This window comes from Glycine soja, chromosome 7, assembly GCF_004193775.1.
Source record: "Glycine soja cultivar W05 chromosome 7, ASM419377v2, whole genome shotgun sequence".
NCBI classification, from domain to species: domain Eukaryota; kingdom Viridiplantae; phylum Streptophyta; class Magnoliopsida; order Fabales; family Fabaceae; genus Glycine; species Glycine soja.
The window spans coordinates 39,493,475-39,559,454 of NC_041008.1; the positions used below are offsets into that span (position 1 = coordinate 39,493,475).

Consider the following 65,980-nt stretch of genomic DNA (forward strand, 5'->3'; position numbering starts at 1 on the left):
TTGATCTTTGACTTGATAATGAAATCACAATTAAAAGCATAATTTATCTTAAAGTGGATTAACGAGGTGAAACAAAGATAAATTGATTTCTAAAATAAGATGTCTTAAATACTTCATGGGAATTCTTTTGATATTGAAAACAAATTTGTCTAATCTGATACCTACACAATCTAAGCATTGTTATAAGCATGGGAATTCAAAGCTGATACCATATGAGATAAGTAGAAACCGGTGAATCACAAACATGCCCATCCAAATGAATGTATTGGTCACGTTCAAGGAGCCTCATTAGGTGTTGCATTTCAGTGTCATCTCTTTTGATTGAAGAACGATATGCACTTCTTGCATTGTAGATTTGTTTGATTGTGGTGTAACTGTTGGAGTTGTGCTCCTTCAACGTTAGCATGATGTTTCTTGGCTTCATATTCGACTTCGTCATATCAGCAATGATATTCTTCTCATCATCTGTCAATCTCCCAGCATATGGATGTCCAACTAAGGTCTTCGCCAATTCATGGTTGTGAATCCCACATATCAGCTTCATCGTCCAACCTTCACCTTCATGCACTGGTTTTCCACGAATCTTAAAGGGACAACCACATTTTCTAGTGCATGTGTCTCTTCTAACAAATTCTTTCTTTCTACACTTGTACTTACCGCTCCTTTCACACCCAATTAACACAAATGAAGTTCTTCCTCTGCTACCAGTATATGTATCAGACCTCATAATTACTACAACAAAACCGTTTTCATGGGCAACCGTTCGAGCCCACTTCAAAACATCTTCTCGGGTTGCAAAGACCTAGGGCACAACCACGACATATTAATTTTTACACAAATCATACATTAGACCAAACAACTAAAACTGATAGACATGATTACCTGAGAAGTATTAAAAACATCTGAACAATCAACATGTCCTTCATTCACACCACAATCTTGTTCATCTTGAAAATCCATATCAACTTCTTTGGACATCGCACTGTAATATGTCAATTGATCTTCGTCCATCTTAATTCAAACTATAACTATCACCTGATTCAACATTCAACTAAATAATTTGAACAATACAGCAACAAAAAAAAATTTACAAACTATGAATATCAAACTAATTCAACATTTGACAACCTCACACAAATATTTAATCTACATATACATCAATATTTTAACAACAACCAAATTCAACTTTTAATTACATAATTTCAAAATTATAACCTACAAAGTTCATTTAACCAAAAAATACTTCAACCTAGGCAAAAAAATCAACACTTCAACCAACAAATATATTTTTATGTTTCACATAAATTACAAATAGAATTAACCAAAATAACATTCAAAATAATTTTAAAACTAAAAAATCATAAAATAAATTACTCCACGGAAGACATCATCCGTGAGTACTCACGGAAGAAGCTGTCTTCCGTAATTGACATTACAACTGCGGAAGAATACTTCTTCCGTGGAATCTCGCGGAAAATGTCTTCCGCGAGACTCCACGGATGAAGTTTTTTTCTTCCGCAGTAGTAATGTCACCGGCGGAAGAAAATTTCTTGCGTCGAATCTGAAAGGCTTACACCATTCTACTACCCAAAATAAACAATCAAACACAGAAAAACTATGTACCTCGGTTGATATTGACAAATATTACACCAAAGTAGAGCAGAAGCGCAACCAGCACGGACAAATATCACACAACACAAGCACCACCACGGAGAAAACGAAGAAAGCAACCATGAAATAAAAAAAAACCAGCTTTTTTATAAAAGAAAAACGTTCAGGGGCATTTTTGGGTTTTTGAAAAATTGCTGGGTGCATCGGCATTGTTGCTGGGTGCCCCTAGCAATTCCCTTCACTGACTTGCTAGTTAAGTATATTTAAGGAAGGTGTGTCTTTAACGACGGTTGATGATGTCATAATTAGCTCGTTTGTTGTGATTGCTTTACTTAGTGAAAATCTCAAGTTGTGGCTTGAGTACTTGATGTAGGTCGGGGTAACCAAACCCAAATAAAAATTATCCGTGTACTCCCTTCTAACCCTCACTCTTTCTCACTAAGTTCAATATAATAAAATATATTTTCATTAGAATTAAATATATTTGAATATATTCATTTCCTTTGGGATTAGAGGTTGGACACAGAAGGATTTTGAAATAATTTAATTCACCTCATTTTTGAGTTATTGATCTCACTTGGTTGACATAAATTATCATTTGCTTTGACTCTTAAGTGATGTGATACTTATGATATATTGGAACTATAACATTATGTTTTTTTTCATAATGTCTAATTAAGTGATTTTAATTAATTTGCGAGAGTAATCAAATTTAATGTAAGTGTTGTAATTAATTAATTAATTATGAGATGATTATTTGTTATGTGTATATTTATGTTTATGCTTAAACCATGTTTTATGTGTGATTGATTGATTTTTGAGTGTTTGGACCTAAGTGAGTAGGCCTTGAGTAATGGAAATGGGGTGTGTAAGCTATGGGGTGCAAAGAGAGGGAATAAGAAGAGTCATAAACCTTTCTAAAATCCTTGCATAATTTGAACCAATCTCAAAAACACATTTTTCTCTTTTCACCTTCTTCTCCAAGTGAGAGCTAAATTCTGGAAGCTAGAGGTTTGGTGTCGGTGATCAAAAGAGATAATTTTTTCTCTCCCTTTGATGTTGTTTGATTGAGTCATGGAGTGGTAAGCATCTTTTCTCTCTCTCTTTGACTCCATTTTTGTTTTTCTCATGGAGCACCCATGAGAGTTCATGAAAAAGATTTTTTGGATTTTTGATTCCGTTTGTGGTCATGTTGCTATGATGGGCTTGTCGTTGGAGTGGAGAAAAGCTATCATATTGAACCAAGAGCCAGAGACTTTTTCCATTTCTCCTTCTCAAAGTTTGCTTCTTAGTTTATAGAGGTAAGGGAAGCTCAATCTTTGATTTATGTGGTTTTATCGCTTGGAACCGTTGGTTTTTGACTTTAGATCTCATATGTTGGCTTTATACAAAGTTTTTTGAATCCTTGGGATTTGGGAAGCCATGGAAAGTCTCTTTGCTATACGTTTTCGAAGTTGTGGGTTCATGCTTAAGTGGTCCCTTAAAGTGCATGCTTAAGCACGAGTGAATTGCTACATGCCTATGCGGTCCTTTAAGTGCATGCTTAAGCACGAGTGAATTGCTACATGCTTACGCGGTCCTTAAAGTGCATGCTTAAGCATGAGTGAATTGCTACATGCTTACGCGGTCCTTAAAGTGCATGCTTAAGCATGAGTAAATTCTATGCTTAAGTAGTCATTAAAGTGTGTGCTTAAGCATGTTATGCAGAATGCTTTTTTTTTATATATAAAAAAATGGTATTCCAAGTGTGATAAAATGAATATTTGTTTATTATATAAGTATTTATAAACAATATGAAGTTAAGTTTATGTTAATATCATGTAATTCGCATTCATATGAGGATTTTAATGTGGTGATGGTAAAAATTTATGGTGTTGGATATCTTAATTACTATGCTTAATGAATTATTGATGGGTTCATAAGTGTAATGTATATATGAATGATGAATTTATGATATGGTAATTTGATGAAATATTGTTATATTGAAAAGATGATTATATTGATAATGAGATAATTATGTAAATTGATAAATGTCTTGAGTTTTAATGATAATGATATGAATACTGTTTGATGAGGTGAATGCATTGGTGTTGATAAGGTGACAATGATAAATGATAATCTTTCCTTGTAATCATCCCTATATGTTGGAAGGGTTAGTTATGCCCTTTGGGAAGGTTTTTGTTGCAAAGAAAATGGTATACATGGGAGGGTGAGTTCCACGCCAAAACTTTGTCTCACTAAAGTGACTCAGGGGTCCTGCCCAGTGGGGTATTTTTTCAAGTATCACCTATAGGTTTTGACTTTGCATGATGTGTCAGAGTGGTGATAACTACTTTCCAAGAGGTTTAATGATTTTTCAGTGTATATGGAATGAATTGTTGTTGTTGGTAAAACTTGGATACTTGAGACCGATCATGAGTGAGATGGTGGCTATGAATGTGTTATACCTAAAATTCTCAAGGAAATCTAAGTGCAATTGTTGTTGTGAGTAGGTACATAAGATGTGGATGTTAAGAAGACCCTCAACCTAGTGCTGGAGGTTGTCGGTGGTGACTAACAGTGAAATGGAATATAGAATGGATGGATAGGCAAATTTCTAAACAGGTTAAGGTCGTTGCAAACCTTATTAGAGGTAAGCCACTACCCATGCCCATCCATTTTCGATAAAATCACATTTCCTTCGTAGGGTTAATTTGAGTCTCCTCAAATGGTCAAGGTGTGACCATGTTAAGGGATGTACTTGGGTTAATCACTCAAAAGGTGAAATCTTTATGGAATCGAGTCTATCTTTGGTGTTGATGATTGATGGAATGGTGATGATGATGTTTGATGGATAAATCATGGTGATGATGATTGATTGGCTGAGAATGATCATGATGGTGATGATTGATTGATGAACTGGTGATTGTTATGATATGCTTTGTTATTATGTGAATTTTAAGACTTATGTTTTATGTATGATTCCTCCATGTTATGTTTTATATGTGATGATAGTAGGTCATGCTATAATGATTTAAGTTTTATCCTGTTTTAGTATGCTTCTTTTTTGTAAGTTTATCCTTGTGTGTCACATGTGGTTATGATTGTGATGATCTTGAACTTCATATTTGTGAGAGCAAATAATTAGGAGGTAAATCCTTTCTTTGGAGGCATCGTGGATGAGCATGATTAGACGTGAAGATGCATTCCTTTTAGTGTTCTTTTGTTTTATGTATAGTGTTGACTAGCTCAGAGCTTAGGTAGCTTATCTTTATAGAGTTATCTAGGCTTATATGCATGTTCGGAGGAGATTTATGTTGCTTTGTTGTAGTATATAATCATGTTATGTTGGAGTGTCATAAGGCACATGATATTTTCAGTTGTGTATATATATCATGTGATGTTTTATCTTGATATCTTGTGTTTTAGTTTTTGGACCTTTAAAATACGAAAAGTTCTAATACTTTCATAATTAAATTAATATAAGAGTTTCAAAGGAATTAAAATGAAGTTTTTAACTTGATATAGTTTCTAGTTCCATGTAACGACAGTGGATCATTACTGGAACAAACCCTCCAGTTGAGACTAAAAAACAAAAGTGACCTAAACCCCCCTTTCGATGCCAATATTTCAACCTCGAGTTTATATACCAAAATTGTTAGAATCACTACATAATTTTCACAAATAATGGTTTGCAATGTGTACTTTCATGAAATAATAGTGACTCACAATATAATAAGACTACATTATTTATGATGAAAAAAGTAAAAGATTTGAGACTTTATAAATTAAAAGGATATGCACATGCAATAGAAAACGAAAGGGAAAAGGGTGCAAGTTTGAAAAAGTTCTATAAAAAGGAAGAGATATTGGAAAGAAGAGATTGACAAAGAATACCCATATTAAGAAAAAAAGGAAAAAGAAAGGTCTTTCATGTCATTTAAATTGTTAAATATATTTCATTCTTTTCTAGTGTCTTGTGTATTAAGAAAGATATGTTGCATAAAAGAAAAAAAGATATGTTCAATAGCGTAAATATTGGGTTGATTGCTTAACGAATTCAAATTATAAGATGACATAAATATATATATATATATATATATATATATATATATATATTAAATATTTAGATTATTTTAATATTTATATTTATCTATTTATCTTAATTGTCGTCAATTCTTATTTGTTTTTCCTCCAAAATGCCGCCATTACCCTACCTACCCCCGGGTTGAAAACCCACCACTGGTACTAACCGAAAGCAAGTTGTATATATGCTATACGTCTACTCTGATTTATGATTCGTATATTCCATTTGACTCGTTCTAACAATTTTTACTATGACATCTTGAAGTCAAGAACAAAAGGCCAAAATTATTTCTTTCCCTCGAAGGCTCCAACAACGCGTCTAACATTACAGAAAACGCGGTTTTGAAGTTAAAAGCAAATCAAAGTAGCAACGACCAACTGTAGGGTACCAATGTGTCCACGTTTACATGGAAGATTAATTTATAGCATTACAATTATCTGAAATAATAAGGTCCTGACATAAAGGATTAAAAGCAATAAAGTATGCAATGGCAAAAACTTGTTATTAGTGTACTTGGTTGTTAGTTTTCATCCGAACATATTTTGAACACAATTTGGTGATAAACTTTAATGAATATAAATCAATATTAAAGTTGAAGCATTATGAGCTATTGTTATTTTTAGGTTGTCTATAGCACACAATAAAGTGTCAAAAGTAAATGTTTTTTTTTTTAAAAACAAAATACTCCATGCATCCCAAGATAAGTGTTGTGTTACGTTATATTACACAGATTAAAAAAAATTAATAAATAGATAAAAGAAATTAATATTAATATTAGATTAAAAAACTAAAGTCATATTTATTATGGATATTGGTGAAAAAGAACAGATAATGTTATATTGAAAAATCAAATGCAACACTTATTTTGGAACAAAAAAAATACTTATTAAATTGAATAAAAATATTTTAATATTTGATTTTGAATGATTTAAAACATTTAATAAGATATATTTAGCGGTTTTACACCATAAACATAAACAATAAAACATGAGTAAATTACACATATTTTCTATGAGGTTTAAGAAAATTAGATATGTATCTCCTCCTTTAGTAAAACTCACACATGCATCCCCTGAGATTTAAAGAAATTACACATATTTTCCTTCTGTTTTTAAAACCTATATAAACTCCCTAAATGTTGTCTAAACATTTGACATTAAAAAAGCTAAAAAATATCTAACCAATCGAAAGCAACTTTTGAAACCGAGTTGTGGCCTCAAACTGCATGTTATTATCATAAGTGGAAACACCAGTAACTATGGTTGGAAGGTGTTGCAACTGTAGCAAGGTATCCTCTCTTCTTTTGCTGTGATTGGAGATCCTCATGTTTCTTCTTTTACAAATTCTCTTCCCTACAATTCTTTCGGATCTCCACCATGGTATCTTCTTGGTGCCAACGACCTTCATCGGCGTCACAACCTTGTAGCAGTTTCGAGGAACCTCAGTCCAGGCATTGGTGGAAGGTCAATATGACATCATGTTGGATTTGGATTTGGATTCAGATTGGGTAACTGAAGCGTAGTGTAGGGTTTGAGATGGCAATAGAGAGAATGAAAGTGAGGAGGGTTTGGGGGTTTGAAATGGCAACAGAGAGGATGAAAGTGAGGATGGTTAGGATTTGAAAACCCTAATGGAGCCGTCGGTAGAGACGGAGGTGACATCTCCGAGGTTTGGGCGTGTGAGAGGTTTAGGAAAGGGAGGAAACACTCAAAATTGATATTAATTACAAATGCACATTGACAACATCGATTTTTAATAAAATCGATGTTAAGAGAAAAAAACAACATCCGTTTTTAATAAAACCGATGTTAACTTTGCGCTCACAACATCGGTTTTAAAATAATCGATGTTAAGGGAAACTCACAACATTAGTTGTTTTATAACTGATGTTAACAAAGACACTTTATTTACAAAAATACCACCATATTTTTGTTAATATCGATTTTCATTAGAATTGATGTTAATTGGTTGACCTTAAATCTATATTTTCTAGTAGTGTGTTTTTTGTCCTCATAAATATGAAAATGTTCAGAATTCACCATAACAAAAAAAATTTATCTAACTTTCGTTCTTGCAAAATTTAAATATATTACTTTTTGGTCCAGAGTTAAGTTTGGATACATCCGAACCTACATGTATGTTGTTGTAGAAAGTGTTAAATTTTTCAACTTTTTTACATCACTTATATGTATAACCGATGTAGAAAAATTGAAAAATCTTACACTTTCTATACTAACATACACATAGGTTTAGATGTACCTAAACCTAGCTCCATGCATATAACCGAGGTGGAAAAATTAAAAACCTAACACTTTCTACAACATCATACACATAGGTTTGGATGTATGCGAATCTAATTCCAAGCAAAAAAGTAACATTTAAATTTTGAGAAGACGAAAAATAGACAAATTTTTTTATAGTTAATGATTCCAAACATTTCCATATTTATGAAAATAAAAAATATGTTTTAGCTTTCTTTTAATCAAAATTGTTTATGCACATGACTTGTTACCGTAAAATATTTAGATGAAATTTAAGAAGTTTGTATTGGTTTAAAAAAAAAAAAAAGAAACATGTGTAATTTTCTTAAACCTTAGGAAAGACATATTTAAGTTTTTTAAATCTCGTGAGACATGTGTAAATTTTTTAAAATGAGAAAAAACCTGTATAATTTTTTTAATAATCAGAAAAGATATCTGTAATTTAGTCATAAAACATTTACCTTTCCCGGGTGTTACAAGATTCAACTCTCCTTGGTGTTAGACTAATACTCAAATCAAAATAGAAAAAAAAATGATGACTTACATCTTAATTTTTGTGGTTTTATTGGAAAAATTATAATTGAAGTATCGCGTGAATATGAAAAAAATATTGTAACAAAAATAATATAATTTAAAGAAAAGATTATTATGATAAGAATTTTTGTGGCAATTAATGTTTTTTAAATTATGAATGGAGTTTTCATGTGACTCTTAATTGACTATTAACGTGTGGCCTGATAATTGAAGACGTCTTACAGTATTTGTAAAATATTAATATTAATAAAATATAATATCTTATGTTTTTATACGATACTTAAATAAATGTGATCTCTTCATGCCAAGATGACACTATTTCTTCTTTCCAGGATCCTTGTTTCTTCTCATCCTTCTTAGCTTAGTCCGAATATTGCTGTTCGAAAGGAGTAGTATTTACAAAAGCGATTCTGATATTTAAATAAGGATTCAGTCTTAACCAATAAATATGAATAATAAATATCTATTCAATGAATTTATCCGAAGTTTTTATCTTATTTATACAAATTTTGTTAGAGCTTAGAACTTAAACCTTAAACCTTAAACTTTAAATCCACATGTTTTGATTATCATTTAGGTAATTCATCTCGCAAGCAAAATTAGGTGATCTAATCTTGTGATTATCTGTAAGCCGTAATTATTTTGTTTCCGTATGGGACCAAATAGGTATTTAACCGTCCTAATCGAATACCTATCAAGTATATGATGCTTAAACTTAAAATAACTATAAAAAATCATAATATCACCTTTTTAATATTATAAGAAATTGTTTTACACATAAAAATGCCCCTCCCCCAAAAAATCAATGAACACTGTGTACAATGTTCGTTCTATCTTGAAATAAATATTGTATTTGAAAAAATAATTTATCTTAAAATAAATGTCATATCTAATTTTTAATGTAATATTAATTATATTTTTTCACTAATATCTTAAAAAATGTTACTTTTTTTTTGTTACATAGTACTGTGCTTTGGTACATTGAAGTGAATTACTTTATTAGAGATGCGTTAATCAATCTAACCCTGAAGAACTTGACGAGTTCAGCGCATTCATATCTGCATGTTGACCACTCTGGCCTTTTATTCAGGGTTTATAAACGGTCAAATAAATCCAAAAAAAATAAAAATTATTTAAATAAAAAATCATAAAAACACAAAATCCAAATTTTTTTATATTTTGTATACTTTGGTTTAGTCTTTGGATCTTATTATAAAAAACCAAATTAAACCGAGCAAATCCTATATTATAATTATATTAATTTTTTTATTTTGATAATAAATAATAAATAATAAATAATTTATTATGTTTCCTTTGTTTTGAATTCATATGTTAAAAAAAGATATATAATTTTTATTAAAAAATAGTGTTTTTAATAAAAATAACAATATCAAATATCAAGTGATACACAAATTATTATGTTAAAAAAAATTGATAAAATCATTTTATATCAATGTTAAATAGAAGTAGAAATAATAATTTTTAACTAAAATATATTAAAAAAATTAATAAAAATAAAATTCATTTTTAAAATAATATAACATATATAATAATTATGTAAGTTTCACTTATAGATTTAAATTAAAAAATAAAAAACCGTAAAATTGAATCACACTAACTCATTAAATATTATTTTGATTTGATTCATATTTGATATTACATTTAAAATGAACCAAATCAAATTATATTTTTATTTTATGTTTGATTTAGAATTTTTTATTTAAAAATAAAATCAAACCACATCACAAATACAGCAGGAATACTCCTAATGTTAACGGATCTTAGACGTTATTTATAACACCGTCAAAGCTTGTGACTGAGTTCAGTGTTGACAACGATAAGTCTTGTGGTTGCTCCAAAATACTGAAACTCAAAATGACGGGAATATGTGTATGAAACCCTTCAAATAAAATGAATAGAAGGAAAAGGAAATGTTTCAAAAACAAATATTCCAGACATATATAGGGCGTCAAGGAGAGAAAGTACAATAAAACAATTTTTATTTATTTATAAAAAACACATTTGAAGGAAGAATGTACAAAGAGGAAAAGAATATTTTGGTAATATAACAAAAAGCTTTTGAAAGAAAACAATGAGAGCATGTGTCCGACTTAAGAATAAGGCTATTAAAGCTCAAGCTTTATCTTAATTTTTATAAAATAAAAAAGTCACATATGTTAACAAAATATAACATGTAGTTCTCTTGTTTATAGTAATATAAAAATCAGCCAATTATTGTCACATGTTGTTTGATTCATTATGGTCTCATCTTTTTTCTTCATTTTTTTTTCCATTTTCACCTAGCCTTTTACCTTTTCTTTTGTTTTTTCTCTCACCATGTGATAGCATGGACTCTCTCTAATTTGAAGTAAAAAAATATCTCTCAAAATTAATTTTAGGTCTTACTCATTGTTAAACACTTAAACCAACTTTGGAGAAGAGAGATATTGTAAAGAAAACCAAATGAAAAGGCTAAAAGGGTGAAAGAGGAGAAAAAGATACATTAAAGAACTAATAAAGCTTGAGCAGGGAATTATACTGAAACCAACTTTGTCCATATTATGCACTTTAGATAATTACATGTTGCTTTTTTTTCGTCTTCAATAGTCCAGAGGATATAAACGTTCAACTTGATTTCACCGTCTAATAAAGTAATATACACTACAAGAAAATTGCAAATTAGCAATGGATTAATTCTCTCGCAACCGTGTTGTTAATTCTCTTGTAAGACTTTGACAGATTTGTGAGAGAATATTCCCTCGCTAAAAACAAGTTGCTAATTAGTGACGACTAATCCCCTTGCTATTCAGTCGCAAACTCCCTCATCATTCACTCGCTGATCCCTTGTAGTAATATGAACAAGTTGTAGGTGATTCCCTCGCTAGTTAGTGACTATAGTCTTTCACTAATCTCTCACAAATCCTTTGCAAATTATCCATTGTTATTCTCTCTCAAATCCTTCGCCATGTATCTCTTGCAAATCCCTCATTGATCCCTTTCCAAAAAACCTCACTAATCCATTGATATTCCCTCGCAAATTCTTTATTAATTATTAAAAAACAAATATGCTTACAATGCTTCTTAATAATTATTATTTGTCTATTTAGAAATATTATATGCAATTGCACATATACCTATATTAAAAATGAGTATTCAAATAAAATTATGAAATGAAGCATAAAATAAATATCTTATAATAAAACATGTAACAAAAACTCTAAATTTAACTTAATCTAATCTTATTAATAAAGACAAGTGTTAACATACAAAACGATAAACATATATAATCTAATCCACCTAAGCTAGTAGCACTATCATAATGTTCTTCATCATCGTTTCCTAGCTTGTTTGATTGGCATTGGTGTTGGTGTCTGGAGGCCAAACAATGTTTATCTAAACAAATTGAATTTGTGCTTGCATCCACATAATAACAGATAAGAGACTTAAACTTGAATATGCTTTGACCATAAAGATTGTGCTAAGAAAATCAAAACTAGGAATAAAGTAAACAAATATAAATAATTAACTCAATCAAATTCAGATCGAACACTGCACCAGTTAGTTAAAATTGTAATAATTCATGGTCATAACATTTTGAAATTTTGTAACGCTCATCAGTTTTGAAAGCCATTTTGAATGGTTGTTAATGGATGATAATGACCAATAAAGAATTGTAACAGCCAATAATGAGTGGTAATGACTGATAAATGCATTATTGATGGTAGAATGTCTATATAAGCACATGAATTTGGTCCTTGAGCTCATCCCTTCGAATTCAGTCTTATACACCATCTAGAGAGTGGAAGAGAGAGAGCTTGGAAGAACCAAAACAAGAAACTCTTCATAGCAATGGCGAGAGGTATGTTTTGATCTGTAATTTCCGCATTTTGTTAATAACCTGTGTTTTTTTTTTAGTTTGTAATATCACAGGTTAAAAGAGATTTGTTCTTACATTTGGTATCAGAGCAACAATTGCCTCTGCAGAAATCTGTATTTCGTTTGATTTTCTTAATTTTGGATTTTGAATCGTGAAAAATGGTGTCCAAATGAATGAAAAACGAACGGGTCTGCGTATGGGTTGGGTTTGACCCGCTAAAGGTTGAAGATGATGAACAGTGTTAAAAAAAAAATGAAAACTCCTACATTTTGTGCTAGCTGGGTGTTCAACCCTTGACTCTGAGAACATTAAAGTATGTGCAGACCACTAAACCAACAAAGTTTTTTTGATATGTAATCGTTTTTAATATGTTATATACACATTCTGCTTTACAGTTTTTGGAATTTTGATTTAATTTATGCATGAATATATTCTAGAACATTTTATTCTATGCATATATATATGAAATCAAATGCATAATATTATATTTCAATTATAAAATTATATGAGAATCTTATTCATAATTATATTGTATCTTGATTTTGAAATGCAAAATATTATTTATTCTCATATAATAAATTTTTATGTCTAAGTGATCTTTATAATTTTGATTAATTATGGATTAGCCACAACATCTATATTTGATTAAAATTATATATTAAGTTGGTTAAAGATCATATAAGGAATTAGACATAATATTGTAATTAATTATACTTATATAATGAATTTTATCTCACAAGAATTTTTATTATATCTGTATAATTAATTGGGATAAAATGACGTATTATTTTTCATGATTTACCCATAGGCATCATGATGTATGTATAATTTGTCGATTTTATCATAAAGTAAAAATTTACGATAGAAATTAAATTATTTTCATATTGTACCCGTAAAGCATATTGAGCAAATAATTTGATTATTCTATCATAAGGTTTAATTGTTTCTTATTGAATTAAAAATTTAGCCCACAGGCAATTTTTATGTCATAAGATTCAATTTTATGGTATGTTTACATTGGTAAAAGATACAATTAAGATTAGTATGCCTCAAATTTTGACATAAGCCTTTGAATTTTGCAGCTTCTCAAACTATTAGTTTTTCTGATATTCAATGTGATGTTCCCGAACTCAAAGGAGATAACTATAAGATATGGAATGAGAGAATTCTTTTACAATTGGGGTGGATGGACATAGATTATGCTATAAGGAAAGACGAACCACCTGTAATCACAAATGAAAGTAGCCCAGCTGACGTTGCGCTATATGAGCGGTGGGAGCGATCCAACCGACTCAGCGTGATGTTCATTAAGACCAAAATCTCGGCTGGGATACGTGGTTCTGTTGACCAGCATGAAAAGGTCCGAGACTTGCTTAAGGCCATTGATGATCAGTTCATCACTTCAGATAAGACTTTAGCAAGCACCTTGATCATGAAGTTTTCTTCTCTTCGGCTCACCAGTGTGAAAGGTGTGCGTGAGTACATCATGAAAATGCGAGATATTTCAGCTCAACTTAAGAAACTAGAGGTTGATATGTTTGAGTCCTTCCTAGTGCATTTCATTTTGAACACCCTTCCGCATGAATATGGGCCATTTAAGATTTCCTACAACACACATAAAGATAAATGGTCTATCAATGAATTAATGACCATGTGTGTTCAGGAAGAAGAAAGGCTTGTAATGGAGATGGGTGAGAGTGCACTGCTGACTACTGCTTATGGGAAGAACAAAACAATTAAGTCTCAAGCTTATCAGAAGGGGAATGGTAAAATACCACCTCAAGCTGATATTAAGAAGGTGGCAAAGTGTTTCTTTTGCAAGAAGAAGGGACACATGAAAAAGAATTGCCCCGAGTTCCAGAAATGGCTTGAGAAGAAAGGTAAATCAATCTCATTAGTATGTTATGAATCTAATATGGTTAGTGTTAATATTAACACCTGGTGGATTGATTCTGGATCTACTATTCATATTGCAAATTCTTTACAGGGTATGCAAAACCTAAGGAAACCAGTGGGAAGTGAGCAAAGCATTTTATCAGGCAATAAGCTAGGCTCACATGTGGAGGCCATTGGAACTTGCATTTTGACTTTAAGTAGTGGCTTTATTTTAAAATTAGAAAGGACTTTTTATGTACCAAGTTTTTCCCGAAACTTGATTTCTATTTCAAGGCTTGTACCGTTTGGATATTCCTTTAATTTCAAAGACACATCATTTGAGTTATTTTATAATTCTGAATGTGTTGGGAATGGTATATTGTCTGATGGTCTTTATCTTCTTGGTTTACAAAATAATGCCACTTATAGTTCTATGCATGTTCAAACTGGTATTAAAAGGTGTAATATTAATGAGAATTCCTCTATGTTATGGCACCGGAGATTATGACATATCTCCATTGAGAGGATTAAAAGGTTAGTGACAGATGGGGTACTCAATACTCTAGATTTTGCTGACCTTAAGACTTGTGTGGACTGCATTAAGGGTAAGCAGACCAACATGTCTAAGAAAGGTGCTAACAGGAGTTCAAGCATATTAGAAATAATTCATACTGATATTTGTTGTCCAGATATGGATGCACGTGGTCAGAAATATTTTATCACCTTTATAGATGATTATTCACGATATATGAATGTTTATTTGCTTCATAACAAATACGAAACATTGGATGCCTTCAAAGTCTTTAAGGCTGAAGTTGAGAACCAATGTGGCAAGCAAATAAAAATAGTGAGATCAGATAGAGGTGGAGAATACTATGGCAGATATACTGAGAATGGACAAGCACCTGGTCCCTTTGCAAAGTTTCTTCAAGAACATGGGATTGTTGCCCAATACACTATGCCTGGTTCTCCAAATCAGAATGGTGTGGCAGAAAGAAGGAACCGGACATTATTGGACATGGTGCGGAGTATGCTTAGCAACTCCAATCTTCCTAAATCCTTGTGGGCTGAAGCACTAAAGACGACAGTGTATATATTAAATCGTGTTCCAACCAAGGCTGTCCCAAAGACACCTTTTGAGTTGTTTAAAGGTTGGAAACCGAGTTTGAAACATATGCGCGTTTGGGGTTGTCCGTCTGAGGTGAGAATATATAACCCACAAGAGAAGAAACTTGACCCGAGGACCATTAGTGGGTATTTCATTGGATATGCCGAAAGGTCTAAAGGTTATAGGTTTTATTGTCCACATCATATTACTAGGATTGTGGAATCAAGAAATGCCAAATTTATTGAAAATGATTTGATCAGTGGGAGTGATCAATTGAGGGACTTAGGTTCTGAAATTGATTATATAGAATCTCAACCTTCCACATCAAATGAAAGATTGGTTGTAATTCATACCCCTCAAGTCCAAATGGATGATGAACAACACATGATTGGCATTCCACAAACTGTTGTTGATAATCCAGTAGATCAAGTTGATCATCAAATTCATGAAAATGATGAACAACCAGTTGAACAACATGATCCCTAAGAAAATGTTGATGCAACATTAAGGAGGTCTACTAGAGTAAGAAAATCAGCTATTCCTAGTGATTATATTGTATATTTGCAAGAATCTGACTATAATATTAGAGCTGAAAATGATCCTGAAACTTTTGATCAAGCCATGAGTTGTAAAGAGGCAAATTTATGGTATGATGCCATGAAGGATGAGATGAGTTCCATGCAGAGTAACAAAGTTTGGAACCTTGTAGAGTTGCCTAATGGGGCGAAGGCCGTTGGATGTAAATGGGTCTTTAAGACCAAAAAGGATTCATTAGGCAACATTGAGAGATACAAGGCAAGACTTGTTGCTAAGGGATTTACTCAAAAGGAAGGAATAGATTACAAAGAGACTTTTTCTCCAGTATCTAAGAAAGATTCTCTTCGTATAATCTTGGCATTAGTTCCTCATTTTGACCTTGAGTTGCAACAAATGGATGTGAAAACAGCTTTTCTTAATGGTGATTTAGAGGAGGAGGTTTATATGAAACAACCTGAAGGTTTCTCCTCTAATAGTGGTGAGCATTTGGTTTGCAAGCTTAATAAATCTATATATGGTTTAAAACAAGCTTCCCGTCAGTGGTACCTTAAGTTTCATGGGATAATTTCTTCATTTGGTTTTGATGAAAACCTCATGGATCAATGCATATACCACAAGGTTAGTGGGAGTAAAATATGCTTTCTTGTTTTATATGTAGATGATATTTTACTTGCAGCCAATGATCGAGGTTTGCTACATGAGGTGAAACAATTTCTCTCTAAGAATTTTGACATGAAGGATATGGGTGATGCATTTTATGTCATCGGCATTAAGATTCATAGAGATAGATCTCGAGGTATTTTAGGTCTATCACAGGAAACCTATATTAACAAAATTCTAGAGAGATTTCGGATGAAAGATTGTTCACCAAGTGTTGCTCCCATTGTGAAGGGTGATAGGTTTAATTTGAACCAATGTCCAAAGAATGACTTTGAGAGGGAACAAATGAAAAACATTCCTTATGCTTCAGTTGTTGGAAGCCTCATGTATGCTCAAGTATGCACAAGGCCTGACATTGCTTTTGCAGTTGGAATGTTAGGAAGATATTAGAGTAATCCAGGTATTGACCACTGGAGAGCTGCCAAGAAAGTGTTGAGGTACCTTCAAGGGACCAAAGATTACATGCTTATGTATAGACAGACAGACAATCTAGATGTGATTGGTTATTCAGACTCAGACTTTGCTGGTTGTGTTGACTCTCGTAGATCAACATCTGGGTACATTTTCATGATGGCTGGTGGAGCTATTTCATGGAGGAGTGTTAAGCAGTCTTTGACTGCTACTTCTACCATGGAAGCTGAGTTTGTCTCTTGTTTTGAGGCTACATCACATGGTGTATGGCTTAAAAGTTTCATTTCTGGGCTGAAGATAATTGATACTATTTCAAGGCCTTTAAGAATTTTTTGCGATAACTCAGCTGCTGTCTTTATGGCTAAGAATAACAAAAGTGGAAGTCGAAGTAAGCACATCGACATTAAGTACTTAGCCATTAGAGAAAGAGTAAAAGACAAGAAAGTGGTCATTGAGCATATAAGCACTGAGTTGATGATCGCTGATCCTTTAACTAAAGGCATGCCACCGTTTAAATTTAAGGATCATGTAGAAAGAATGGGACTTGGTTCCAATTTATGATTGTATACATATATGTAAAAATTGAAACTTTTATATTATGATATTTTCTCATATTTTGGTGCACATTGACTTATTTGAGAAAAATTATGTTTTGGACCAAGAATAAACATTGGGTTTATTCATGAAGTTTTATTACCACTTTAAGTATACTGCTTGGAAAATTGAGTATATTGTAATACATAGATGATATTACTCGTTATAAGAGGAACTATCACTATGATTCATATATTCATTTCTTAAGAAGATTGAGCATTAAGTCAAAATGTTTGGACCAAGTGGGAGAATGTAATAATTCATGGTCATAACATTTTGAAATTTTGTAACGCTCATCAGTTTTGAAAGCCATTTTGAATGGTTGTTAATGGATGATAATGGCCAATAAAGAATTGTAACAGCCAATAATGAGTGGTAATGGCTGATAAATGCATTCTTGATGGTAGAATGCCTATATAAGCACATGAATTTGGTCCCTGAGCTCATCCCTTCGAATTCAGTCTTATACACCATCTAGAGAGTGGGAGAGAGAGAGCTTGGAAGAACCAAAACAAGAAACTCTTCATAGCAATGGCGGGAGGTATGTTTTGATCTGTAATTTCCGCATTTTGTTAATAACCTGTGTTTTTTTTTTAGTTTGTAATATCACAGGTTAAAAGAGATTTGTTCTTACAAAAATACCATCCCATATATGCTAGGAATTGAGATTCAAATTATACAAACGATCTTAACTCATCCCCCACTACATCTGTTATGCAGTTTAGCATATATAGGGCTCCTGGTTATCTGTAAATACCTCCTTCTTTGATAAAGCTCTTACTACGTTGGTTGTTTAACATACAGCTGTACGTGTGGTTGTGATTGCCCTTGGTAAGAATATATCTTTGGCATTTTCTTTCCTTCATTGACATTATGATGATGGTGAACATTAGAGTCATTGTAGGAATTGAGGCCATGTCTCTAATACTTCCTAGACCACTATAGTTGATTTGTCTTTGGCCTCAACTTGCTCAATATATAGCCAAAGCCAAGCAACAAATGAGGGTCTTGTCTTCCTTGGTTAGCCAAGAAGGATGTCATATGTCGCATCAATTAGTAGGGTAAACTAGCTAGCATGTGTCTTTATTTTATGGTGCATGTCTTGTTTCGTAAAAATCCTTTACTATAAGACCAAGGAGAAGAGCAGGTTCAATAGTCATATAGAGTACTCTTGCTCACCATGAATTTCATCCTGAGCAGGAATATCCATGAACACTGAATCCATGAATTCCTAAAATTGAAGGTTTTCAATTTTATATTAATTTGTTCGTTTTAAGCATTTGATGTTGGCTAGAGTTGTTTTTTTTTTTTTATGTCTATTTCAAATTGATGAACAATAAAAAATAAATTATCCCCACAATCCCAATTATAAAGAAAAATCAAATCCCCTCAACATAAAATGTAACACTTGCAATAGACTTTGGGTGTCTGTTTGGATCGAGTATTTTAAAATTCCAGAAGGTTTAAAATTTAGGAAAATTAAAATGCATCAATTAAAATTCTTGTATTTTTAAAATTTAGAAAAATCAAATCCCCTCAACATGATTTCTTTCGTGTCCTTTCCAACGTCTCTTCCCGCCATTAACTTCTCCGGCAACGCCATGGCTTCATCGTCGTGCCGCGTCAAATCCCAGCCAATAGTCGCCTTTGCCACTGTCACTGCCACCGTTGAAGCTCACTCTTCCTGGATAGAGCAACCGAGACCTTCGTATCTGAACTCCTCTTGCTCTTTGCTTTACGGTATCCTCGGCATCCCCGTCGGCGCCTCTAACCAAGAAATCAAGGCCGCATACCGACGATTAGCCAAAGTCTGCCACCCCGATATGGCGGCCATCGACCAAAAAAACTCGTCCGCTGACGAATTCATGAAGATCCACACCACATACTTTACTTTTTCCGATCCCAACAAGCGTGCTAACTACGATCAGAACCTATTCTGGCAACAACGTTCTAGAGACCAGCCGTAGAGAAGAAGAAGATAAGCATGTAGAGTGGAATTGCTAAGAAATTGAAATTCTCTCATTTTTATAAAGAATTTTAATTGTTTCATTCTCTATTGAATAAAATTTCTTATTAAAATGACTAATTCAATTTCTCTTTAAATGATTTATCCAAACATGTAATTTTCCCTTGAAATATTTCAATTACATGATTAAAATGAATTATCCAATTAAAAATAATCATTCAAACACACTCTTAGGTAATTTTGGATATTTCATGTAAGTTTTGGACGACGTCTAAGGTGAACCACCTTTGCAAAAGTAGTTTACCATGAGCCACTTTTAATAGCCATTAGAATCTTTTTCAGCTCACACTAATAACGTGCATCATCCACACTAGATCGCTTGTAGTACTTGCCAACTATAGATCTCAGCACTGTCAATAGCATTCGCAATTTCGCATCCCTTCTCAGCTAAATGTGTCACCCAACAAATTTACACCAGAGAACCAAAATTCTTGAAATGACCACACTGTAAACTAAAGCATCAAAGCAGAAAAATTTATACTAAGAAACTATAAACTAATTTTGAGGCAAAAAGAGAAAAACACGAAAAAAAATACACTTCCCGAAGAAAGGAGCCATGATTTGTCTTGAAAATATGAATCAGAGTACCCTTGGTGCTGGCGGTGGCGAGTAATTGCGCATTAAGTGTGAGAGTGAAACAAGCGATTCTTGAATCGTGCGTAGAGATAAATTTTGTCTTCATCTGCGGAACGAGAACGAGAGAATCGGACAAATGCGAAATCGGGAAGAGCCCCTTAGGGATTAGAACGGTCTCAATCTGGTGCACAAGCTTGAGGTCAACGAAAGTTCTTGGGTCTATTACTACTCTTTTTGATATTTTAACTCCTTCATGTTTCTCAACAAAACTTAATTTCTAAATTTATTTGTTATCTCTAATTTAAAGATATTACTAATAATAAGAAAACAACATATATTTAAAATTTCATTAAACTTTTAGGAAAATAGATTACGAAAAAAAAAGGAAAATTGCATAAAAGCATAATGCTAAGAGGATGGGATCATTATTCATATCACTATATCTCAAGGTCCACAATTTTGTGTATTTTCTTTTGAGTTATTTCAAAATACAGCTGTGCTAATTGAAGTTTCGTAGGCAAATACACTAACTTGACAATTTAATAACCCAAAAATGATAGTTGAATGACATATACTACTTGAATTGAAACATGGCATGTTAGAATTAGTCCAAGTGCACACTTTCAAAAAAAGAAAAAAACAAAGTTCAACCAAATGATATGATGCCCTACATCAGTTGGTTAGAACATTATTCTTATGAGAAGGTCGCGAGTTCAAACATCGCGCGGACCAAAGAACGTATATAATTTTTTGTCATTTCAATCTTAGTTCAATTTTGGAACTCTTACTAGATAAGATAGATTTCCATAACAAAACTATGGTCTATATTGTCCATGTGAATCATGACACAGTCAAGGGTCTCCTCACTCGTCTTCATTCCAAAAGATGAAAATGTTTACCTTTTACAAATTCGTGTTCATAAATAGAAAAACAGTGCCTAAAGAAAGCAACAGGGTCACCATCAGGATTCTGTAGTTACGGTTTGTTCTGCTGTCGTTATAACTGTAGCCTCCGTTGTTGAATTTCTCCAAAATGCAACCGTGTCATGTAATACTACGTTACTCTCTCTGTCAGACTAAACTGCACGCCAATGTTCATTTTTTTTCGTTTCTTTTTCAGATGTGGGCCTTGTGGTGTTTACATGCGTCGGTTGAGCCTTTGATTGAGCCAGACAGAGATAAAGTGGGTTTTTTTTTTTTTTTTTTCTCTTCTATGCGTTTTGGTTTGTTTTCTTTTTCTCTCTGTATTCATATTTCCTTCCTCTTTACTTCTATGCTGATATTATTGTCCCCCACTTCCTTTTTTTTCATCCAGAAATCTTGTTGCCCAAGTGAGGGAAAAAGGGTTGCCTTGGACACTTCTCACCTTGTTCTCTGGTATGTTATCCACCCCCAGGTGCTTTTTTGTTTGTTATTGCACTGTTTGGTCCTTTTTCTGGGTGTTTTTGGGTGGCATGTTGGGTATGTTGTGAGACCCAGATGGATTTTGACATGTTTTGGTCTTTTGGTTTGCTTGCTAGGCAATCAAGCATATACTTTCTTTTTCATGTATTCATTTTTTAAGCAGTTTAGTTGTTGATCCATTTTTTAGTGTTCTGTTTGGTGGATCATTGGATTGTTTTATTGTGAATTTCAGTTGGTTGGGGGATTATTGTTGGGATTTGTTTATTTCTATGCAGGGAACAAAAGGTTTTTATATATCAACTAAAACATCATAGACTATTATAATAACTGTATTTTTGTTCAAAATGAACATGTGGATGCTTTTTTTTTTCCTTCTTTGGCTGCAAACTGTGATGCAGTCTGATAGATGTTTGCTCTCTGATTTTCATGTCTTTGCTGATTAAAACCAGTTCTACAGTGACTAACAATACCTGTGAACTGTGATTGTAAATTTGGTTTCTATTCCGGTTGTAAGACTTGAGTTCTGGTTAGCATAACAATTATAGGAATGGTTATGTGATGTAGTTTAGGGACAAGGGAAGGGCAGAAGAGATTGAGGGAAGGGTAGACTGAAAGTGGGAGAAATAAAGAAATGGAGGAAGACTAAACTGAGAAGGAAGAAACAGAAATTTTAAAATAATTTCAAGCATCAATTCAAGTCTAACGCCAAAACTTACTAAACAGCCATCCTTGAATTGGTAAAACCTAGGTTGCTTTATTCCCTACCCGTAGTAATCCTTATATTATATTATATATTACTAAAAGAAAATACCCTACAACCTTAAAATATTCAATTCCCAACATTTTGCTTGCTCCATACACCTTAAAATCCTAACATTTATTTCCTTTGTCCCAATATTCCATAATTCCTATCCTACTCTCAATCAATATGATAAATGATATCATATAATGTTTCATGGATGAAGAGCTGTACCCTTGTAACATATATTGGGTTTGATTACAAATAACTTAGACGAGAATACAATCTTGAAGAGACAAATGTTTGAAGAAATAGGTCTAATGTTTTCAGTTAGTTATTTGGATAAATAAACAGACCAACAATGGGGACAGATCACAGAAACTCCAACACTGTTTTCTTCTTCTTCTTCTGTTTATGAAAAACGTGCAAAATCTTTATTTGTAGAGTGCTATGCTATTGTTTTTTTATATATATTAAACACACTCCCAGGGTTATGTTAATTTGAAAGAAGCTACTTGGCATCAAGAATGGGTTCAGGTGATTGGTTTAAGACAATAATTAGCTCAAGAAAATCAAAAGAAGGCACATCAAAGAAAGTAAAGGTACAATACACTTTCTGTCAATGTTAGTTTCTTTGACTGAATTTTGCATAGATTAAGTTGAATGAGTTGAAACAATTTATTGTAAACCTCTTTATTCCCATTATTTTCCAGAAAAAAACAAATAAATCTTTTGAATACTTTGAAGGTCATTTATCTTGATTATGAGGTATCACATGTGCCATGTTTTAGCAGTTAAGGTTTTGTGATTTGGAGAGTGACTGCTCATTTCCTGTAAGGGATTCAACTGTAAGTTATCTTTAGACCCGAGTTAGTCCTCGCCCAGAATTCAAATGACTGATGATTTGTCAAAGTGCAATACTTTGTTGACATAAATTGAAAAGCAAAGTTTAGATTTGTTCTACCTGAAATTATTCAAAGTTTTGGACTGCAATATGCCTATAAACTATTACAACAACATGAACCAAGCCTTATCAGTTAACTTGAATCAGTCACTGCCATTGGGCTAATATAATTAGTTTTCAAACAGGACTTCTAGAAATTGAAGTTTTATCTTGAGTCGGTACTCGTTTATTTTTTTTATTTAGGCTGCAGCCATGTCATTTGTTAGAACTTTAGAATATATTGGAACTTCTTTTGTGTGAGGGCTGTTGTGACCTGAAAGTTTCTATCCCCACAAATATGCTCACTTTTTGAGATAGGGATCTTTAGCTTCATCGAGATTAATTGTGTTGCAGACTAAGATTTATACAAGAAAAAAGTCCAATGGTTTAGCAAATGGAATCAAAAGCAAAAATCTAGAGTCAGATGGGGTATCAGTTGAAACTATTGCTGCAACAAGGATCCAAACAGCATTCCGAGCTTATAAGGTATGTCAATTTGAAAGTTTCACAGAGAAGAGACAGACCAAGTCCAAGCAAACTTTATTGATTCTAGCACATCCTTAACAAACGTGTTTCTTTTTCAATGTTTCATTATTCAACTATGGATGTCTGTGTGCTATTGTCTTACATGCATACCATTTATGATATTATTTAAGCTGACAGTGACATGTATGCATGTGTTATTTATCATAGTACAAACCTTCTGTAATGTCTTCTGCTGACTTTGTTTTATGATGCTGACTTTTGAATCCGCCAGGCTAGAAAATATTTACACCGCTTGAGAGGATTCACAAAATTGAAGATCCAGACTCAAGGTTCCTCTGTTCAAAAACAAGCCGCCACAACTATAACTTATCTTCATTCATGGAGCAAGATACAGGCTGAGATTAGAGCTCGCCGAATATGTATGGTTACAGAAGACAGAATCAGGCGGAAGATAATACATTCTCAACTAAAACTTGAGTCCAAGATTCATGACCTGGAGGTAACCTTCCCTGATTGATTCATGGTGTGCTAGCCTGTAAAGGTTTTCAGTGATGGTATTCTGGAAATTTTGTTTTCAAACTCATGCCAGTTTGTTGATCACTCCTACTACAATGATTGTATGTTAATAGCCATGGTATATTTGTGGTTTCATTGTTTTAAATATGTATTTATGCGTCATTATTTCAAATTCCTATTTATGTCTTTCTATGTGATTAGTAAATGCATTTAGTTATTGAAACAGTGTCATGGGAGGGGAGTCTCCCATATGAGTCAGCTTCACTTCTGAGGTCTACTATCCTATAGTTTGGGGTTTAGACATTGGAGGCATGTGTAAAAAGAAAAACATCTCTCCTTTGTATAAAATCTTTAGACATCAAATATGCCCTTACCAGTGTTATCACCTTTCCCTCATTTCCTCTTACTGAGTCCTCAATATCAAGTTGTTCCCTTCATGTAGAGCCAATTGTTGAATTCTTGTTAACCAATACATTGGGTTTGTTTGTAAAGAGGCTCGTATCATATTGTATTAGAAATTCTGAAATGCATTTCTATCCTTGTAGAAATTTTATCTTCTCTTTTCTATAATAGTAAGTTAAAATGCTTAACCAAATGTCATAAAATATGTGTACTTAAACGAAATCAGATTCCAGATATTAGTTTTTCCTCTTTAATCATGGATGAAATGCTTGGTCTCTTTTATCATTGACCATTTAATAGTGGTGGAATAATTTCACCATATGCAAGAGTTGGATAGAACCCTCTTCAGTCACCCTTTTTCTGACCATTAATAAGTTTGAACAAATAACAGGTGGAATGGTGTGGTGGTTCTGAAACCAAGAAGGAAATCCTTGCAAGGTTACATCACAGAGAAGAAGCTGCGGTCAAGCGGGAAAGAACCATGGCATATGCCTTCTCTCATCAGGTAGGTTAATCTTAGTCACGAGTAGTAGTCACAAATGGTCACATTACCTTGTTTCCCTTGGTTCTACTGAAAATCATATGCATATCTTATGAACAATAGTGGAGGGCCAACTCTAGCCAAGGGCTAGGAAATTATGACCTTGGCAAAGCTAGTTGGAGTTGGAGCTGGAAGGATCGATGGATTGCTACGCGCCCTTGGGAAAGCCGTGTGCCAAGTGTAACCATTAGCCCCCCTAAAGATCAAAATAAGAAGCCGAACAAAGTTAAGAAGGATAAGAATTCATCAACATCAAAAAAACCAATTTCAGTTAAAACTCCTTCAGCTAATGCTAAAGGGACTAAATCCTTAGGTAATGCAAAAGGGACTACAAAAGCTAGAAGAAGATTGTCTTACCCTGCTGCCACAGAAAAAAGCAGTGCCTGAAGGAAAGCAATGAGTACTCAGAACAAAAGCATGCATATTTTATCAAAGTCTACATCGTGTTAACTTTAGCAGAGTCAAATTCAGTTTCAAGTGGTTACAGTGTGTGTGTTTAAAGATAAAAGGCAATCTGTTTTTCTTTATTCACTGGATTGCTTCCAATTTGTGCATATGAATGAGTGAAATTCAATGACCTTAGTGATAGAAAATGGACCAACAAACCTGCTTGTGTGTGTGATTTGTTGATTGGTTTTTATTTCTTCAATCTTGTATATTAGTGCAGTGAGGAGACAAATTATAGATAGATCAATTATCCCCTTCACCCCCCCCCCCCCCCCCCCCCCGTTTGTTGTAATAGAAAAGTTTTTTGAAGCTACGATCTTGTTCATTTTAATTTTATCATCATCATTCATCATAATGAGGTCGCTTATGCAAGTTATATGTTGCCCGACAAGTGGACACTATAGCTTTCAACTTTATTATTTTGTAATAATTTTATTTTTCTCCTTTCCAGTTCATCCTTTATTTTTATATATGTTCTAATCAAACTCATGGAAATTGCATTAACCAAACCTAAACAACGTTTGAATTAGTAACGAATTTATATCTTGTCTAGCTGGGTGAATTTTATAAACTTAATTATGAAAATTTAATTTTGTTAATTTGAGTTTGATTAACAATTACTATAAAATGAAGTAATTTATATGCATGTATATATGAGTATATTATATATATATATATATATATATATATATATATTAAAAATTAATGTTATTTATATAATTAGTTCATTTACACTAATATCCTTAATGCAAAATACTACAAAAGAGATTTTCAAGTCAATGACGATTTTAATAAAATGGATAAATGAAATTGTTTTTCCTTGAACTTTACAACCACTTAAACGACTGTTAGGCTTCGCAGAGGCCAAAATAAACACATCATAAGATAAGATGATGTGGAACAAGATAGGAAATTAGTTCACTTGGATTCAATTTGTTAATATTTAGTTTAGTTCAAAATTCGCCTCAAATTTAACATGAATAATTTTTTCAGTTCAAATTTAACTCGGTTTAAACTTGTGAAAAACTTGATTCAGCTTGTTAGTTCGAATCAGATAAACCAAAAATAAGTCTTTTTAGATCTACATTTCAAATTTTTAATTTATTAATAGATTTTAGATAAAATAATTCTTTAATTTTTTTTAAAGGATAAAACTAAACTTAGTATATTAACTTTGTAAGGCCTCAAGGTATAACAAAAAAAACATAATTACAATTAAAGTTTACATAAATAAAAATTATACTATACTGCATATATAAAATAATAGAAAACTTAATTAGATATATATATATATATATATATATATATATATATATATATATATATATATCAATCAAGTGGATTCGTGAATCAAATAAGTTGAATTATACATAGCTTAAATTCGACTCATTTATTTAATAAGTTCAATTTTTATATAAAATTGAGACCATTTGATTCATGAATCAAATTTAAAAAAATTAATTATTGAATCAAATTTTAAATTATTTTTAAATTAATTTGATTCATTGTGAACACTAATGTCAACCATAAACAACAAAAGTAGTTATTAAATTATTATTCATATGATATGGTACTTTTTAATAAAATAATCCACCAAACAAATACGACCAGCCAGTCAACTTTTCGCCTTTCATAAATCATAAACGATTATACTTTAAAAACGTTACTCCCTTGTCTCATTACAAGTGTAGCTTAAGAGAAAAAATTATCTCGTATTAATTATTATTTTAACTTTTTAATATAATATTAATTATTTTTTATTAATATTTTTTATAATATTAATGATTGAAAATAAAATTTATAAATAAATTAATGATAATATAAGATTAATTTGGTAAAACTATTATTTTATTTCATTTATTTGTTGCATTTTTTGTTTGTATAAAAAATCTAAAACAATAATTAATTATTTTGGGAAGGAAAATACCACTCTCTAGAAAAAGATAAATATCAGAAAATAGTTTTAACCAATAATTTATTAATTCATGCTAGACACAGATTTCGAGTTCAACTTTCATTAATTTCTTATAAAAAAAATACATACATAGTTTAAGACAGAGTTTAAGACACAGTATAACTGACACAGGTTTCGGTCGTTGGTGGGTTTTTTTTACTGTCACACATGATTTGCATTCTGAGAACATTACCAACGACAAGATCCTTATCACCCAGAGCATCTTCTTCCATCACCAAATTCATGGATTCTTCTTCCAACGCCAGCAGCATTGGAGGATCTCGGAGGCTCTTGGCGTTGGCGCAGCACCTTCGCCAGTACAAGGCACTGTCTTTCCCCGAAGATATTGTGGAGCAGAGCATCGAAGAGAGTGGTGGCAAGGTTGTTTCTCAGGTGGGGTTTCAAGAATCTGCCACCCCAATTGATCAAAACCCAGAGAAATTCAGACCCAAAAAAGCAGCTGTTTTGATCTGCCTCTTCGAAGGGGATGATGGGGATCTAAGGGTCATTCTCACTAAGCGCTCTTCCAAGCTCTCTACTCACTCGGGTCAGTACAAAATGAGTTCAATCTTTACATTCTTTTGTCTTTTCATAATGGTGAAAAATAGTTTTTTTTAGTATGTTGTGTTAGTAGGGGATTCATAACTTTCTTATCACTCCAATCCTTATGTCCCTCCCCCCAACCACCAAACCACCTTATGGTGAAATTTTGTTTTTTGTTTTGTTTTAATAATTGCAGTTTAGGATATGGGAATTAAGAGGGAATGAACTGAGGGTTGTGTTGAGAGTTAGTATTATTAACTGAGTTTCAATCTTTTGTCTTTTCATGATGTTGAAAAGTTGCTAATTTTTTCAATAAATTGCAATTTAGGATATGGGAATTAAGAGTGTATGAACTGAGGGTTGTGTTGAGAGTTTGTATTATCAACTGAGTTTCTATCATTTTTCTTTTCTTTTCATGAGGTTGAAAAGTTTTTTTTTTTAAAAAAAGAAATAGTTGGAATTTAGGTTGTGGGAATTAAGAGGGAATTGTGTGTTATGTATGTTATTTTTTCAGGTGAAGTGGCATTGCCTGGTGGGAAAGCAAAGGAGGGGGATAAGGATGATGGGGACACTGCAAAAAGAGAGGCAAAGGAGGAGATTGGGTTGGACCCGGAACTTGTCAATGTTGTTACGTACTTGAACCATTCTTGTCTAAGGTATTATGTGTTCTGTTTGATATTTTTCACTAGCTTGAGTAATTAGTATGACTTTAGATGGATCTCTATTTTTTTTTATTAGCAAATATTAATTTGTTAGTCTTGTTAGAAATATCAATAGGGGATTCGAACCCAAACCTCTCCCCCCCCCTTCCTTCTTCCTTCACCCTTAAGCCCCCCCCCCCTCCCAACCATCAAGCCAACCTTATATCTCCTTTAGATGGATCTCTGTCCTGGCTTGCTTGTGGGTGAAATCAAAATTGAGTTTTCTGAAATTATTTGTGATTAGGAATTTTGATGTTAAATTTGCACACTTATAAAGAATTAAAGATGATTTCTGTGATGGTTGGTTTGTGACATGCTTCTGTGCCGGAAGATGTTGATTTGGGTGGTCTGTGACTGTGAAACTCAAATTGTCTAATTTGTTTTTGAAGCATTCTTTTGAATCATGATTTCTTATACCATAATGGAGGGGATTGCATGCTATGAGGGGAGTAAGTGGTTATGCTGTGAGAAAATGAGAGAGGGGGGTTATGATTTCTGAATTCATTGCATTTCTTCTAAATCCTTTAATAAACTCAAATTCACTTTCCTCAAAAAGTGAAGTGCAGTTGAGGTATTGAGGGATGTTGTTTTGGGGGCTTATTCTTTTGTTAACTGTACATATCTATATAACATAATGTTGTGAGGAATGGGTCTGATCCCAGCAATCAGATAAATACCCTTTGTTAATAGTTTAAGGGTTATAACCCAGAGTTGTGTCCCATTCCTTGTTTTTAGGGATTTGTATCTGAGAAGGACAAATTGATAAGCTTTCTTAACGATTTATATTTATGAACGTAAGGAACTAAGAAATGTTACATTGAGTGATTCGTTTTGGCCCTTGTTCCCCATTGAAGAAAATTGCTAAAATAGAGTGCTACTAATTGTGAAAGACTGAAAGTATCATTGCAGATCATTGAACTGGGTAAAGATTTTGTATGCCTCCACAGCCTCTAAGCTAAAGCTATAACAAAATGCTGAGGGCTCTTCATTGTCTTATTGTATGTTTGGAAAAACATTCCAACCCATGTTAACTTATGTTCAACTCAAAAGACACTGAAGAGATCCTTCTTTGAACGAACATTGAACCTCCAACGGATGGATTTCCAAACATAGGCTTATTAGTTCCTAACTTCTTATTCTTTAATCTTAGACGATAGTTTGACAAGTAGGAAGACTTTATACATATTAACTAACAGTAGAGATTATTCGTGCTCAGGACAAACAGGAGTAGAAGTGCATATGTTGCCTATTTGAGTGACACTATGTTCATTAATGACAATAATAGCATTACTAAATGTTGAATAGTTTCAATAATGTAATAATATTTTCTTTGACCAACGTTGCATGGAAATAAGCTCTTATTAGCAATAATTGGCATACGAAGGATCAATTTGAGGAAATGATTGGAAATTTATTTGATGGATAATCATCACCAGAGATTCAAAACTGTACACTCTTCTATAATTAAAACTAAATAAATACACTCTAGCCATGTCAAGCATCTCGTTTGCATTAATGATGTTGATGTTTAAACTCCCAGATGTTAGATAGTTTGGACACCTTTTTGTTAGTCTATTTCACATCTGCTTCATTTTATAAGGATAGAAAGGGAAATTTCACTACAGTACTTTTAACCTATCACTGGTTGATTTGCAGCACCTCCTTAGAGTAGTTCCGGTCATTGGCATACTTCATGACAAGAAAGCATTCAAACCTGTTCTAAATCCAGCTGAAGTGGAAGCAGTATTTGATGCACCTTTGGAAATGTTTCTCAAGGTCCATGCTTATTTCTATTTTTATCTCATGTTGTCTTCTTGATTTCTTGTGTCTGATGTCATTACTTTAACCAGGATAAAAATCGGAGGCAGGATGAGAGGGAGTGGATGGGAGAGAAGTACTTGTTGCATTTCTTTGACTATGGCATCGGGCATAAAAAATATATCATATGGGGTTTAACTGCTGGGATCTTGATTAGGTTGCATCAGTTGTGTACCAACGGCTGCCAGCTTTCGTGGAGCAGAATCCTAAATTCAAGCTTCCACAGGATGTATCCAAGGATACTATAATACCTTGAGTTCAATATTTATTGTATTTTTTCCTTGATACTTGTTCTTGTTCTTCATTGTGCAAAAAAACTTGTAACAACCAGAGTTCTAGAATCCATAGAAAGTGTTTATATTTACTGAAAAAGGAAGAGGGTACTATCCCATCCCTTGGAATTCATATTCCTACTTATTGAATGCCATCGCAAAGTTTAGAGAGTTGCAGACATTGAATCACTCAAAAGAGTGTCAACAAGTCCTAGAAGCATTTGCTGACTAGTTAGTGACTATTAAGTAGTAACATGAATACCGCTGAGTGTAGGAAGGACTACTTGAATAAAGTAGTTCATTTTGTGATTTTTAGTTTAACAGAATTGTCTTCCTGCAATTCTAGTCATCTTATATATGATGCTGTTGGCAAAGCATCTTATATATAGATGCTTGTCTGTATGTACCATACAATAGTACAAGGGAAACATTCAGTGTGACAGGCGTGTTTCATTTAGCATGTATATTAAAAAATATCTTGTAAGGTAATTTATTTTGGTGTGTAATATATTTAGCTTAGATGAGTGGACAAATCATTTCCTAATGTTAATATTTAGCAAAATACTAGTTTTTTTCCAAAGATAATAAAGGAACCAAAATTTATTTTGAATGTTCAGTTCTTTTATTGAGGCCTCCCAAGCTGATGTGATTTCCCTCGTAAATAACCGTTTTGGTTTAGAAATTAAAGGGAAGTACCATCTGTTAGATTACAGATTCAGAAGAAATATAGATCCTGAAACCGTATAATGCAAAAGGCCAGAAATTTTCGTTTATACACGGGATTTCTGAATCTTCCTCATGTTAATTTCAAGGAAAATGAAAATCCCCACAGAAAAAGACAAAAATGTAAAAGATGAAGTGGCAAAATATTGAACAAATACAAGAGTAGTAGACAGAACATGTTATACCATGTTCATCTGAAAACCTCGTAAAATTTCTCTAGGACAAGTAGACCTGAATCTATTGACTCCAAGGGATCCTTTCGAAGACGGTGCCTCAAGCAGTTAGGGATGACAGTAGCAATATCCTCTGCACTTACTTTGTCTCTTCCCTTGAGGGCAGCAAGAGCTTTTGCAGCTCTGTTTGTTACTATGTCTCCTCTTAATCCGTCCACATTCAACTCTGCACATACCTTGGAGATCTTTACCTTGAGATCACGATCAATTTGAACAGAAGAAAGAAAACTCCTTGCTGAGGCAATTTGTTGCTGGAGCTTTTCTTGCTCTGCCTTGTAAGAATCCCGGAAAACCTTCGGATTTTTGTCAAAACGAGCTCTCTCCTCCACAATCTTCACTCTTAGCTCAGCATCCCTCACAGTCCCTACTTGAGCATGCATTCCAAACCTATCCAGCAGTTGTGGCCTGAGCTCCCCTTCTTCAGGGTTGCCTGAACCAATTAGGATAAACCTAGCAGGATGTGAGATCGAAATACCCTCTCTCTCCACCGTGTTCCAACCTGATGCAGCAGAATCCAACAATACATCAACTAAGTGATCATCCAAAAGGTTAACTTCATCAACATACAGAATTCCCCTATTAGCTTTAGCCAGTAGACCTGGCTCAAATGCCTTTACACCCTCAGTGAGGGCCTTCTCAATGTCAATTGTCCCGCAGACTCTATCTTCTGTAGCTCCCAATGGCAAATCCACCATGTTAATTTTGGAGAAGACAACCTGAAGCTGCTCTCCTTTTATCACACGCTCTCTCACTTCAACACCCATGAATTCTGGATCCTCTGGGTCTGAATTATATGGGTCACCAGCAACAACCTTGATTTCAGGAAGCAAATCTACCAATGATCTAACAGTTGTAGATTTCCCCGTTCCTCTGTCCCCCATGATCATTACACCTCCAATCTTGGGATCAATTACATTTAGGAGAAGGCAAAGCTTCATCTCATCCTGTCCCACTATAGCAGAAAATGGGTACACCGGCCTCTGGCTCTCGTTAAAAGCAATCTTCTGAGCCTGGATTAAGTTTAGAGTAGAAATGTTATCAAAATGGGAAACATAAAAACCAAAAACAAAAGTTACAAGTGCCAAATTTGATGAGTTCAATTTTTTCCCCACATGTTTCTTTCTTTGAAGGTAATCCTATTCGGACTGGAAACATTGTTACACTAAATTAGGACACCTCTTAGTAGAGATTCAAACCTTGGTTCGACATATTGTGAGGAACTAGTCCCTTATGCTAGACCCAACCCCCCTTGTCAGTTTAATTTTGATACAAGTTAGTGTTAAGATTTTTTACATTGTCAATCAATTATATAACTTTTAAAGTAATCATTACAAAATTCAACAATCTCCCTATATACGACAAGACAATCCATAATTAATTAAATAATAATGTAAAAAACCTTTACACTGATTATTCATTCTAATTAAATTCATTTTTTTTATATTAGTAAGGTTAAGAATGATGAACAAAGTCAAGGTGGTCTGACTTAGTTGATTGAGCAAGGGTGGGTAAGTTGTTATAAATCCCCTGGCACCGTCTTTAATTCCCACGGGTCAATAAAAAAAAAAAAAAGGAATAACGAGCAAAAATGGCCGAGTAAAACCCAAAAGTGTGTCAAGGTATTTGAACACTACAATATAAGCCCTAATCTTTTTCAGTTTTCATCACATGACATTTCATCCCTATCCAATCACACCCTACTGTATGTGCAAATACAATAGGAACAAAATATCTCTCTAATATGGTCCCAAAATTATGTCCTCAACTCATGCTTTACTAACATACCTGTTGTGCAGAGTTAAGTTGAGTGGCAACAACACTTGTAACCTTGACGCCGTGAAATCCATTTCCTCCGCAAAACTTGCGCCCAAATACCTGCACTGCAAAGCCACAAATAAAATAAATAATCATTCAGCTCACAATTACACCCAAAAAAAACAAAGGTTCAGATGAGATGAGACGATGTTAATTGTTGTAATGTACCTGTGGTTAGAGAGGGAGAATTGGTGGCAAGGGATTGGGAAGAGTGGTATCGTGAAGAGAGGAAGGCAATTGAAGATGTGCCAAACATGGACGCCATTCTTTTTATTTGTTTCTTCCTTTGTGTTGTTATTTATCGAAGTTGTTTTTTTCTTTTTACACGTACACGGGACAAGAGTTTGGCTTTGGCATGTGAGAGTGAGACTAGGCTAAGGATAAGTTGAAGGAAGATTTGAGATTTCACTGTTTTGGTCGTATCTTTTTCTCATCTCTCCTTCCTGCTTTTGGTATGGCGACTCACTTCTTAAGTACTCAATATCTTGCATTTGTCGTATTTTAAAAATATGCTATGATGGACCATTTGCTGGTTAAAACAAATGATTCCAACACTGACCTGCTCATTTTAAAGTGGAATGAAATTTGATTTGATAGAATTTTTTTCAAATTATTAAATATATTACTTTTTATTTTGAAATTCTTTTCTTTCTGGGTCAAGCTTGGATGTAATCATTCTTCCAAAAAAAAAAAAAAAAACTTGGGTGTAATCTATAATCACCATTACATTTTTTACATGATGTCAGTTTCTTAAATGAATTTTAGCATTTCAAAAAATTACTTTATAGTATTTTTACCACAAACTTTAATTATTTATTACATTAAATGATTTAACAAGAGTAATATCATATATTTACCACAATAAACTTGTTTTTTTAACTCAAAGTTATATTCCCAAAAATGTAATAACAAAAATTCCCAAAAAACATTATTTTCTGAGATTGTTTTTCTTAAAAAATTAAATCATGGAAAACAAACATTCTTAGCTTAAGATTTCCAAGAAAATAATTTTTCTTGTACCAAACACCCCCACAGGTGTAATTCATCTATTATCGATGTTTTCTTTCTCTCTCTCTGCAACAAACCACCCTTAAATATTTCCAATAAGTTTATAACAAACCACCCTTAAATATATTAACAAAAATAATATTCATGGAGAGTAGGCATTAAGAACAAATTATATCAAAAGGAATCAGACCACTGCCTGCCACCAAAGTAAGGTGGCATGGTATTCACTGAAAACCCCACTATGGTTCAGGTTTACCCAAAAATTTCTCATGTTCAAGAGATCTCCAATATAAAAGAGGGGAGAGAGAGAGAGAGAGAGAGACAGATCCAATAAGTTGTATTTCCATCTAAGGGGTCAAGTATTGGTTGGCGTCTTGGCGAATAGAACTAAAAGGGACAAAAGTAGGAAGACCTCAGCTTAAGTTACAAGTTCAGCAAAACCAAAAATTGTAAAGCCTCACACAGTTATAAACAGAGAGAATCATACAGATGCTTCCTGCTAACTTCAAAAGGCAAAGTTACGGAGATTCTAGCAGTAAATTTGATGTCCTCAATATATAAGTAAATGAACAACAAAATTTATATCTCTTTTTCTTCCCCAAAATGTAAGGTATATCGAGTTGTTATGATTTATCCTTTTATGTTGTCACCAAGAGATAAGCTAGGCCCTTTAGGTATTCAACAATCTCTGATCCACCAAGCTTTGAACTTCCAAATACTCTATCAACAAATGTGATTGGGACCTGTACACATTTGAATTTTAAGTCAGCTATGAAGTGAATAATGAACAGGGTGATAAGCATTGAACAGGATAATTATATTGAGAACTCTAAGCTATCTACTCAAGTATTCGGGAAGGTGGTAAAAAGGTGTAGTAAGCACAAAAAAGGTGGGGGGGGGGGGGGGGGGAGGCTAAACTGCTGAAGCACATTAAACACATAATGTAATTAACTAGCATTCAAATTTCCCACATGATTTAAATGCATATCTAGATTCAAATATTAAAGTTTAGAACATCATACTTTTGTCTAAATAAATGCATATAAACTTCTCTGTAATCAACTAGCAGTCATGCATGTGCCCAATGGCAAGCAAACATTATGATTCCACAAAGATAAAGATAGAACAATGGAAAGGAATAGGGACACTGTTTAACCAGTTACCATTTCAAGCAGTTTACATACAAAGCACAGGACTGTACGAGTATGCTTGTCACTCAAATTTGCAATCTTAATATCAAATACATCTTTCATGATTAGTTACATGTCAGTGTCACACAATGCACTCAATCTAATGAATTATTCAGTGATCTATGGAAGACCAATAGCCTACCTAAATAGGTAATTTGACAACAAGGTCAGATAACAAAGCCATAACAACTTAGATTCAATATATGGACCTAGCATGTCTGCATGGATAACACATGTTGATTGTCTCAACATACAAACATATACATATCATCACCCATTACTGAATCTACTTTAAAGCAATTCCAAGGCCAACCGAAGGCACATAAAAGGGTGTATATGCATTTGGAAACACGCTTAGTTCCAGGATTGACCAACAAACATCTGTAAGATGTAGTCAATTATAACTCCTATAGTTAAAAAAAAAAATCATGTTTCATTGTTCAATCAACATTTTTTAAGAACAAAAAGTACAAGTTATATCAAAAGAAATTATGCTAGTTACATCAAGAGTCAAGATACATACAAATGGCAAACACTGTACTGATAAATGCTATTACATATCAAACTCAAGATCTATAAAATCAACATAACAACCAGGTTAATACTAATTATAAGCATCATGAATTAAACAACTGTACCTCTTCAATATGGTACCCTTTTCTGGATGCCCGTACTATCATTTCCATTTGAAAGACATATCCTTTACTAACACAGCAACTAATGATATCTTCAAGCACTGATTTCCTATAAAGTCTACAAAGAAAAACAAAACATCACTTTCAAACTTGGGAACAGGGGAGCAACCAACACTCATGAAATTGCTAATACCAATTATCAAGCTTTATACCTAAAAGATCCTGTCAAATCTGAGACACCAGGCCATAAAAGTGTTTGTGCAAGAACATTTGCCCCCCTGCTAGTTAGCTTACGCATAAGATTCCATCCATGCACACCACCACCTTTAACATAACGAGTCCCTGTAACTATATCAGCACCAGTCTCCGACTGCTTTCTGAAATGTGAAAGGGAATGATTAAATTGTGGCAGGTAAACAAGAAAACAAGAAAGAAATCACTAGAACCTTTCGTTACCTAATGAAGTTTGGCAAATATTTTGGCTGCAGAAGACATAAATAGATCAGACAAAGACAAATAAATAAATAAGAAAAAAAAATGATTATGCAACTAATAAATTCTCTAAACTAAAGATCCAAAAAAGAAGTTCATCCAACCCTTCTTTTTATTCCCTTTCAAATTAACAGTCTGTTTGTATATGGATGGAAACAGAGCTTTGTGGCTGATTAAGGGCCCATTTCTTTTAATGTTGGGTATAATTGACTTCAAGCCATTGAAGATGATTGGGTTATGTATCCAAATGAAACATGTGCACAGTGCGGGGAATTAATTCCTGGTGTAAAACAAATAGACCCAAAAAATTTCGCTCTGAATGGGGCCATGTAATTTTGCATGGGAAAGTGTGGAGAATCACAATTGTATTGTAAAACAAACAGGCTCTTAATCATTCTTCATAAATTCAAACTATCCTCTACATGCGAATAGCATAACTTACATGGTGAGATAGATCAGCATCCATGATGACAACAAAATTTCCAGATGCATGCTTCATGCCATGAATATAAGCAGTTCCTGCAAATTAATTGCATCAAAGGCTAGTTTATCAAAATCATTTGGTACAAGTATAAGGTACATACCCAAACCCAACTTCCTAGGGCGTGCTCTTAACAGCTGAAACCAGGAATAAGCAGGGTTACTCTATATGAAGGGGGTGAGATAGACCCCAAAAAATAGAATAAAATCTAAATCATGCGTGAATTGTTGTGTCTATATGAAAATTTAATTGGTAAATGTCACTGCTTACAATCCGATCTTCTCCATAAACTTGCTGCAGTTGTTTTACAACATCCTGAGTACCATCAGGACTCCCATCGTCCACAATAATAATTTCAAAATCAGCATCCCTGAATTGAGCAACAAAAAGAAGTATTCATAAAGATGATTGATCATATATAGAGACGGCATAAGAGATAGCTTTTTAAAATTTTTGCAAGGAAAAAAGGAACTTTCTTATTAAAATTCTCTCTTGTGTATTGGGTTAAAAGAAAAGCCATATATTACAAAATGATTACTATTTATTTGCATTATACACATAGGAACATGCTTATATTGCCCAAATCATAAAATAACTATTGAGAACCTAGCTTATAAATTATATCCATACTTTACAGAATAAAAAGAACTGTTACAAGGGAGCATATATAATCATGAGAAGGAGAAATTACCCAAGGTGCTTGAAGATGAGGTAAACAATGAGACCAATGTTGAGACGCTCATTATATGTAGGAACAATTATACTGTACTTGTTTTTTTGCTTCTGATGTCGCCCATCCATTCTGAACTCAACTTGTACCAAATCCACTCAATGCAGTGAGTTCAATGAACTAACAAATACACAATATGAGTTCCAATTAACGTAATACAGAACAATCAACATATTCACACATAGAAACAGGTCTTTTTTAATACACTTATGCTAATCATTTTCTATAATACTACTATTTTGGAGGAGAAGTATTAATTACACTGTTAGAGGCATCAAATTGGCATCTCAATTGGCTAAAATCGACGATCGGTAATAGAGATTAATTGAATCAAAAGACCGTCTCAATAATATTAAAACATAAAGCAATCCCTACGCATGCGTACAGGGACAGAAATGCCAATAGCGGCTCTCAAATTCATCGAAAGGAACAAAAATTGGTGAAGGATCACCTTATTCAAGAAGATCCAAAAACTCAGTTGAAGAAAAAAAAACACAAATTTAAAAGCGTAGAAAGCGGTTTTCTCGATGACAGACTCTACACGAACAGATTCCGTTACAGGATAATTGTGATTAAAGAAAAGAAATTAAGAATAAAAAGGAACGACAGTGGCAGAGATGAACTAACCTAACGACGCGAGATGACGGAGAACAAACACTTCACAAAGGGCAGCAGCAGCAGCAGCTTCAAGCGACGGCGAACGATTGCTCGGAAATTAACGGGCCAAAAACAATGTCAGCTACTAAAAACTTTTTTTTTATTTGTATTTAAATTATAATTAGTAGAACATAAAAGTTTATTTTTTATATAACTAAATTTATGATCAATAAATATTTTTAAATATATAATTATATTTAGGTTTATGATGTATAAATTATATTGTCATGTAAGATTATTTTGATTATGGATAATTATTATATATATATATATATATATTGAAATTTAATTTAAAAATAAAAGTGAAAAGGATAAATTAAAAAGATGAACAATTAAAAAAAGCACATAAATAAAATAAAAAGCAAGTAGTTTGATTTTTTAAATAATTAAAATTTGTAATAAATAAAATTTTAATATAAAATTATATTTTAGATTTATGATGAATAATTTATATTATAATATAGGGTTATTTTGACTAATTTGATTTTTTTTTAAATATTGAATTCAATTTTAAAATAAATATGAAAATAATAAATTGAAAGATCTTTACTCGGAAGGGCTTTATTTCAAGTTCCACCAAACAAGTTTTTATTAATTTCAAACATCTTTTTTAGCAAATATAAGAAAAAAAAATCAATTTCAATTTCTATTATTAAGAAAATTAAATATACTAATAAAAGATAAAAGGAGAATGATTTAAGTTGAACAATAAAAATGTGTTTTAGGTAATTGTTAAATCAAATTAAAATTTTAAAATGTATTTGAAAGAATAAATTTTAAAATAAATAAATACTTTATATACCACACAAGAAGAAACTTGAGTCCTCGTCTAAATTGCCTAAATCTCTCACTATTATGTTGATCCTAGTAAGTTATTAAGATGAATATTTTTATATATAATAATAAGTGTTGACTTAAAATTAAAATTAAGAAATATATGTCAAAGGAATAAAAAAAATTAAAAAATAAAATAAATAACTCTTAAATAAACTCTCATTTTACAATATTATATTCTCAAACTGATGATTAATTTTGTAAAAGTTGAAACATATACACTTTTTGTTTTTTCTTCTTGTGTGTTTGGACACACGTCCATCCGTCCAATACTCACGTTCAGCCATAAAACCATGTCCATTTTGTATGTTTACGCAGAAGCAACCGGTTGAAGCTGTTTTGTTGTTAATCTCATTTATTCAGTTGCGGAAATGAGAAGAAGTTGTGATAACTAGTTTTGGTAGGGAGGAAATTGGTAGAAGGGAGAGATATGAAATTAATTTGCTTTGTTTGGTAAAGAAGATTAGAATGAAAATAATTTCAAAATTTGTAGAACCTTCACTCACTCATCTTTTTATGTCTTTTTTCTTCTTTTTTTTTCAATCAAATATGTTCCATTTTTACTTCTTTTTTTTTTTTTTTTACCGAAACATCCCAATTCATATCATTAGTAATCAAAGAGTAAATGCAATGAAAATATTTGAAAGAACCTTCACTCATTTTGATTTTCATCTATTTTATTTTGGTTTAAATATAGTTTTGTCTTTACAATTAAGTATTTTTTATTTTCTTCTTTGCAATTTTTTTCCTTATCCTTAAAAAACTTTAAATAATATTTTAAACATTAAAAAAATATCTAAAGTATTATAAAAAAATTATAAAAACAAAAAATAAAAAATACTAAAGGACTGAATAAATATTTAAATCTTTCTATTTTCATTCATTGAATTTCACTCCTCTAGTTCTCTCTAGCAAATAATAGCCATTTCCTTGCTTTTCTACTTGTTACCCGCCTTTTTGAAGTTTGGAGTTAGAAGCCGTTAGTGCTTATATAAAGCGTTAATTCGAGCAAGCAGTGCCTACTTGCAAGTTCCTATCGTTTCCTCTTTCGCGCTCCGACGCTCTCAAAGCTGCCATGTCCATTTTCTCGTAGCCAAACGGTGAAATTTTTCTCTCATTTCTTTTCTCATCTTAACCAAATTAAAACTCTATCGCAGTCTATCGTCACACTCATTCATTCGGTTGCAGAAATCTCAAATCCCTACCTTCTCTCAAGCTTTTCATCTTACGATTCCGTTTCCGCCGAGTTCACTGCGTTTCTCGGATCTGTAAGTCACGCATTTCTTTCCAGTTTTGAAGTTATCTCATTGCGAATCTCAAAATTTCTTGCGTGTCTCAGCTTCAATTGCCATAAACTTTTGTTAAATTTGCTATCTATGAGCTTCAACTAATTATGTTATCGGAATAGTCATAGATTCGTGTATACTTGATTTGTGACCTGTTTCTTTTTACTTTTTAGCGAATTGTATTGTAACAATCGTAGATATACCTCCGTTTATTTTCAACTAATGCCGAATACTGGAACAATTGTAGATATATCAAACTGCAGCTGCTATATCTTTTTGGTCATAATTACAATTTTAGGATCTATTGGCGAATGAATTTCTGATTTAGAGTGATCTACAACGTTCAAATATGGTTCATATGCTGGTTCATCGAAAATCCTTTTGTTTAACTCATCCTAAGTTAGTGTTCAGTAGGATATCCGTTATTGTAATTTTCTCTACTCTTCTATTCTCATTAATTGTTAGTGATTTGTATTCTCGTGGCTTATTTCGGCAAATGCTTGATACCGTTGTTTCTTATTATTTTGTATTTCGTCACCGGAGTGACCAAGGAACTTGTCTTTCTGATCTAACATTTTTTTTTCATCTCTTAAGTTAGAACATCTATCGTAGATAATGATCTGTATTGTTTGTGTTGGTACTTGGTAGTTGGAATTATAGTTAAACATTTTTATTCCCTACTTTTTAATTTGAATACGACAATTTTGTCCTAGCTGAGGTGTGAATCAGAAACTTTGGTGACCTTAAGGAATGGCAGAACAGAACAAGGAATCCTCAGCTTCAGATCCAAAGGAGAAAAAATCATCGCTAGGTTTTTCTCTTCATTGATTTTGACTTTTATGATGTAGTGAGTATTATAAGTAGTTTCTTTCTAGTTCTTTTTATGGAAACAAGTAACAGTATGAGAGGAAAGAATGGATGATCTTGGAATTGATTGCATATGACAGTGCATTTAGTTATTGAATTTACTAGTCAGCACTGTTTTGGAATTACTGTATCTTCATGGTTCACACAAGTTAGGGAAGCATAAAAGTTTATTACAGTTATAGTCTTTTAGGTGAAGTCCTTATCCTTCCCTGAAGTTGATGTCATTTCTGATTGAAATCAGGGCTTTGGTTTCTCCAAATGAAATACTCTTGCAGAAAGTCTCACCATAGATTATCTTCAACTGCCTTGGAAAATGAAGGGAACACAAAATTATAAGACAAACAAGTAAAAAGAGAATTCAGCAGTCAAATAATTTCTGGAATAGATGACCTAAGTTCTTCACACCATACTTAAGGGATAGTATTTTATTTATTTATTATTGATACATTCCTTAATCCTAAATATATGCAAGATTCTTAGATGTCTTGCAACTTCTTGTAAATTTCTGAGATTGCATTCTCACCTACTCCATGGGAGAACCAAATATTTTCTTTTCTTTTTTCTCTTTTTCTTCTCTCGTGGTTGGGTAAAAACAACAATAATGATTTATGTAAGTATCAATTTCTTTGCATTTTTCAATTCAAACAGATGATGAAATTGGAAATGAATTTCTTGGCTCCTGGAAATCCATGTCAATGGCAGATGATGATGCAATGGACTTTAGCTTTGACACTGTTTCTAAAGGCAAGAAGAAGACATTTGACTTTGAAAAACTGTAAGTCTTCCTAACTTCCTAAAGTTAAGAGTTTAGGTTATGCTAAGTGAAATATGGATGGCAACTGGCAAGGGTGCTGTTATTGGTTTCATTCTGAATCCTTCTCTCAGTTCTCTGTTTTAAAATAATTTTAGTTTGACAGGTTCAATATTTTGCACTTATACTGGTGAAGGGTGCTATAATAAATTAAATGTTCATTATTTTGATCTTTTTGCATATCTGTGGTGATTGTGATGTTTTATATAAAAGAGAATTTCATTTAAGGAACAAATTACCTGGATATACATATGTGCTTATGTAATGCAGTTTTGACTTACGAGTTTGTAGTTCCTGATTTGACGTGTTACAAATAATCCTTGGTAGGGACATGAATTTTAATCTGGATGGTGAATTCGACAAGATATCATCATTTAAGTTGGACATGTCAGATCTTGATTTTACATGCCCACCTAAGAAGAATTCCCAGTCTAAGGATAAGAAAGGCGAAGTATCTGGTGCAAAAGCTGGGAAGCAAGATGGGTTTAATTTCAGCTTTGATTTTAATGAGTAAGTGGGTGAAAACATTTGAGGCAAAAATCAATTAAAGCACAGATGTTATTTTTGGTTTATGCAGCATGAAAGTGAGTGATTTGAAGGTATAAATCTATTCTCACACTTTTGCACTTGTTATTTGCATAGGTTGGATAGCTTCAATCTTCATTCAAGCTTCATGAAAGAAGATACTACCTCCAACAGTAGCCCAAAAAAAAAGGGAGTAACTACTGAAGGAAGTGATAAAGGTGGTAAAATGCCTAAAACCAATGATGATGAAGGTGCTCATGCATCTAATGATAGCACGGCTGTGAAATCCCATGCATCAGAGAGGCTGGAAACTTTGAAGGTTGAGACTATGGTTGGTATCCCAGGGAATCTAGTTTCCAAACAGGATGGTTCTGTTTCCAAAATTTCATCCTCTGGGAATCTTGACATGCCAATGGAGAATCAAACTTTAGATACAAATAAACATAAAAGTACAGAAGAAATTGATCAAGAAAGAGACTTACCAGAGAAGACAAAGTTAACAGAATCAAAATCTGAGCAGGTTATCAATATGGCATGTTCTCAGTCAGTAGGTCAGAGTGATTCAGACCAGCACACTATCTCAGACCAGCATACAAATGTTTTTTCATCTGGAACAAGAGTCAGTAATGTTTCAGGAGATAAACAAGAGGTTAACGATAAGACAACATATCAGTGTAAAAAAATGTTTTCTTCTGGAACAAGAGAAATTAATGTTTCGGGTGACATACAAGAGGTTAATGATAAGGCAACAAACATGAAATCTGATAGTGTAGACTTACAATTAGTGCATTCCTCCCCACATCACATCACTAAGTCAGATAGCAGTGTTGGAGAACCAATTACTCTAGGTAGCAGTACCCAAGAAGTTACTAATGACCCACAGCCAGAAAAGAGGAATACAAGTTGTGAAAATATTAATAAAACTGATGCCTTGAAGAAGATTTCATGTGACAATGGCAACAGAGAAAACAAAAATACAACTTCAGTGTGTCATTTGGCTCCCGCAAACAGGTCAAATTATTATGATCCTTTTATTATTATGTCTTTATGAATGTTAGTCTGTAGTTTATTTCTGTTATTAGCTGAGTTTCTGAAAATGTCATTCTGTAAGGTAGCTGGTTTATTTCTTTTATTGTGGTTTTCATGTTTTTCACTCATTTGATACAGTAAACCTGTAGTTGAAAAAATGATGCTGATGAAAGATAAAAAACTCCAAGATATGCAGTCAAATATGTTCAGCACGCCAGAGGGCAAAAGGTCTTTAAAACAACCTTCATCAACAGTTGGGACAAAGGGTTGCTCCCTTGGCAACAAAAAAAATGCTGAAATGCTCCTCGGACCCATCACTCAAGCACGGTGTGTTATGGTTGTGATAACAATTGTAGTTATTGGCCTTTCAATGGTGGAATGATCATTTATATCTCTCAACAGGGAGAACTTCAGGTCAAATGATACAAGACTTGGAAGCAAATTGGTAGGTGATTCCCTCACATATTCCAGCAAATTAACGAGGGATGCAGCAGCTTTGCTTGGTAGTAAAGATAATCTTATAAGTAGTAGAAATACCAGGTAATATATATGTTCCTGGACTTCTGTAAAACTAGAAGCTTCTTACTTTACAGTCACTCTTTTCCACAAACTGCATAAATGATATTTTTGTAGAAGTTAGATTGTTACTTCCTTGTAATGAATGTGACTGTTACTTCTGATCATGATCAGGGAGGGCAATGTTTCTGATGCTACAACATGTTCAGGAAAATTGGCTGGAAATAAGAAATCATTTTCTGATGAAGTAAATAAAGGCAAGACCACGTTTCTAGAAATCGGCATGTCAACTAAAGATGTTAGTATGTCAAGGTAAGGCAGCTTCTGTTGAGTTTTGGCTATGCTAACCTACAGTACTATGAATTAGTTGGTGTTATTTGTCTATGTTTTTCTCTAGATATGGCCAAAAGAAATAAGAGTTTCACTTGAACAATTATGACAATTCAGCTATATTAGATGTCTTGGATTGAGTGAGAGAAATTAACGAAGAATGAGATCAATAAATATTGAAGAGTTAGTTGATGGAAGAATGAAGATGCATCTTTACAAGTATTTGTGTCTCATTCCCTAAAGTTTTTTTTTTATGTGGTTCTTAATTTTGTTATTTCTAGGCATGGTCTTTTACCACTATGATAAAAACAATCCAAAAATGTGACTTTGATAAGAGCTTTGGTCCTCACCATGATCATATACTGATTTTTCTCGTTAAAATTTAATTCTGTTCATGAAACTTTTCTTTCCTTCAGTGCTTGGATCTTTAGATTATGATAGACTTTTCAGAGACCACTTACTGTAGATTCTTGATTCGATGTAATTAGACTCTAATATTTACATCCTTTTAGTTTATTTCTGGAAATTGATGCTTGGGTGTAGAGAGATATTTTAGTTAGATCTTAAGCTTTAAAGAAGTTCTTTAGGATTATCATAATTTGGACATTAATTTGCCATTCTTTGTGGATTTTTGCAGTTCTCAAGTTAATCCTTCCTGCTTAACAGAGAAGACTGCTAGAATTACTACCCAGGTATCTGCAAATTCTCAACCTGAAGCTTCAGGCAAGGAGTCCTATCAGAAATCAAAGATTGCTTCCATAGAAGGAAATAAACTTTCTTCTTTTAAAAATTGCAAGATCACTCCTGCTCTTTCAAGCTTAAAAACTTCCAGGTCTGGTGCCAAGTGTAGTACTTTCTTCTTCTGTTTTCCTCTTTAACTTCATGCAGAGACCGTTTAAATTAATTTTATGTTATGTCAGGAACTTTGGAGCTAACAGGGTTCTAACAACTTTAAACCAAAAAGAAACAAACTCCTTAGTAAGCTCTGGCCAAAGCATGGACATACAGGGTATTACAGCATCAAAGAATGACCATCCTATTGACAGTGGTGACAATCAGAAGCCTTCAACCCCATTCTTGAAGAGGAAAACTACTGAGGTTTGAAATTTTCGAAGATTTTTACCTTTTGAAGATTGAAGGAAAAAATCATCACTCAAATGATTTGACACTCACAATCCAAGACCTATACTTGTCACCTTCTCTTTTTATAGAGTCATATCTGCAAATGTTGTCATTATTGACTCCTATGTACTTTTGGTGCATAATTCTTCCCCTTGTACCCTTGGTCCACATCCATTCACATAGCTGGAATTAATTTTTTTGTTTCTTCAAAGAAAAGAAAAAGAAAAGAAAATGATGAACATAAAAAGAACCTCATGACTATATTACTCTAAAGATATGGTACCCTTGTGTTCAAATGAATCATCTTACAGAAATTCTTTGATCATCTATAAGACTCAATTCCACAGGCTTCTGAAGCTGATTTTCAATCGTTGAGGCCCCTAAAGCGCATCTCCCAGTCTCCTAGTAAAAGCAGGTCCTGCAGAACTGATTGATTGCTTTAATTTCTCTTTTTTGATGGATTCTGTAGTTTCTTATATTGGTACTTCTGGACAAGTAACAATTCTTAACTGCAGAAATTCTAAAGAATCTTCAGAAGAATTTGTTGGAGAGGTACATAATCAAAGCTTGGGGATTATTATATCTGATGTTTTGTCATATATTTTGATGAGTACTGTTTACTAATAAACACAAGCAGACTTGGGGATATTTAAGTGTGATAATTGTCAATACTAGATTTTCTCTCTCTCTCTCTCTCTCTATATATATATATATATATATGTTATCCAAATTTCCTTCCATGAAAGTCAGGTAGAGAGTATGCCCAACAATTTACTCTACAATCATTCAACCTCTGGACTTACAAGTCCACCAGCAATTAAAGTGACGGAAGTGGAAATACCTGATTCTATACTCATGGAAGATAACAGCAATGTTGAAAAGGCTGAAGCGTATATGAAAGAACTTGAAGATGTGAGTGATCTGAACATTTTTATCATCTATAGAATTGTTAGTGTTTATTTTAAAATTATTCAATTTACTGGGTTATCAAAATCTGTAAGTATATTAAGCTATAGGCATGTATTGAAAAACAGAAGATAGTCTGCTGGTAATAGTTGCCTTCTGCCATCTGGTATGAGTTGAGACATGAAAACAGTTTCATAGAATTCAAGAAGTTGGTCTGGTTACTGAAGAAACATGCTAATATGCTACTAGGTAAACACTTTCTATTTTCTGTGTTTAAAGTATCACTAGAACAGTCCACCTGTGCTTCACACGGTTAGTGAACAAATAAAAAAAAGCAACCCAATTTCAGTCAGAAAAATGCAGAATCAACAAAAAAGAATAAGTAAAGGGTGGGGAAAATTTACATAATGCTTACATCTGTCCAAACAGTTTATATGTATGTATATGAATGAATGATGAACATCTCCCTTACTTTCAACTCCAGTTCCACCAAAATAACCCATTCTCAAATTAGTTACTTTGACACTGTTATTTATTTTATTTTAAGCACTGTATAAGATATTTTGAAGTAAGTGTATCACATGAGAGATGGGAGTATGAGAGCAACAAATCTCAACTGTATAATTAAAATAGACTATTAGCATTAGATCTAATTATAATTATAATTCATAAAATCTTAATCATTCATATATGATTGTACGACTAAAATTAACTCTTTTCACGTACCCACTAGATATGCTCCCATTTTTAATACCAAATTTTGAGGACCAAATTAGGATTGGTGTGTGAAAATAAAAGATGGGTTTTTTGTTTCTCTGAAGTAAAACAGCATGTAATATCTTGCATTTTCAAATTTGTGAACATACATGTTATCAGGACTGATGACTATGTTGGCCTAAGGCTGATCATGCTACATGCAAGGAAAGACATTTATATCTTCGTTTATAGAGCCATTTCTTGTTCCTAAACTACCCGTTCTTGTGTTTAATTGTATATGCAAGCAAACCAGATTATCTCCTCTCTTAACAAAATCGTAATTTTATACACTTTTAAGTTGCAATTGTTTTCAAATTGAATATGTTTATATGATTTTTAATGGTGGATTTCTTTTTAAATGCGATTTCTAGCAGATTTGTAACATGCTGAAAAAGAAGCACGAGGAAGCAAAAGAATTATTAATTCGAGCCATTGTGAACGACAATAACTTGCTGATGCTTAACCATCCCATTCATGAAGAAGAGATATCCTCCCACACTTTTTATTTTTGTTCATTTCCTCATAGTCATTTAAATAGTACATATTAATGCTGGTTATTTCCTTGACGCTTGTGAACATTCGGAAGGTTCAGAAGTTTGCTTCCCAGTTGATGCCCAAGGGGATTCAAACTTGATCGGCTAAGGTATGTATGCATAAAGATCTTTGCTTTCCTTAAAATGAGAAATTATTAGAAATTTGTCTTTTGTTTGGTCTATTAAGGGTTTAAATTTGTATAAAGTCTATTGTGATGCATGTCTCTAGTCCATTTGATCCTTAATTGTCGTCTTACCTTATGCATTGGTTAACTCAACTAATTTTTTACGTAGAGGGAAAAGGAAAAAGAAAAAAAAAAAAAAAAAAAAAGAAACTAGTTTTTTCAACCTAAGCCTTTTGCATGTCTTTGAAAATTCTAGTCAGATTTATGGTCTTGAGAACCAACGATGAGGTTAATTAAAATTTGGACTCTATTGCACAATGACACAATGAATGGCCAAATTCAAAGAAAAACGAAGCGTATCATCTGTATGATTTTCTTCTGCAGACGTGGTCGTTCCAATTGCTGAAAAGGGGGAAAGAATCTCGGATGAAAACAGATTTTAGCTGCTACTATTTTTTTTTACAGTGATTGTTGCTACTATTTGTTGAATGTAAATCGTTTCTAAATTCTAAACTATCGGGCTATAAGGCATAACTATGATTCACAAATCAACCCATGAATTGTCTCAGCGTGGGGGTTAATCATTCCATCAACTTGCATTCCTACATAGAAGGAAACAAATCACCAAGAAGTAAATGAGCAAGCATGTATGACTGTATGCTAATTAGCTCTAGATTTTACTTCACAAAAAGACATAATTTAAACTGCTAAGCAATCATGCTTGTTAATTAGCTCCAAAATAAATTCGACACATTAGCCATCATTAACGGTGGGACTCTTTCATAGGTCGAAAGGCAACAGGGTGAGAAATGGGGATACTCGATAAGACTAGCCCTTTCCTTTTTCGTATACGACATAGCAACACACTCATTAGGCAACGGATTGGCACTGGGGAGTTGAATAATGTGGTTGGGGATTGAACACGACGATTTTCGGCTCTAATAAGTCCAAGATGTATCTATTTTAGCACATTTGTCCAAACAGAGTATTTGTATTTAGCGTACAATAAGGACAATAAAAGCTTTTGACGATTAGGAAGTGCTCACATAGATACAAAAATAAATTGCACGACAGACTCAGACGAGTGTTTTTATGTCCTTGCCTCCTTGGACTTCCACTTGGATTACTATAACATAAAATAATGACTTTGGGCACCTGATGCCTATATATATGCATGTTACCTCTTAGCTAGGATATAACAAAATCTGTCTATCATTTTTCAAAATCTTGAAAGGAAAATGGCGAAACTGAGTTTCTGTTTCTGCACCTTACTCCTGTTGCTTTCATTCTCCTTGTCCGAGACTCGCCCCCTGAGGAATCACGATCCATTTTCTTCTCATTTCCCCCCTAGCCCCCTCTTCTTTAGTACTATCAAGCACTACCTTTATCCAGAATCAGAAGGCAGCAGCCTAGCCAAGAAAAGTGTTAAGGTCTCTTACAGCATTGGGTTCAGAAACAGCAATGCAACAGGAAGCCATTACTACCGACCCAGTCGAGTGAGTCCAGGAGGTCCAGATGCACACCATCACTTCGAAGCAGTGAATAATACGCTAAATTAAGTCTTAAAAACTACAAATTTCAGTTAATTTGGTTCTTGAGATTTTAAAATTATTATTTTAGTTCTTGAAATTAATCACTGCAGTTTTTGTCTTAATAATTTTTTTAGGATTTATTATTTTTTTAGTTCTTAAACTTTTTTTTTTGTTATTAGTCAACATCCCTTCAAATATTTTTCATCCTTACTTTTAGTCCCTTAAAATAAGGATGAAAAAAATTAAGAGATCAATATCACTTAAAAAAAGTTTAAAAACTAAAGCAGAAATTAATCTTACGAAGTTTAGGGGGAAAATATTAAACTTTTTTTATAAGCAAAATATTTTATTAATTTTTTGCTTATTAAAAAAAAAGAACTATTTAAACAAAGGCTACAGTGATTAATTTCAAGAACTAAAATGACAATTATTCATAATTTCAAGACTCATTTGGCCTGTTATGGTGAAAACAACTATTAGTGGAGGACAAGCTAGGGAGAGAAGTTAGATCTACTATGTGTGTTTAAATTTTGCTAGTATGAAATGACGACTTATAATAATGGAAATAAAAAAGAATCCTTTCACAAAATGACATGATCGTGTTATTATGAAAACACAAACAAAATTATCAATAAAAAAGACATCATTTAGCACCCGAAGGGTGGCATGCGATTCTTGTAAATAGATGGAAGGATTATTTTGTTCGACCTTGTACGTTGTAACACGAATCTCTTTGATTCCAATAAATAATATAGTAGTATTTCCTTTTGTATTTTGATTTGCGATCACAGTTAATGTCTTAATGATTACGTTAATTATCGATCCATATGATAGATCGCAGAGACAAAAAACCAAAATGGTACGCATATTATTGAAGTTATTTTCTTTATATTTAAACTTCGGTTACAATGTTATAGCAAATAGACTATACTTCTTTACGCACCAAAACAAAAGGACTGATTCTACTATCCTCTCCAGCTGCATTCTGTCCAGTTAACATCCAACCCACATCTAAACCATTAAATTTGTTATTACACAGAAAACCGAGAGGAATGAGATAATGGATTGTTGAGATTTTAGATTTAAGAGAAATAAGGCTAGAGAGCAGGAGAGGATCCAGTTCTTGACATGAAGAACAATTACTACTGTGGTGTACTATAATTCCTTTGTGGATCGTATGAACGTAACAATTATAAATAATTAAATATACATACGAGCTTTCTTTATACATGAAGCATTTTTTGTGTGTGTGTGTAGAAAAGCTCAAACTATGTTCAAAATTCGTTTTCGATACGTATAAAGTGGATCTTTAGGAAGGCAGAGCTTCATAGTTAGAGATTCCATCATAGATAACAAGTTCCCATGCCAACAACATTCAAGGACATTTGGGGAAGATCGAGGGAGGGACTTCATATTTATTTGGTGTTTACCAATTAATTGTACTAAAACTCTTACTCTGGTTCTCTCACTTCATGTAATTTCCTTCAGGATAACATTTGTGTTTATCGAAGATTTAGGAGATCTCAGTACCCACAAAAATTTTAGATTATAGGAACATGAGATAATTTAAAAGAAGATAATCTATCCAACTGGGAGATCCTAAGGAGGATCCAAGTTAGGTGAACAATAATTTTTAAAGCCGCTCAATGTGATGATGCTCATTTGGATATGCATGGCTTTTCACTTTTGCATATCTATTTCTTTTTTCTTTTTTATTACATATTTTTGTCTTTCTATCTTGTATCTTGAATCTTGATCTTCCTTATGTATCATGTCATTCATTAAATTTTTTTAAAAAACTTTTTCTCTCCTTTTTTCTTCGCCTAGTATACATCTCTGTCTCGTAAAGGTGTGTGAGAGAAAACATTATTGTTTCCAGTTTGTTGCTCAAAGTAGTTTTATTGTAGATTCAGAATCAGAATCAGTGGTATATGCAAGAGCTGTGATATGCAAAATATGTTAATCGGCTGAAAACCTGACCATTGGGAATCTCAGAAGGAAACAAAAAATAATAACTAGTCAATACATTTTTTAAGTGGATAATACTTGGTGGTTACTAAAAAAATATATGAAAGTGCACCTTTAAAAAATATATGAAGGTCAATTGCGATAATGTCCAGTAACAGTAGTGTGTTAAAAAGATAAAAGTCACGTTAATGCCAGTTAAGCAGGGGATAATGAGGATAAGGTAAAGAATATAATAGAAATGATATCCTCTTGTGAAAGTGGGTTTCTCTTTATATGCTGTATTTTCCCTGCTTGTAGTAACTAATTTAGGTACATCACTTTACAATTGCATGTCTCAAATCTGTAGATTAATTGGATCAATAGACTGAAAAATGATATCAATGCAGGCCTCTGGTCTTCTGTTGAGTCATAAACTATATTGATCAATTCCTTCTCATACAGGACGAAATTGTCGATTTCTTATACAATGCCGACCAACATTAACAAATAAAAGCAACGGCAAGCACTTGACTAGGTTTTAATTGTAGAAAAGAATGATGTGGGGTAGGGTTGAGACTTAAGCTTTTTATTTCAGTACGTTCTTCATATTTAATTACTACATACGGAGCTGCAAATCTTTGATTAGCAATGTTACAACATTAGAAGAGATACATGATAAGATATAGCACTCTGCAATGATATCCCTTTTCTTGGCATTTAGTCCTGGAGGAATGGTTGGCATAATTATATTATTCATATCATGTTCTCTTCCTGTAATTGGACTAGTCCAAGGTGAAATTACACCAGGCAGCTAGGGATCATATCAATGCGGTCAAATAAGGTAAACTAATTTTTGTATAGGAAACAACTTAACCCTAGCTTTAGGATCCACACATGTATATATATCACACTTCTGCCTCAATATCTCTGTGGGACTTGCCCAGTTGCCCTCCTCCCCATTCCATGCATAATGTGTTTGCTTAACCCTTCATTCGTCATATTCTGCACTTGGTGAGATCCAAAATTAGAATGATTCTTGACTTCTGAAACTTGTTTGATGAAAGGCTTGTAGTACAAAGTTATGAAATTTTTATGCGTTAACTTTATACATTAGTATAAGTAGTGAACTAAGAAACATTAATTATAGCTTTCAGTAGAAACACTTTCTTTTTGTCTTACATATGCTATGGTTGCTGTATTTTATCTTTATCCTTATCTTATGGATTAGCATTACCGATTAATTTGAGATTTTTATAAAACAAATTAAAGGACGATTTAAAATCTTTTAAATTTGGACGACAACAAATAAAAATAAAGAGGAAAAAAATACTATGCACTGATGATGTATTTGGTAGGGGAAATAGAAGAAAAATAGTGTGGATTCCATGTGAGTCCCACACCTACATTTTATTTTAATTCAAATATTTTTTTTTATGTTTTCATCCTCTCTACCAAATAAAGCATGATGTAAAATAGTTTTATATTGTCATCCAATTACAAATCACTATATATTATAAGTTTGCTTATTTTTATAAAATTATTTTAAAAGTCATACAAATGACATTTCTTGATTGCCAAGCTGCCAAAGAAATATGGGAAGCCATTGTTGGGGCACATGAAGGCACAACTCATGTCAAAATGAGAAAGAAAACTACCTTGATGAGGCATTTCAAGATGCTCGTTATGAAAAAAATGTTATTGACGAAATGTTTGGATGCTTCTAAACTATTATCAATTTTGTTATTAGTATGTTTAGTTGATATTTGTTCCTGTAACTAAGTCTTATACTGAGTTTGAGACATAGTCCAAAAGCATTCAATTGAGACAAGTCTAATATGCTTCTCAACACTGTCCTTGGAGTTCTTATGGACACGGCTTCCTCCTAAGCTTTATAACGGTTGCCTCTCTACCTTAACTCTTCATTTGTCGTTATTATGGGTGCCTTATAACGGCTTTTGGGCAATTATTATAATTCTAGAGGGGTTATAAGAATGGTTTACCATTATTAGTAAGGAACTAATAGATATAAATGTAAAAGTGTTTCTAAACTTTTATTGATGACTAAATTTTATCTTTATTTAGTGTCAACTAATATGGACATAAATGTAACAATTTTTAATATTTCTTAGTTTTTCATGTTAAAATTTAATACAAGTTATTTCTATTAAATAAAAAGAATAAAATTTAAGATAAAATTATGACCTTAATTGGATACAAAAAATAAAAGTTAAGTAAAATTTATCACATTCATTGCCAATTGTCTAGGCCTATTTTTGCACTTAAACAAATCACATTTGATGAATAATACAAATTAAATATTGGGTTTGATATATTAATCCTATTGTGGCTTTGAATATTTTAAGCATAATCTTATTAAACATTTCTCAATAGTTTGTTTACTTTAAATAAAGACAACCACATTTAAGATGAATTTTTTTATGTTAATTGAATAAATAAAAATTCAAGTAAAAATTTTCATATTTTTTGGCAATTATTTATGCATATTTTCACACTTGAGTAATCATATTGAGTGAATAGTGCATGTTATATAAATAATTTGATTTTATTGTGTATGTTTATGCACATGTTAAATACCACACTTATTGTATTAATTTTATTGTGATTTTGCATATTTCCTTTATTTTTTTTAGTAAATATTGTTCAATTTTTTTGTTCCATTATATAAATAAAGTAAATACATTTAAAGTAAAATTGTGGCATCAGTTGGATACAAACAAAAAATTAACTGAAAGTTGTGACAATTTTGTACATATGTTTATGTCTATTTTTACAAATAAACAAAAAAATAAAATCCAAATAAAAAATACTCAAATTCTTTATTTATCCCATGCATCACATGGTTCTAAAAACTAGTTTAATAATTGAAGACCTCGAGTAGAAATATTGTTACTTGACACTCCCTTCCTTTGGTCTCTTTTATAAGCAAAGAAAAGGATTTCACATTGATTAAGGAATTAGTTGATTTCATTAAATTGGGTTGATCTCAAAACAAAAATAAGTATTTTCTTAAATTATTCTTTATTGAAACTTGATATCAAACTTAAATTTTTTTTTGTTCCTATTACATGAAGAACATTTTAAAAATAGTTTCATTAAATAAGATAAAATTAATTAACTTTTACTTATATTTGAGACCATAAAATAGAATTTTTTTTTTCTTATAAAAGAAACAGGAGGGAGTAGTCAATATTACAAATAATTTTTTTTCTTTCTAATATACACTCCATATTTTTTCACTTGGTATGCATTAGCACATGATTTTAATAATTGAATCAAGGTAAATAATTATTTTTTTACGCGTACTTCACCTTCGTTACTTTCCACCGCATCTCATCAGCAAACTAAGTTTATCACAAAGTTGCACATGAAATATTGAGGATGTTGAATTTTTAATAACTTCCCCATCCATTTATATGCCACCAATTGCTTAAGCTACCTTGCGCGCGTCGCCGTCGTTCTTCTCAAACTTGCGGCATGTCCATGGTGGTGAGGTGGGAGATATGGGGTACGAGAACTGAAACATCCAATAAATTAATTGAAAGAAAATATTCTATAAATTATGTAAGTACACCAAAACATAGTAAGGCAGAACAAATATATTTATATTATATTAAATTATTATATCAATGAATTAAAAAAGTATATTATTTAAATGTTGATGTAATTTTAGTTAAATTATTCATATTCATAAGTTAGTTTAATTTTTCTTTCATTGTCATAAAAAATGTTCATTTTTATGTGTTATATCTTATATAATTTTTCTTGTATTCTTATTTGTTTTATTATTTTTTTATATAATTTTTAAATATAAATAGTTAGTTTTTAAAAAATTTAAACTTTATGAGTAATTCATAAAATTAATGTTTAAGAAATTATTCTAAAACTATTTAATTAATTTTAAAATAATATAATATGTTGGGCTGATTTTGATTCACAAAATACTAATTAGATGGTCTATTAGATTAAAAAATAAGATAAGATTTATTGTTATTCATCCATTTAATTATATGATCCATCTAATTTGATTCAAATATTTTTTTAAATTAAAGAACAACAACTAGATAGATTGAGTTGGATTTCATATAGATATGGACCAAATGAATTACAGGCAAACAAATTATTTTGCCCCCCTTGTTTTCGAGCAACTTCGCTGACTGGCTCTGTATAAATAATAAAAAATTAATTGTAACCTTTATCAAATAAAATTACGTAACTTACCCCAAAATCTAAAAACCAATAGTTATTAATCATGTCGTCAAGGGTGTTATACCTAGCTAGGATAGAAATATGTTAACTCACTTACAAATATATCAAATTGTCTCAAGTAGTAAAGTATTCGAAAGCTTGAATGTTGAATTTATATGATATTGTCTATATTTAAATTGATTTAACCCCAATTTATGAATAAGATATAAGGAATTTAAAATAGAAGATAAATAAAGGTAAGATATAAGATAAAGATTTGAAAGAAAAGATAAAAGATTTAAAGATAAAAAAATAGAAGATAAAATAGATAAAAGATTTAAAAGTAAAAGATAAAGGTAATGATAAAAAGATAATTTAAAATGCAAATATGTTGGAGCCTAGAATGTCAAAACTATGTGATGGGGTAATTTTCTCTATCTAATGTTATCTCAATTTTCACTCACATCTACTATACTCAACTCCATCAGGATGAAGAGTCTACTTTACCTATTTCCTCTCAGATCTCTCTGCAAAGATTGAGTAATAAATTACATTAAGTATGAATATGTATGTAGAGGTACAACAAAATCACTCACTTTCTTTTCCCTGTTATTTAGAAATTATCATTTCTCAATGTATAACCCCTGAAAACAAATGCATGGATGACAAAATCACACAATAAAGATGAAGAGCGGAAAAGAGACAATAGAAATTGAAATTGCATTTAATAGATAAGAAGTGCAATTACATTACAAAGGCATTGATGGTTAGGCTCCCAACAGAGGAGGGTTTAGCCTCTCATTATCATCAGAAACTTTACACTTTATGTGCTGATGTGAATAAAAGAAAATGAATGAATAGAGAAGGAAAATGAGATAATGGACATAGAAAGAGGATTTTCCTATTAGAGATACTCAGACTTAGTATGTATTCATCAGAGAGCTCTCAGTATCTCGGGTGGTGTTCCAGTGTAGGTTGTGTCTTTCCCTTCTGTCTTCTATGTAGGATTAAGGTAGCATACTTTTCACATTGACTTCGCATTAAGATGCTACACTTGTCTTGCACACTAAACGAGTTGTCCCAATTTTTAACTTTTTCTTCAAGGTTTTTTCTCAAGTCTTTGCATCAATTTTCCTTCAAAGTATTTGAAATCTTCTTCTTTTAAATTCTGCTAATAAAAAATTACAAAGATATTAATTTTATTAAAAACAACAGTAAAATAAAGAAATTATAATCCTTCTTATTAAAATTGACTATCAAATTAATTCAAATTTTGCAATTATTAAACTCCCAAAGGGTAAGACTATGTTTGGTACGTAGTAAGAGATAAAAAGGGATGAAAGAAATAAAAATGTGAAAAATGAAAAGAGATATATGAGAAAGTAAAGTGATTCGATAAAGATAAAAAGAGTGTAAAAGAGATTTATTAAAGTGATTAGATAAATAATTAAAAAAAATGATTAATCAAAATGTCAATTGTGTCCCATCATAAATGGATCTTCACTTTAATTTTAGCTGAGATGTGATTTTTGTTTTAAAAAAAAATTAACACATACACATAATCAATATGTAAGTTAGACAATCAACTATCTTGGCAACGTGTGGCCAACTCACCAAATTCGAAAGTTTCAATACCTACATAACGTATTATACTAATAGGATAATTGATTACATATGCACAGGAGCACAAGGTGTTCTAAAAGGATCAATTTTGACAACTCATATTTAAATTGTTTGAAGACCCACACTTTTTTTAAACTTTTATCTCATCTACCTTTAACCCCCATCGAATGCTTTCCCTCACAAACTTTCATCCCAAATCACCTTCAATCACTTTCTGTTATGATTCACTGCCTTTAAACTAAACATGAGTGTGTGTTTGATTTACTATTGAAAGACTCCAAACAGTCCTTGAATTAAAAGTTACAAATTTTTACTTCTCACAAAACATGCATAAAAATATGTATCTGTTCAACCTAACATTAAATAAAAATATCAGTTCAACCTGAACCCTAAACGTGCATGAAAATGAGTTACGTCATGCTCTAAGGAGTAAGGACATCTTCCTTGAACAATGAAGCCTAAAAACTACTCAAACACAGCGTGGAATATGTACATTTAATTTATGACAATAAATATTACCTAGCATATGTTTCTTTCTTATTCTTAAACTTTTACCGGTATGACGTATAACTTTTGACGTTGCCAGATTAGGATAAGTAGTAGCTTCCCGATTGATGACCTATATTATGCAGGTAAAATTGTAAAAGTGAGATGTGTCACCAAGGGTCAGACTTTCAGAGGTTCCCACAACGAGAAGTAATTGAAATTTATGTAAAGAAAATAGGACTTACTATCAATTTGTTTAAAAAAAATTTAAAAGTTTAATTTAAAAATTAACTTTTGATCCAGAATAGGTTTGAATTCAGAAATCTAATTATGCGCATGTAAATATATTTAAATATTTTAAATGATTAAAAAAATTAAATAATTTTTATGTTTCTATATAATAAATAAATTTTAATGATATTCTCAAGTTCTTATACAGTTATATTACGTATCCATAAACGTACAATAAATAATCCTTGTTCTTCGGTAACTCTTGAGCTAATTCTCCTCAATAAGGCAACTTTAAGTTTACCTCTATTGCATTGGCATTACGTACAGATATCTTTTACACGTATTAGTTAATGAAAAAAAAATTGATCTCATCAGTCATTAACGATATATATCGTTTATATATTTTTAGCTCATGACAGCTGGTTCATTTTCATTAAAGGTCAATCATCTCGGTAGGTTCAATCTTTAATCAAGTTCATGGGGAATGATTTCAAACTAGCTAGAGTCCTATTTGCTTGAATGCTTGATCTAAAATATAGTATTAAAATTAATCTCAGTAAATGTAATTTTAGATAAATGTCTATATATTTAGTCTCGTGTTAATAAATTAATTTTGAGTTTAAAATTAATTTTAAGTGAAAATAATTTTAGTAGTGTTTTGTGTTAAAAAAATTCATACTATTAGATCTTACATCATCAACTTACTTTTAGATTAAAAATATAAATCACTTTACTTCGTATAATCGTATGCATGCAGAGACATAAAAACAATTGTACGTGATCCTTCTAAAGCTTCACCTTTCAATTAAGAATATATTTCCAAATTAAGCTAAATGCTTATGCAGAAGAATTCGATCTGCCAGCAAATTTTCAGTTCACATGAATTGTGATTTGTGACGCTGACACGTGCATTTGTTTTTGGTGTTTTGAAAGGTCAACCCGTGAGTAATTTAATCTTCATCCTATATAATTTTTTCACCCCTTTATTTTTATGGTGCGTCACACACAGATATGGTGGATCCACAATCAGAAAACCACCAACAGTGGCCACTATTTAGCCTCGTACATATTTCACAGTATATGAATATGACATGAAACTGATCATGGAACATGGCTGGTATTCTATGCTCGTCCAAATTAATTTCTTTTGGCCAGGGATTATACTTTTCAGTTGCTCGAAAGTCAAATATTTGTTTAAATTCGTGAGAAGGGATGACAAGGGATGGAAATATGTCGGATCATCGATAGGAATCTATGACTTGATTCATTTAAAGTTTGGTAAAGTTAGACTTGTGTTTTTTTTTTAAAAAAAAACCTATTTAATTAAATAGGTTAGCCTTATACTCATAAAAAAGTCTATTAAGTATAGAACAGCCTGTTTGTTTATTTATGTATAATAAAAAGTTAATATATATGTATTATACTTTTATATTTAATATTTTAAGTTAATAATCTTATATAAAAAATAAAATAAATATTTGAGATAAAATATCTTTAAATAGGCTAATAAATCATGACAAACACTTTAAAAAAAGTCTGAAATAATCTTTAATAGACTAATAGATCGAGTCAAACATTAATTTTTTTCATAACAGGTCAAACATATCTATATAAAGTTTGATCTGACTTACCTATATATTTATTCTTGATCATTATTATACTGCTAACATTATCATTTATATATAAATATTTTAATCCTGAAACTCTTAAAATATGATATCTTCGATCTTATATATAAGTAATAAATTATATTTTTCTTTCATCTCAATTATAAACAACAATGATCAATTTTTAAACTTATTCATAGTTAAATATATTTTATATCCTTGATTTATTGCCAACTTTACTTACTAGAGACCTACTCAATGGATTATAAGTATTAACATTAAATGAAATTATCACTTATAATATTTAAACTTAAAAGTACTTTTGGAATAAAATTTAAATTTATGATAATATTAAATGTGAGTATCACTTTTCTAAATCTTGATGATTTGTATTATGTTGTTTATATATATGACTGAAAATATAGTATACAATTCATTGTACAATATCTTGGTCTACTATCCCAATTACATTTTTGTTCGATTTAATTTTTTAATTAAATTATTTAGGCCTGTTTATTACTTAAAAAAGGATTATCTAACTCTATTGTAAAAAGCTTCAATTTATTATTTTGAAAAACTAAAAAGTATTTTTAGAATTTCATAAAAGATATAAATAATACAAATTGATGAATTAAAACATGTTTTCTAACTATTTTTTTTAAAGGATGCTTTTAGCTAGTTTTGTTTACTAAATTGTTCAAACTCATTTTATCTCTATAATTAGATTCATAATTTATTATTTTATTCTTATAATTATCTTCATAAAGCATCCACTAACTTTTATTATTTTTTATTTAAAAAGCATGAAAAAATAATTAGGTACGGAATGTCTGTTTTCCCTAGTGTTCATTAATCATAACATAATAAATCACAACGTGTTAAAATATATCGTTCAATATACTTCTCAAAAGGGGAAAAAATGATTAATATTGATAATCCGTATGAGGGTTCTCTAGAGTTCATCAAAAACTATATTGGGGATTACTTGCAGTTAGCTGTTCTTTTATGCAGCATATACTTAACTAGGTAATAGGATTTGGGTACCCCTTGTACCCCCATAAATGATATTTTCTATTTGGCTGATAAAATAATAAATAAAAAAAACTTAATATCATGCAGTTTTCCCCATCTCACTGTAATTAAATTTATTCTTACAAATTTGATAAATTATATAATCAAACATTATGTATGGATGAGATCTTTTACAGTTTTTTATTTTATAAATTTTAGAGGATCCCATGATATTTTCAAGATTGGACAGTTAATTAGTAGTGGTCGGAAGATTTTGGATAAATTCAATGATGAAGACAACAAACAACTTGACACAAAATGAAAATTCAAATAATGACCGATCTTATAGTTAGTAATGTAGGTTGCACGCGTTGCCTGCATATGGTCGCTAGAGGTGTCAAGACCAACTCGAACCCGGTGAGCCAATCTTGCTCAACACGGGTTCGGACATCCTAGTTAAAAAATTGAAATTTTTTGCAATCTTAGTCAAATTGTAACTTGGCTCACTTAATCCCAGGTGAATTTGAGTTGGGTTGATTCACTTAAACTAAAAAAATAATATTTTTTTAATTTTAGTTTTAAAATTTTAACATTATTGAATAATTGAATTTTATTTTAAGATTTTGGTATTTTAAGACTTTTAAATTATATTTATGTATTTGAGACATTTGAATAATTAGCTGAATATTAAATGTTTGAATGGTTATTTGAGACATTTGTCTATTATTTGTATTCGTATTTGAATTAATAAATATCTTTGATGAAACAAAAATATCATTTTCTTAAGAAAAATAAAAGAAAAATGTTTTAATTTTTTGTTTTGGATTTGTTTTTATTTTTATAAATTTGGTGAGTCAATCCACCTAGCTCACAATGATAAACTAGTCGGATTAATATTTTCATGATTCACTTAAAAGTGAGTTGTGATGACTCGGCATGTTTAATGCTCATCAACCCATAATGGATTACTTTTTATGGATTGGATTGATCAATTTTGTCACCTTTAATGATCGCATACATTTGGATATATCTCTTTTATAGAAATTAATTAAAAACTTAATTAAACACTTATATATTAAAAGCTTAATTAAACACGTATGACTATGAATGATTTCTCAAAGAGATCACTACATACACTATACGACGACACAAGAAAATGCTAACTCAATAGCTATCTAATTTGTTAAACGAACAAAAATTGTCCCAAGAGGGACTATTTTATTTGTAAATAAGCTTACCTATATGTAATCTTAATTCTTAAATAATAGTGATAAGATGTCAGTGGAAACCACATTAGCACAAAGTCAACTACACAAAAAATGGACGATTAATGTACATCCATGCAAGATACTTGGCCTTATTGCATTCATTTTGTAATGTCACGTAGTGAAATTGAAGTGCTTTTATGCCGATTTGCTTTCTCTTTTGGCATTGTCATAAGCTCAAACATGCGCTACTACAAGTATAGTCCAAACACACCAGCTTGTAAAGAAACAATGGATGACAAGGCGATAAGTGTTGGCACATATAAATGGGTAAGACGGCGCCTACAACGTTATGTGACTTCAAAAACATATAGGCAAAGAACACGAGTACTCCTGATGCCACGAAAATTCTTTTTTGTGAGATTGGTGGAATTAATTAGGATCTATTATCTAAAGGGGCAGAATCAGAATTTTAAATTCCATCTAAAAGGCTGAAAGCTTTTTAGAAATCGAACAATAAAATGCTTTTCTCCATTTGTCTTCTTAGAAGGGAATGCTCAGCTGCCTCCTACATGAAAGATGGATAAATACAAACAAAACGATTGACCCACATATTTTTCTAATTTTTTAATATATTTATATATTTGAAAAAAAGGAAAGAAATAGTGTATCGAGAATTTTATTTATTGTTTTATAAAATCTAATGTAATAATAAAAATAAAATAAAAGTGATACACGCACGAGCAACATTACTTTAGATCTAAGTTATTATAACATAAATGTAATCTCACTTTTGTAAGTAATTTTGTCTTTTGCTAAGTGAGCATCCCTTATTTTGGCTTATTAAAAGAATCATAACAGAAATTTAGTTGGGTTTAATACTCAATTTGATCTCTTAGTTTATTTTAAGTGTTTAATTAGGTTTCTTATTTTTTTGAATATACAATTGGATCCTTTTGTTTTCTAATTTTATCTAATTGGATAATTTCCATCAAATTGAGTGAATGTCCGTTAGGTGATCAATCTTGATCATTTAGAATTATGATTAGTGACGGTTGATACTAGTTCTGGGATGGAGAGAGAAAGGGGTAGAGAGAGATGGAGAGGGCGAGACGGTGAAAGTATACACACAAGGAGGGAAGGAGAGAATAAAGGTGGATAAAAATGGTAAAGACATTAAAACTTATTTTTTTAAGTAGATTTCTGGCAACCCACACAACAAAAGACTTGTGGTCGATAATCATTTTGTTGGGATCATGCATCTGTGCAAAATCTTTATTGCATGAAGGAGAAACAGGGATGGTGAGAGGCATGGGTTTGTTCGTTTCAAAGGAGTTTGTAATGTGAAGTGTTTTGAACAACAACGGGATAAAATTATGACAGGGAACACCACCAAGATGAAGGTTAATATATCTAAGTATAAAAGACATTAGGATGGGAGAAGACAATGGAGAGAGAATGAAGTCAGTAACAAAAATGCGGGAGGTATGGAGGAGTGATAGAAGGAGTTATTAGTAGGCCCAAACCAATGCAACACGTGGGGGGTGAAGATGGTAGGCAGACTTTGAATCACTACACATGTTCTCACTACTCTCCAATTGTGAATAACTCGTCCCTTACTTCTAAGCGGGTTCATGTGTGTAGTCCGAAAGCGATAACGACATCTCTAGCGGTTTCCTGAGATTTCTCAAGCTTTTTCTTTAGTTGTTCTGTTGGAGTTTCCAAGCGTTAGGAGAATGTGAAAGGATTGAAGACTCTATTCCATTGTCCACATGCGAGGGATTGAACAACTATATGATGGTTGTTGTAGGGTTAGTTTGGATTTGTTTCTCCTGTGAGTAATATTGATGTAATTTCTTATACTGCCTCTTGATATTTTTGTGGTGAGGATAACAAGGGGATATGTGGTATCATTTATTTTCCTAGTTCTCACATCTAGGATCTTTTGGTATATTGCATTTCTCGCATGTATACTGTAAGATAATGGAGGGAGGATCTATCTTGTATTTATTTAGCACATCTTAGGCAGATTTTGTTGGATTGGGCCGAGAATCTAGAAAGAGGAGAGTTTTATAGATTCTTTCAAAAATTTTACCAATTTTTTGTTAACATCGATTAAAAAATACCCTTTCAAATCTATCAGAGTTTCTTCAAAAGATCTTTAGAAAACAAAACTATTATGATGGTCCTTGAGATCATTTCCACTACCAAGATGATTACAAGACTTAGAACTATAGATAATAAAAGAAACACACAAAAATTTATACTGGTTTAGTCCAATTCAGACCTACATCTAATTGTTCTAAGTCCTTTTAGAACTTCTACTATATAGAGAACACAAATACAAATACTATGTACACACAATTCTTTAATAGAAATCAAATATTTCTCTTGAACCCTACAAGAAAAGATTCAGAATTGAAACTATATCAATTCTCTAACATTCCTAGTAACTCTAACCAAGAACCATAATTTAAAAGAATACACCTGAAATGTGTATATTTTTAATCTTCAATATTTCTTCACAAGATGATCAATTCATGATGGTAAAATGAATAATTTTTTGATCAAGTTCAATCTTCAAACTAATTGCAGTGCTATTCTTTTAGAAGACTCTCTTGAATTTTTTTTCTCTAAAACTGAACGAATCAAGAGTCTCTTTTAAAGTAAACACATAGAGGTATTTATAAAATTTGACAATTAAAGCATATCTAATTGATTATAAAATCAAGTAATCCATTAATTCATTAAAACCCCCAATGTTCTACATTTCCAAAAACTAGTTAATCGATTATCAAAAGGGTAATCAATTAATTTGTTTCATTCTAAGAATTTATGTTCCTTCTGTGCTGACTGGATAATTAATTATCATGTGCGGTAATCAATTATAGAATCACACAGAGAGCTTCTCTTTGTTTCCAGGAGTTGGGTAACCAATTATCAAATGGGATAATCGATTTTCCTAAGCTGCAAACCTTTTCTTCTTCTGAAACTAGCTTGGACATTCAATTATCAAATGAGGCAATTAATTAATTTGATGTTGCAAGCCAAATTTTAAGTAGAAGTAAGTTCTTAAGAAACTTAGAGAACAAGAATACTTCATCCACTTCATATTTGATCAATCACTAAGCATGAGAAAGACTAAGACTATATCACACACATGCCTAGTCTAAAACATTCAATAAAAATGCTTCATCTACTAAACATATTAGGCATTACAAAATTATCAAACCAAAACTAAAAATTAAGGAATTCAAGCTTTGATCTAACAAATTTAATATATTTGTCTTTGCTTATTAAAAAAAAATGAATAGTTACGATTTCAAACTGTTACTATATTTATTATTTTTTTTAATTGAAATGCCGCATTATTAGACTTTATCTTCTTGGGTCGAGAATCTGAGCCACCCATGAGAACAATATTTGAATTGACCTGACAAGTTTACACGAGACATGAATATCATAATAAGAACCAAAACCAAATGTTAATGTGTCAACCAAAACTACAACTGACAAGCTTGATAAAAAGGCCACACCCATCCGACACTAATGCAGCTTGATACCCACCATTCGACCCCTACCCCACCATACCTGAACTATACAAAAACATTAGCACCCTTCTTTGTG

The 65,980-nt window shown here is 32.1% G+C and overlaps 5 protein-coding genes and 1 pseudogene across 9 annotated transcripts; 4 read left to right on the top strand and 2 right to left on the bottom strand.

Moving 5' to 3' along the window:
* The first annotated feature begins 19,075 nt into the window (after positions 1-19,075).
* Positions 19,076-19,501, top strand: LOC114420677 (chaperone protein dnaJ 11, chloroplastic-like). The gene has a single exon (XM_028386509.1). The coding sequence runs from the start codon at positions 19,076-19,078 to the stop codon at positions 19,499-19,501; it is 426 nt and encodes a 141-aa protein (XP_028242310.1).
* Positions 19,502-20,960: 1,459 nt separating this feature from the next.
* LOC114419605 (protein IQ-DOMAIN 1-like) lies at positions 20,961-25,854 on the top strand. 3 transcript variants are annotated; one of them, XM_028385323.1, is made up of 8 exons: positions 20,961-21,183; positions 21,256-21,318; positions 21,451-21,512; positions 22,768-22,880; positions 23,576-23,707; positions 23,979-24,206; positions 25,017-25,130; positions 25,230-25,854. In XM_028385323.1, exons 4-8 carry the CDS (start codon positions 22,806-22,808, stop codon positions 25,551-25,553), a joined length of 873 nt encoding a protein of 290 aa, XP_028241124.1. In that variant the 5' UTR covers positions 20,961-21,183; positions 21,256-21,318; positions 21,451-21,512; positions 22,768-22,805; the 3' UTR covers positions 25,554-25,854. The 3 variants fall into 3 exon arrangements, with proteins under 3 accessions (XP_028241124.1, XP_028241125.1, XP_028241123.1); XM_028385324.1 differs by having other exon boundaries at positions 20,961-21,318; XM_028385322.1 differs by lacking the exons at positions 20,961-21,183; positions 21,256-21,318 and having other exon boundaries at positions 21,347-21,512.
* A 1,797-nt stretch (positions 25,855-27,651) lies between these two features.
* On the top strand, positions 27,652-31,341 carry LOC114419608 (annotated as a pseudogene).
* Positions 31,342-31,615: 274 nt separating this feature from the next.
* LOC114419607 (magnesium-chelatase subunit ChlI, chloroplastic-like) lies at positions 31,616-34,115 on the bottom strand. The gene is made up of 3 exons (XM_028385325.1): positions 33,841-34,115; positions 33,643-33,737; positions 31,616-32,867 (listed from the first exon to the last, which is right to left on the bottom strand). The coding sequence occupies exons 1-3, from the start codon at positions 33,935-33,937 to the stop codon at positions 31,815-31,817; spliced, it is 1,245 nt and encodes a 414-aa protein (XP_028241126.1). The 5' UTR covers positions 33,938-34,115; the 3' UTR covers positions 31,616-31,814.
* Positions 34,116-34,997: 882 nt separating this feature from the next.
* On the bottom strand, positions 34,998-38,949 carry LOC114419609 (dolichol-phosphate mannosyltransferase subunit 1-like). Of its 2 annotated transcripts, none has more exons than XM_028385327.1 (9): positions 38,836-38,925; positions 38,170-38,328; positions 37,749-37,848; positions 37,582-37,615; positions 37,440-37,516; positions 36,962-36,987; positions 36,718-36,882; positions 36,509-36,623; positions 34,998-35,423 (listed from the first exon to the last, which is right to left on the bottom strand). In XM_028385327.1, exons 2-9 carry the CDS (start codon positions 38,277-38,279, stop codon positions 35,319-35,321), a joined length of 732 nt encoding a protein of 243 aa, XP_028241128.1. In that variant the 5' UTR covers positions 38,280-38,328; positions 38,836-38,925; the 3' UTR covers positions 34,998-35,318. The 2 variants fall into 2 exon arrangements, with proteins under 2 accessions (XP_028241128.1, XP_028241129.1); XM_028385328.1 differs by having other exon boundaries at positions 35,319-35,423; positions 38,170-38,280; positions 38,836-38,949.
* Positions 38,950-40,609: 1,660 nt separating this feature from the next.
* Positions 40,610-50,180, top strand: LOC114419610 (uncharacterized protein At4g18490-like). Of its 2 annotated transcripts, none has more exons than XM_028385330.1 (17): positions 40,610-40,799; positions 40,888-40,967; positions 41,699-41,796; positions 42,501-42,627; positions 42,991-43,173; positions 43,306-44,199; positions 44,356-44,544; positions 44,620-44,757; positions 44,908-45,045; positions 45,701-45,895; positions 45,984-46,161; positions 46,533-46,600; positions 46,701-46,737; positions 46,936-47,097; positions 48,222-48,332; positions 48,425-48,490; positions 49,292-50,180. In XM_028385330.1, the coding sequence occupies exons 3-16, from the start codon at positions 41,736-41,738 to the stop codon at positions 48,479-48,481; spliced, it is 2,538 nt and encodes an 845-aa protein (XP_028241131.1). In that variant the 5' UTR covers positions 40,610-40,799; positions 40,888-40,967; positions 41,699-41,735; the 3' UTR covers positions 48,482-48,490; positions 49,292-50,180. The 2 variants fall into 2 exon arrangements, with proteins under 2 accessions (XP_028241131.1, XP_028241130.1); XM_028385329.1 differs by lacking the exon at positions 49,292-50,180 and adding an exon at positions 48,890-49,233.
* Positions 50,181-65,980: the final 15,800 nt, after the last annotated feature.

Coding starts and splice junctions, on each gene's coding strand:
- LOC114420677 (XM_028386509.1), top strand. CDS start 19,076: ATGATTTCTTTCGTGTCCTTTCCAACGTCTCTTCCCGCCATTAACTTC.
- LOC114419605 (XM_028385324.1), top strand. CDS start 22,806: ATGGGTTCAGGTGATTGGTTTAAGACAATAATTAGCTCAAGAAAATCA. Junction 23,708..23,978: donor CAGCATTCCGAGCTTATAAG/GTATGTCAATTT, acceptor TGAATCCGCCAG/GCTAGAAAATATTTACACCG. Junction 24,207..25,016: donor CCAAGATTCATGACCTGGAG/GTAACCTTCCCT, acceptor AACAAATAACAG/GTGGAATGGTGTGGTGGTTC.
- LOC114419607 (XM_028385325.1), bottom strand. CDS start 33,937: ATGGCGTCCATGTTTGGCACATCTTCAATTGCCTTCCTCTCTTCACGA. Junction 33,738..33,840: donor TTCTCCCTCTCTAACCACAG/GTACATTACAAC, acceptor GTGGCTTTGCAG/TGCAGGTATTTGGGCGCAAG. Junction 32,868..33,642: donor AACTTAACTCTGCACAACAG/GTATGTTAGTAA, acceptor AACTTAATCCAG/GCTCAGAAGATTGCTTTTAA.
- LOC114419609 (XM_028385327.1), bottom strand. CDS start 38,279: ATGGATGGGCGACATCAGAAGCAAAAAAACAAGTACAGTATAATTGTT. Junction 36,883..36,961: donor TATTTGCCAAACTTCATTAG/GTAACGAAAGGT, acceptor TTCACATTTCAG/AAAGCAGTCGGAGACTGGTG. Junction 35,424..36,508: donor AAGGGTACCATATTGAAGAG/GTACAGTTGTTT, acceptor AAATGTGTACAG/GTCCCAATCACATTTGTTGA.
- LOC114419610 (XM_028385330.1), top strand. CDS start 41,736: ATGGCAGAACAGAACAAGGAATCCTCAGCTTCAGATCCAAAGGAGAAA. Junction 44,200..44,355: donor CATTTGGCTCCCGCAAACAG/GTCAAATTATTA, acceptor CATTTGATACAG/TAAACCTGTAGTTGAAAAAA. Junction 46,601..46,700: donor CAGTCTCCTAGTAAAAGCAG/GTCCTGCAGAAC, acceptor TCTTAACTGCAG/AAATTCTAAAGAATCTTCAG.